The following is a 69,965-nucleotide window of genomic DNA, read 5'->3' as shown; positions in this document are numbered from 1 at the left end:
CCAGTACGTTGGGGCAGAAGTGTGGAGGCAGAATCTAACGCTCGGGGCATTACCTTATAGTTTACCTCATTATTACCTTATAGTTCATTTATAGTTCATCCTGGGTTCTTTGACTGGAAGGTGGCAGCTGTAACAGTACAAAACCCCCCTTTGGCTCTGCTGCCATGACTGAATCCACGGGACCCCCTACCTGACCCCACCTCACCTCCGTCTCTGCATGACCTGGATTGCAGGAGGTTGTCGGGTCGGGCGACGGGGGATGGGGGGGTCACCTCCTCTGCAGGGCAAGGTTCTCATGTTTACAGTCAACTTTTAATTTTGGGTGAGAGGAAGAACAAAAAGGCGGCGATAAAACAAAGGGGCCTTAATCGTGGACACAGCGCTTGGCTGCTCTCAGAAAATCATGAAATAAGTCCCCCGTCCCGCCTCCCGCCTCCCGCCTCTGCCACAGGCATGACGTGTGGCCGGTTGGGGAGAAAGAGCACGGTTAATCCACCTGGCTGCTTGCGGTCCAGAAGCATCAAAGTGGACCCCCCCTCTTCAGACCCTCAGTGGCCCTGGGGTACTCTATCATGCATTCCCACCCCCCACCTGGCTCATGACCGCTGTGCAAACATTGACTCAGCATTGAGTCTCCTGCCAGCATGGAGACCCAGCACGGCAAAAGGCGATGACTGTTGGACCCCTGCAGCCCCATCCAATCATGCACAAATTATCACCTCTCGGGAGGCCAAGGACACTTTTTCCCGTTCCCCACACAGACGCTTACCACGCCGCGCCAAAGGGCGAAAGCGCGCTTTGTGAACGTCTCCATCATCACGGATGCTGCAGAGCCGCACCACGCTTCTCAAACCGTTCCGGCATGGTTTGTCGCTACGACGGGACAACACCTCGGCAGCCCACTGCGTTCAGTTACACAACCGGCGTCTTTCGGCAGGTCACAGATGGTTTAAAACGTGTGAAAGTACCGCAAGACACTTTCATGGACGTATGGCAAAGTTCCGCCCTTGGTGAACGTGTGGGGCCACGGAGCGGTAGAACAGCAGAAGAACATCCGAACGGCCGAATTCTTCGCAGGGGAATGAAGTTTTTGCCGCAATCGAGGCTGGGTTCGCAACAGCTGGACACGTGCCATTGTCGGGAGAAAATGTACAGAAGCCTAAAACAAGAAAGACGAAAACAACGGAAACATATCCTAATGCCAAGTACAATTTAAACGATAAAATCCCATTAAACTGAGTCATTTCTTGCTAACATGCACAGAACACAAACTGGAAAAAGAACATTATTTGCTGCTCATAAACCATCGCCTTCAAAACAATAAAACAAGCTGTGTGTAGCTACGGTAGCTGTAGTTAGCGCTTTGTGGCTAAGTGATGCTAGGCAATGCAATATGTTCTACTTATAGCTAGATATTTCTTCAATATTGTTATTTATAGGTAGACAGAGGATGCTCTTATAGTAAGCATAGTGAAGGTGGAAAGAACTTAATATACACTTATTTCGAAAAACAAAGTTAGGGAAAAGAAACACACCTTGGCTAACATTAGCGAGCTTTCAGAGCGAAAGCAGGACTGACTGGCCACAGCTGCACAATATCTAATTAATGAAAGAAGCGTGCGAAAACAATGCCGTTGTTCAAACAAAAATGAAATAACGGAGACCGAAGAGTCAACCGTCACGCAGAAAAGCACAGCAGGAGAGACGTAGCGTGTTGTTTCTCGAAAGAGCAGCGGGCCCCGCTAGCGAGCGCGGTTGCCATGGTACAGCCAACCCAAGGGAGTCGAGTATTAATAACTCTTTGCATGCGCATGGGACGGCTGATCTGCAAAGTGCTGTGCACCCAGGTCACCCCCCAACGGATGTCACGTCCCCTCGCGCTGGGAGCCAGACACGTAGGAACACCCACGGCATCTAAAGATAGGTCTGAATGAAGTGACCTGGAGTCCGGTCCTTCCAGGTGAGCTCCGGGGAACAATGGCCATTATCTCCATGGATGCCGGCCGTTCGCCTAGACCCATTACCCCGCCCCGCTGTACCGCGTCTCGGGGACTGTGTTATTTCCCGTCGGCGTCCCACTGCGGTTTGCTCTGGGAACTTCCAGGGAGACTTGGTGTTGATCCTACCAGAGAGAAGCAGGAGATCCTGTAAAGCCACGAGACACAGGAGAGCTATGAGTCAAGAGGACCACCAGGAGAGGTACCAATGTCAAGACAACTACCAAAGGTAGAAGATTCATCAGTCTCAGGTGAGCTAAGAGGGAAACCCCTCAGCCCTTGAATTCCATTAGAGGAAGGAGGTTTTGGAGACCCAATAAACTCACAAGATCCAAGAGAGTCATCTGTGTCAGCAGAACCAGGAGGTCCATAAGATCCAGTAAACTCACCAGAGACCCTTAGGAGCCAACAGAGTAAGGAGAACCTGGAAGCAGGAAGCAGCCAGACTGACTGAATCGCTCAGGGCTACCACAACAGGGCTACTGCTGGGAATGGAACAGACAATGTTCTGGTGACAACTCCCAACAACAAATTTACATGCTTGAGACTCTAAGAGGATGATGGTGGTCGAGGCAAACGGTCTACCATCTTCATAAAGATGTGTTTTGTCTTTGAGTTCTGTGATATGCTTTTTGGATACACAGTTATGCCCACGGCAGCTACCTCCTAGTATCACATTTTTAGAGCGGTCTTGGCTCACTGGGTTCTCCAGAATGACCACACCGACCGCTCGGCAAGCTGCGCCGGAGCTGGACCTCACGTCCTGACTGGTTTAATTCCCCTTCCAGGGGAGAGTCTCGCTGACACTTTCTGTGAGACGTGCGGCTCAAAGAACTACGGTCCATCGCAATGCCAGTCAAAGCTCATGGAGAAACACTGAGCTGCGTTAAATAACGATGAGCAGAGGGACTGTGAACACATACCTAACTCGACTTTAAAGGTCAATCCACACCTAGTATATTCTCTCTGAGTCACTCTCACTATCAGATCAACGGTAATCCTGTGTTCATTGTAATAAATTAATTAAATGAATGTTATTTTTATTATTTATTTTATTGACAGCAATAATAATAATTTATTGAACATTAATTATTTAAGAGAAAACATCAGTTTCTTTCCCGCTACCTCAACCTTTTCCTTAGAATGCTGTCAAAAATGAAAAATTATTTCTAAGGCACAGCTCACAGTGTGGGGGTTGGGGTCACTGCCTTTGGCTCCAGAGGTTGTAGGTTTGCGTCACCTTGCTTGACACCACATCTAGCTTTTGTTATATTTTTATACTTTCCATAGTTTTATTTAATTTTTTATAGAGTACTGCTTGATTTTATTGGAATGGTCCAAATGGTGTGAGAATACTCAGAGCTGAATACCTGTTATTTTACGCTGAAGTTTCAAACATGTCTAGTTTATGTTTCATGTTGTAATCCGAGTGTAATTAAATATTTTCTTTGGTAATAAGCAAAAGTTTAAAAAACAAAGAAAAAATAATTCATTTATAAGAAATGTGCCACAGTGAGTAACGCTGCTGTCTCCCTGAGCCTGGGTGATGTGAGAGGATGTGGGTTTGATCCCTGCTCAGTCTGTGTGGAGTTTGCATGTTCTCCCTGTGTCTGTGTAGGTTTCCTCTGGGTGCTCTGGTTTCCTCCCATGGTCCAAAGACACACTGTTCAGGCTCACCCATAGTGTATGACAGAGAGAGAGAGAGCGTGTGTGTTCCACTGATACACGGATGAGTGACCCAGTGTAACTCACTGCAGTAAATAAGGTGTGTGGGCTGATAACACTACACAGAGTTCATTGGAAGTTGCTTTGAAGAAAAGCATCTGCTAAATAAATGTGAATGCACTTATCCAACTAGGCACTGTGAGCAGTCATCCAGGTGATGTAGAGCAGGAAGGGGTGGTAAAGAGGTTTGCTTTTCAAAATGTAGAAATGCAGGTGGCAGATGATAGTTCAGGAAGTGTCCCACCTGTCCCACCTGTCCCACCTGCGCTGAGGTGTAAGAGGCTGCTCAGAATATTTACCATCTCCCTGCAGACCCCACCCACGAGTCATTTTGTTCACAGCCATGTGGAATTCGGGTGGTGATGCCTTGCACCGCTCACCAAATCCGTATTCATTGACTATTATATGAGGGCTTTCGGAACTGCTGTCTTCAGAATATAACTGGACACGTTTTGTACTTTACAGCTGTAGGGAACAATAGGAGAAGAAAATGTTTAATTACGGTAAAAGTAAAGTGTGCAGTGCCGTGCATTTCCCCTCCTGCATACACTGGTAAAATTAGTGTGAGGTCATGGCGCCTCTGAAAGTACAGTACTGTTGCATATATGAGGCAGGAATTTTGGCCTCTTTGCTTTAGTTAGAAACGTTTTGTGTAGTAACTGCTGGGTCGAAAACGTAATCTGGTAGCACGGTGCCTGGTGCTTCGGCTGTCTGCTTGAAGGACACGGGTGCGAATCCCAGCTCCCGCTCTAGTTTCCTTGATCAAGGTACTTAGCCTGAATGGATATGGTAAAAATTACCCAGCTCTATAAATACAGTAGGTAAATCAATGTAAGTAGCTAAGCAACTTTAAGCTGCTTTGGAGAAAAGTGTCAGAAAAATAAATTAAAATATTGCATTTTTGGTTTTTCCAGCACAAAACAAGGTGTAGAATTGACCACGGTGCGAAACTGAAAATGTCTTCTAAGCAACTTTAGTGATGAGGTTACAGGCCATATAATGTTATAAAACCCCACTTTGATTTTGGCCCAAGACAAAGAGTCTCCACATTACAGAACAGGGGTTCCATTGAAGGACGCGAACCGCTGCTCTGTGATCAGTGTTGATGGTCGGGCCTCTTTGGCCTCTTGTTCTTCATTAGCATGTTCTTGTATAATAGGCAACTCAAAATGGTCTAGAATGTTCTGGTATCTTGCCAAACTGCACGACCGACAAAATATTCCCATCGAATGACAATGAGCCGCAGATTGTTCCTATTTCACTGGTTCTTCCTCCGAGTGTCAGGAAAGAGGTCTTTGTGGATTTGGGTTACAACAGCAAGGAGCCAAAATGCATGATGTTCCAAGACTGAGGTGGCAGCCCAAATGGAGGGCCCGGGTCTCTCCTCATCCTGGGACTGGAAGAGCGTTCTTTCTTTTTACTGCCGACCTCCTAATGGATCCTAAGAAAACCTGCTTCGTGTTTCCATTTGTAACAATGGCAGGTTCACGGATGATACATGTTTTTGCAGCGAATAACATGTAAATTATATTTATCTGACAATTTTTTGTATGTTACTTACAATTGTAGAGCTGGATGATTTGACTGGAGCAACTGTAAGTTAAGTACCTTAATCAAGGTTATTACAGCTGTGGGTGGGATTCAAACCTGCAACCTTTGGGTCTAAAGGCAGTGACTCTAACCACTATGTTACTATGCTACCCATACATTAAATTAAGATGCCAAAATCTGCCAAAGTGCTCTCCCCTACTTGTCTCCCTCCACTTTCAGGAGCAGGTTAACCCTGCTTATGGACTACAAAATGGTCAGAAGATCCGGTCCCTGGTACCTGCACACCAGTAAGAGCGCTGGGCTCCTCCACATCTGGCTGCTTGGTGGTCCCACTCACAAGGGGGTCTCTCAGAGCTGCTGGATCCCTCTCAACATTCAAAGGTCTCAAAACACATCTCTTTCTCTCCTGATCTCATATCTGCTCCATGAATTTTAACTACATTACACATTCAAAAAAATTAAATTCCCTAACAGTTTTATATGCAGAATTACTTGTGTAACATGCACCGCCAAGACAGTGGTATTGGACTGGTGGTGACTGTACTTTGAGAATGGCGTCTCTGTCTGTAAGTGTGCTGTCAACTCAGTTTTGTTTTCTTCGAATTGTAAGTCGTTTTGGAGAAAAGCATCAGCTAAATGAATAAATGTGAATGAGACTTTGGCCCGGGGGATGTTTTTTCCTTTTTCTGCAGCCACATAATACAGTATATATTTATGTACAATATATCTACAAGACCTGATCACCCGCTACACCCCACCCAGACTGCTACGCTCCTCCACCTCTGCCTGCCTGCTGATCCCACGCACGCAAGGTTCAAAATCAAAAGCACAAAGGTTTTCAATTCTGGCTGCACTGTGGTGGAAGAAACTCCCCCCTGTCACTCAGAACTGCTGAATCTCTGTCTACATTTAAGAGGGGTCTCAAAACTCACCTTTTTCAGACTCACTTCTCTGCTGATCTTGACAAACATGCAAGTGTTCATATTTAATAATTTTGTGATTACAAAATTGTTGAACAATGGGGTAAACCTTTGTGCAGTTACTCATGAAATGTACACTGGTTTATACCGTGGTATGTGACAAATTGAGTGTACTCTGCAATCGCGAGTCTGCATCCAAATCTCCACTTCTGCTGACACAATGCACTCTTTGTCTTTGATGTACGTCGCTTTGCAGAAAAGTGTCTGTGAAAGGAATAAATGTAAACGTGATGTAAAATATTTTACACAAGTTCACCGCTGGCCGTGTTGGCCCATCCCCACGTTCAGTCCGGTGTCTGTGAAATTCGGTTAAGTGGGATTTAATCTTTAAAGCAGTTGTGGGACAATTTTCCTTTTACGTCAAAGTACAAAGGCAAAGTGCGGAAGTAAAAAAGCGTCTTCCTCCCATTGCAATTAAACGACAATGAGACGAGGGGCACATCTCCCACTATCCTGTCCAATCGGGGCCGAGAGAGTGGCCAAAAAATCCAAAACGGGAGTCAGGAAGCCCGTCTGCATCTTCAGGGACCTGAACAAGAGATGGAAGTGATGAGCAAGCTGGCCAGGCTGGCGGCGGGGCAAATTCGGGAACAGGGCCTCCCTCGGGGGCCCCTGGCAGACCGGGAGGGTCGGGAGAATCCCGGCCTTCCTGCCGTGCCCCCCCCCCCACCGCTGGCAGCGCTGGGTGTCGGAGATCCTATTCTGGGACATCCTGCTCCTGTTGTGTCTCCTGGCGGCTTCCAGGTGAGCTGCTCTTTACTTGGACGCAGTGGCATCGGTGTCCTAGGTTGATGGGCGCAGATCCGGAGAAGCTGGGGGGGCTGTTGTTGAACCCTGGACAAGCACAATTAACTGTGACTGTGTGATGGAACACCATGCGAAGGTGTGTGTGGCACTGAGGACGGAAGTGTGTCAGATGCCCGCCAGACGGACTGAGCCGTGTTACCATGAGCGTTTGGTTGCGGTCATTGCTGCTTTGGGGGGGATGGGGGTGACAGCAGTTACTGAAAGCATAGGTTCACATACTTTTTCTGGCATTTAATGTTGGACCATTTTTATCAACAAATGAATGCAAAAGAGTAACTTCAGAGTGTTATTTATTTGTGTTATTGGGTTCTCTTCTCTTTTTATGACACAGAAGAAGATCGGATCACATTTTATGTCAAATTTATGCAAAAATTCCGAAAACCGAAGGGTTTACTTTCATTTGAGGTATGATGGTTTATAAAATGTATTTTTTGTGACTGATGACAGCGAGTTCTCACACAGTACAGTTTAATGCAATTTGAATTTTGAAACCCGTTCCATCAAATCTCACTTGCAACTGAGGAATTAAGCGCTTGGCTGAGAGGCGTGGGGTTCGAGGCCCAGGGGCTGCAGACCAGGGGACCTGTCCTTCCGAGGGGAAGAGGAGCATAAAACCCAAACATGTCCCTGGAAATTAGCATGAGCGAAGTGCCGTCAGTGGAGACGCGCAGCTTCCGGTGGCAGCGGCCCTTGGCGGAGCCTCAATGGGCCGCACTCACAGGCCCCACCGGATTCGGACCCCGGTGCTCATCTTCCATGGGGAGGGGCACAAAGCCCCTCTTTATGGCCTCCTGTATCCAGTCCGTTGTGAAGGGGGCTGCTCCCAGAGCCTGCGAGCATCCCCTGTCCCAACGCCCCCCCAGCACCCGCCACGGACCTAAATGCAGCTCCTGTCATGGTTGGCACAGCGTGCCAGTTCAGCTGGGCGCATTCAGGAGCTCCGGCGCACAGCGCTTCGTCTCACATCTCGCACCGGCAGCCGGGAGACCGACTTGCTGACATAGACACAAAGTTCCTGGGCACACATTGTTGAAATTTTCTTAATATCCACATTATTTTTTATTCTATTTATTACTTTAGCTGACGCTTTTCTCCTAAGTGCCTTACACTGATTTACCCATGTATATAGCTGGGCAATTTTTGCTGTACCAATACAGGGTAAATACCTTGATCAAGAGTACTACAGGAGGAGGGGGGGTTTGGACCTGGGTCCTCAGAATGCAAGGTGACAGCTTTAACCACGACACCCCCTGCTGTTGGCATAGTGTTGAAGTGCACCATTCCAACAGGAAACTCTAACAGTCATGCAGGCGGATCTGCCGAGTTTGGATACGAAGTGGGTATAATAGCTTCACGTCACCTGGACCGTGACTCCGCAACCCTCATGTGCAGAATGCAGGGTTCTCACCGTTACACCCAGGAGTTCGCGCCACAAAAAACCTGCACAGGTGCACTCTGTCCCAGCGTGCTTGCGCGCGCACGCACACACACGCGCACACCAGGATAACACTCGCTGTGTGAGGACAAATAAACGTTCCCCAACACACGACCGATGTGTGGAGCCTTTGAAGAATTTGAAAACGAGGCGCAAGGACCCTGTCAGGTAGGGGGTGCCTGTGCGCCACCTCCCACTGGCCGATGTATGGGGGCCGCCTCTCATAGCTCTGCGTCCTTGGCCGCTCCGCGCGTCCGCAGCTGAGTCCTCGGTGAATGGGGCCCTTTGGTGGTGCGGCGGGAACTCGCAGGTGAATAGCGGGTGTGCTAACGTCCCTCACCGCCCGCTTCCTCTCGGACACCCCCCAGAGAGAGCGCCCTCATTCTCCCGGCTCATCTGGCCCACGCACCAACAGGCAGGCCCCCGCCCCCCCGCTGCCGCCCTTCCTGACAGGTGCCCCTATGAAAAGAACTCCAGTATGGAACCGTGGCAGGCGGTCAAAGCCTTCGAGTTTGGGGGAGGGGGTGAGAGCTGGGGGGTGGCACTGCGGCGGGGGTGAGGCTGTGATGGATGGAGAAAAGGCTTGAAAATGTGCAGCTGCTGCCCACCGACATGCTACTCGGAGGTTTTTAAAATTAAGTAACAGAAACCTCCGTAATGGGGTTCGAAAGACCCCCGGCGCTAGAGGTAGTGGACCTGTGGGGTAGGAGGGCAGCGTTATTTAGGGAGGGGGTCCACAAACAGAAAGGACTCAGTAGTTCTTCTCGCATGTTCCCGGAGTCACTACCCGCACCCGGAGTCGCTCCGAATCAAAGAGGCCGTTGTGGTCCGAGACGCAGGATGTCATGGGCCTTGGCGGGAAGCGGCGTGTTTCTCGCACAAGGAGACACTGCCACCTGCTGCCTGGAAGCAAGAAGAACGTCGTGTGTGTGGCACACGGAAAACACCTGTGTTTACATTTATTCATTTAGCTGATGCTTTTCTCCAAAGCAACTTACAATAATAATGTATTTATCATTATTTACCCATTTTTACAGCTGGGTAATTTTACTGGAACAATTTCAGGGTAAAGGGGGTGCGGTGGCACCGCGGGCTTGGCTGGGTCCCACTCTCTGGTGGGTTTGGGGCTCGAATCCCACTGGGGGTGCCTTGCAATGGACTGGTGTCCCATCCTGGGTGTGTTCCCTCTCCCTCCAGCCTTATGCCCTGTGTTGCTAGGTTAGGCTCTGGTTTGCCACAACCCTGCTTGGGATAAGCGGTTTCAGAGTGTGTGTGTGTGTGTGTGTGTGTGTGTGTGTGAATTTCAGGGTAAGTACCTTGCTCAAGGCTAGTACAGCAAGCAGTAGGAATTGAACCTGCAACCTTGGAGTGGAAACACAGTAGCTCTAACCACTACATTACTAGCTATATGTATCCCCTCCCCGTTGTGGTTTTGACACCACACACTACTACACCCACGACGACTCGCAAACACATGCAGATGCTGGTGTTATAAAGCGCGTTGAGTTGAACCACATCTTTAGCTACGCTCCCATGACGCTTTTCTGCAAAGCCACTAGTGAAACTAAGCTACTTACAGTGATTTACCTGTTGATACTCAGACTCACTTCGCCCATGAGCTCTTAAACTCATCTATGGTGTAAATGTTCATGCACCATAACTTTATGATCACCCTCAGATAAGCGTTTACACAGCCGCTACTCCTGTATTGTATGGAAATGTCTGTGTATCTCATTAAAAAAAAATAAAAAATTTGTAGGAAGGTGATCAGGAATCGTCTATCTTGAGTTTTATGCACCTACTCGAGCGATGAACATCGGTGCCTAAAGTGGAAGGTAACAAACTAACTTTACTTAAGAATCACGTCTGCAACTATGTCTCTTTCTCCTAATGTAATGTACAAATTATGTCTTTCTGAGATGTACGTCGCTTTGGAGAAGAGCGTCTGCTAAATGAATAAATGTAAATGCTACAGCAGGGTACTTGTAAGGTTAAGTACCTTGCTCAAGGGAACTACAGTAGGTCACGTTTTTGCAGTTGGATCCATATATTCAGCCGTCTTTGTAAACGTGTCTGTATACAATGCAAATGTTTGCTGCTGAATTGTAAAGTTCAGCAGTTTGTGGCGCTGCGCTTTGACTCCGGGGTCAAATTTTGTGCCTGTTTTCTTTTTACTGTTTATATTCTTTCTGGAATAAGGCAGCGGGTGAAATCTGTGCTGTGACACACAGTCCAGTTGGACGGAGAAGCTGCACATCTGGAACATGTTGGGCCGTGTCCTGCGTTTCCTTTAGTTTCTCTCTGGTCTCTGTCATTTATTTTCGTTGTAGCTCTGGTCAGAGGTGAACAAGTTTGCTTGGAACATCTTCCTGAGGTCCAGCCATTAATTTTTGTCCACTTCACTGGACATCTGCTCGTCAGGAATGTCTCCCGAACAGACATCCTACGATCAATGCTGAGACCTAAAGCACCACCTTGTCGAGGACATTCCGTCCTAAAATACCACGTTTGTGGGCGGCTCTTGAAATAACGTGTCGTAAATCTTCAAATCACCAGAATCATAAAAAAACACTTGTATCGTGAGGGAATTTCTGCAAGCCGTATAAAATTTAACTGTGTGAGGAGACGAGTTCACAGCACAGACTTCCGTATCGTCTTTATGCAACAAAGACAACATTCAACATTGTGTGTAATAAAACTAAACACCGCCGTACTGTAAATAACACGCAAACAGTGTTTTCTGTTTGGACGAAAGTACAAGAACGTGTTTTGTGCACTTTTAACGGCGCGCTCAGGTACGGTTGAGGATGAAAAACAGAACTGCCAGTCAACACTGGTTCACTAACATTAATAACGAAACCCCGCCCCTCATCTCAACGCTGATTGGTTCAGGAGCTGATTGGGTGAGGAGAGGAACGAAAGACTCTGATTCAGGACCGTGTTTGGACCCGTAGTGGAGCGCGAGTCCATATCCAATATTCTATTTTGGAGCCTCCCGAAGGCACGCTATTGGTTATTGCTGTTGCTTGGGCAGCGAGGCTGATAAGATGACTGGTCGAGGAAGGCATCTTTGAGGTGGATTGGTTCGGGAGCAAACTCGAAAAGCCGATTGGTCCAGGCACGGGTGTGACACGCTGATTGGTTCAACGAACGGGTCAGGGATGCGGGCTGGTTCAGGAGATGATTCTCGAAGCCGGCTGGTTCGAGACTGGATTCGGGAAATTGATTGGTCCAAGGGCGGATTGGGTGATCTGATTGGCTCAGGAGCGGGTCTCATCCCGCGGACCCATCGGGGATAAGGAAGCCATCTTCTATTTTGGAGTCTCCGGAACGCTCGCGATTGGTCAGATGTTGGAACCGACGTTTGCTGCGTTTTGGTAGCTATTAGCTAACCCGTTAGCCAGCGTGTACGATGTTTTGCATTCTCCGTAAGAGCAATTAATCCTACTTCACTAAATTAAGTGCTGCGTGGCCCGGCGGAGGTGTTGCGCAGACCTCCAGCAGCGCTCGTCGCCCTTGCTTCTCTGCCAGCGCCGCTGCTATGAATGGAGGATAAATGGTGCGGAAAGCGGAGCGCAGCGCCCGGGGTCTCGTCCCCGTCCTCCTGGGCCTCCTGCTCACGCACTTGTCACGCTCAGGTGAGAGCCCGCGAGCGCAGCGCCGACCTTCGTGCTTCCGAGTGACCGGCCGAGAAAGCAGTGGAAGCAAGCAGCGGAAGCAGGGGAGGGAGCGCGCGCGTGTGTGCGTGTGTGCCGGCCTCGCGACCCTTTCGCGCGGCCGTGTGTCTAGTCTAGTAGTTGTCGTGAAGCGGCGCGTAGCGCGAGCATCATCATGTCATGGCCGTGGGTGACTGACTGATGCGCGACTCGTGGCCGTTTCATGACTCTTGTTCGTGGAAGAGTAAACTGTAAACTTGCCGCAGAGAACAAACGCTAGTGAGTCAGTCAGTGACCGTGAGACCAGTGGTGAAAAGACTGACACAGCGCGAGCTCGTGAACGGTGAATCTCTGGCTGAACTTTTTGCTTTTCAGTTAAAACCACTATATTATATTACACGGTTGGCTGTGTTGGCTCATGAGTGATACATGAGGACATGGCCTGTTGTTGGTGGCTGGTTGGTCCCTGACCTTTTCACATGGCTATTAATATATTATTAATTCATAATTGATGTATGACAGCCTCGTGGTTGGGTCATAGGTCATACATGGGTGAGGCAAGCCTCGTGGTTGTGGTTGCAGTCAGGTCATGACTGGATCACGCTTGATTCTGCATTTGATTGTTTATCCCTTCTGTGTAAAACCCAACTGTTCTTTGTACTTTTCCACTGGGCTGCACCCCCCACCCCTCAGGCTGATGTGCTTCAGTTCTTTATGAACTCAATACAGCTGGTTATATAACGTGAAGTGGCATCATAACTTTCCCAAACTAAAGCTGTTGGTGTATTGTGTAATATCGGGGGAGGAGAGATCCTGAACCCATCACTTAAGCACAGATTTTAGGCATTAGTCAGACGCACCGGCGAGGGTCCCGGTCCGAACATGAAGAATTGCTTGCGGATTCAGAAGAAGCAGTTGGGAAAAGACAGCCGGCAGTTGGCGAAATGCGTCGTGCGCTCGTACGCACGTGGGCGGTGGGCTTCGGATGCAAAAGTGCAGCTCGAATGAAACGAGCGTTTTTGTTCTGCTTTCCCGTCGGTGTCATGGGAGCAGAATCTGACCGCCGATGGACGCAGGCTTCTCTGGAGAGTTTGCAGCGAGTTTCCTTCCTCCACGCTTGGTGATCCCCTGCTCGCCCTCCACCTGAGGGATGACTACCTTAAAATAGTCTTTTTTTTTTTTTTTTTTTTCCTTTTCCTTTAACCACAAACCTGCAAACATCACTGTACCGGGAGGCAGGTTGTCACTTGTCTCATTTGCTCCAAGTCCAAAATCACTTGTAGTACCAAGTCATAGCTAGTCGCAGATTTTATAAAACAAACATCTCATGCTGTAGTTACAGGGTGTATGCTGTGGAAACCTCAGCTAAAACAACAAATATTTTATAAAAGGTAAGGAACTTACAAATTAAGTTAAAGTAACTGAAACTAAAAACTCCCAAGTACTGATTGGTTCATCCAATAAATATGCTCCTTTTCCTCAAGTTATCGCTGAACAGGGACACTCGGGACACCAGAGACTCGCCGTAAACACTGTGGAAGTGAGTTGAACGAAAGCGGCCCCGCACTCTTGTTCTGTTTGAGTGCTCTTCACTGCCACCTGTGAGCTGGCAATGTAAATGCGGGATGTTTTAGAAAGTAAATGAGTGAATAAAATATAGTTACAAATGAATTAATGGCTTCAAAAGTTTGTAACTGCTCTTCGCAGCACGTTGAGCCCATTTGGATGTTGCCACAGCTGTGCCGATTAGCAGATAGTCCCACATCCTCCTGTTGAAGGCCGCTGGGACTGGACGAGGCCGCTCTCCGCTACTTTCTAAGCGGTGCAAACGCACAATGGTGTGTGTAGCTGGAGCAAGCCGTTTGTTGGAAAGCACGAAGGAGGTTTCTTCACGCTCGGGCAAGACTGAACTGGGTTGCACGGTGAGCAGCAATGTTTTACAGGTTGGGACTGGTGTTTACTGCTGGCTGCTGCCCTTGGCTCTCGGGCTCAGAGCTTGGCGCTCAACACTTCTCAGTGGACTCGGCCAATGCGATAGATCATGCAAGAAGTTTCTTTTCCCATCAAGTCACTGTGGGCTTTTCTTGTTCTCCAGGTCCGCGGGTGGCTGTGGCAAGACTGCTCTCAGGTAAGACATCATTACTCACTCGCACCCTGTTCCAGTCTAACCGCACGAGTTTCTCTTAGTACGGAAAATACCTAGAGTCTGTACCTGATGCACCTTCAACTCTTGGTCTAAAATGAGTTCCAGGGCAGCTGGTGGTGCAGTGGTTAGTACTGCTGCTCTTGGACCCAAATGTTGCAGGTTCAAATCCCAGCTCCAGGTGTCATACCTTTGATCAAGTTACATACCCTGAATTGCTCTATTAAAATTACCTATCTGTATAACAGGGTAAATAGTTGTAAATATCTTAACGTTATTAAGTGTCAAATAGATGTAATTTATGTGATATTCACTGCAAAAACTTGCATTATTGGTGAACCTGTGCTTCTCACAAATGGAAAGAGAAGCAGGTTCACTTGTGATCCTGGGTAAATAATTGTAAATAGCTTAACAGTGTAAGTCGCTTTGCAGAAAAGCATGAGCTAAATGAATGATTCTAAATGTAATTGCCAGTGTGTGTAGAGGAACTGGACTTTTTCACCACACTGCTGTCAGTCTGTATGTGTCACTCTGTCCACCAGTGTCCATCTTGAAAAGGCTGATACTGTGGGACTGTGAGACTGTGAGGTGGGCGATCACCATGATGCGTGTATGCGTGGGGCTGTGCGATGCCTCCTACCGGTTGCTGCTAACTGAAAGCTCCCTGCGCCGTTTCAGAGCTGCGCTGTGGGCCCGGCCAGTTCGACTGCCGCAGCGGGAGGATGCAGTGCATCCCCTTGACCTGGAGGTGCGACGGCTGGACGGCCTGCGAGGACAAGAGCGATGAGCTGGACTGCCCCTGTGAGTGTCCCTTAGGGTCAGCAGGTGATGCGAGGCACACAGCTGAGCCCCAAAACACCGACCACCTGAACAGACTCGTCGCAAACATTCACATGTACTTCACAAATGTGCCTTTGTTCCCGAGCTTTGTTTCATTGCATCTCTCTGACACTGACTAACGCGCTCGTGAAAAACGTGCCGCATGAAACCCTGCACGCAAAGTGCCCGGTGGACCCAGTGCAGAATTTTACTGATTATCACTTTGGTTTCGTTCGCTTGGATAGAGTTTGAAAAAGGTAAGTGGTGGGGAAATGGTACCATCTTCCAATTAAAATCTGTTATTTTTAATTAACTTTTATTTGACACCTTTGTCCAAGGAGATGTACGTGGTACAGGCAGTAAGTTCAAAGACTGGCCACACTGTGGTGCTGCTGTGGTTGCAAGAGAAAGCTGTTTTGCAGCACCAGACAGCCTTGCGAGTCTTAGGTGTTATTGACTATATCACGTTTAGTGTTGCAAAATCAGCTTAACACTGATTTGTACATTTGGACGGTATTTTAAGTTTTACCCTGTCAGTTCTGTGCTAGAACTTTGATCGAGGGTACTACAGCAGGAGTAGGGAGGTAACAATCAAGGACCTTCACATTGCAGAGTGACAATTGAACCCACGGTGCCACCTGCTGATCCATTAATTCAGCTGGTTGTTCCAGATGTGGAAAAATACGTTCCTTCACCACACAGCTGATCCCAGCTCTTCTAAACAACTTTAAGTTGTGACATCAAGTGGAGATGACCCAAAACCCTCGCCGGTTGCTGCTGTGATGAAATGAAGCCCACGGTCAGCAGACTGACCGCACTCTATCCAAGTCGCGTTGCCCCATGCGGCTGGGAGCCCTGGTGTAGGACACCAGCTGGATGGATGTGGGACACAGTGAGCAGATGCGTGCAAATCGCTGTTCAGGCTCTAATGGGAGTTCAGTGATGAATTCCCAACTCCTCCTGGGGTGGGGAGGGAAAACTTGTCAACATACCATGTTCACATCACTCCGTCACCTCCACAGCCACCAGGGAGGAGAGGTTCCCCTTCGGAAACGGCTTCGACCAGGTGGAGGACATCATTGGAGTGGCCCAGCCCGTGCGCTTCAACAGTAAGGCCAGCTTCCCCTTCCTGTCAGGACTTTCAGATGCTTTTATCGAAGGCTTAAACTGTTACCCATTAATTCCAGTGGATTTAGCAGAGCAACAGGTATCTTATTAACTTAAGTGGGATGTGAGGTTTTTAAGATATTTTGTACAGCTGCCGGGGGGTGCGGTGGCGCAGTGGGTTGGACCGCAGTCCTGCTGTCCGGTGGGTCTGGGGTTCGAGTCCCGCTTGGGGTACCTTGCGACGGACTGGCGTCCCGTCCTGGGTGTGTCCCCTTCCCCCTCAGGCCTTACGCCCTGTGTTGCCGGGTAGGCTCCGGTTCCCCGTGGCCCCGTATGGGACGAGCGGTTCTGAAAATGTGTGTGTGTGTGTGTGTGTGTGTGTGTGTGTGTGTGTACAGCTGCCTTTCTTTTCTTTCTTAGTCAGGTAACTATATAGTAGCTCCCAAGTTTTAAGTCCAGAAGATCAATGTTGATCATTTGAACTCTCTGAAAAGGGCAGTGTTTACCTAATGTGAATCGTTTTTGTTTTTGCTGCTTACATGCCTGGTTACACTGACATATAATTATAATATAATTGGGACTGAAAGTCTAACTTTGTAAATCCAAAGTCTCTTTTCCACCTGAGTCACAATCAGTAAAAGCCAGTTTTTCTTGTTAGTATCCGTATAAATTCCAGATATCTTTAACAAATTAAAAAAAATAAAACTTTATAATATCAGTTTTATTATTTACTTTGAGGTCCATTGTGATTAAACTGAATTTACAAGGGCTGAAAATTTAAATGTGATACAAGCTTCCATTCAGTCCCAACTGTTGACTTGCTCAGCATGTCAATATGTGCAGCGTTTTTCATCTTATTACTGATCACCGACATTCAGGAACACCGGACTGGAGCTATAAACACTGCGGCAGTGAGTTAGGTTGGTCCCACACTGCCGTCCTGTTCCGGTGTTCTTTACTGCCGTCTGTCTGTAACAGCTTGGATGGTTTCCTTTCCTGCAAACTCCAACACATTCTTGAAAATGGATAAGTAAAGAAAATGCAATTAAAAATTGATTTTTTTTTTCTCAAAAATTCTCGACTTTTGTTTTTAACGTGAGCACTGAGCGTAGTTATTTTTTTATTTTAATGAAAATTTGAATGTACTGAGTTACCCGGGGTTTCGTCTGGGACGGCACTAAGACTTGGAGCGAAAGCGTCAAAAAGCCTCCCTGTCCTCTGCACAGAGAAGTGCCCCACGGGTTGGCACCACTACGAGAAAACGGCCAGCTGCTACAGGGTTTACCCCAACAGCGAGAACTACTGGCAGGCCGTGGAGACGTGTCAGAGGGTCAACGGCTCGCTGGCCACCTTCGGCACCAACGAGGAGCTCCAGTTCGTCTTGAAGCTCGAGATGGACGACAGGGCCTGCGAGCGCAAGGACCAGTGCAAGTAAGGGTGTCTCCCCACATCCCTTTTCAGTATGGCGTATCTCCTAAAGTGATATAGTCATCAAAGTGTCACCAACTACACCTGTTTAGTGTCCCCCAACTTACAGAGGTACTGTGTTTCCTGAAAAGCCCTTTCTAAAGTGAATTCTCAGAAGTCGACGATGTCGTTACCATTAGTTTCAATGGTAAAAGATTTTATGTGTTCCTGAGCCCTGCAAATGATACCATTTATGATAAAGTATCACGAAGTACCTCTAAAGATGGACAGCTACTTCAGTAATTTGCATCTGGGGGTGTAGTGGCGCAGCGGGTTTGGCCTATTCCTCCTCTCGAACCCCAGACCCAACAGAGTCCCCCTTGGGGTGCCTTGTGACGGGCTGGCATCCCATCCTGGGTGTGTCCCCTCCCCCTCCAGCCTCCCACCTTGTGTTGCTGGATTAGGCTCCGGTTCGCTGCGACCCTGCTTGGTACAACCAATTTCAGCTTGTGCGCGCGTGTGTGCGCATTAATTATAACAGTGCAGTTTCCCTTCATGAATTACTCTATGATAGCATGTCTTGCTGAGCACTTTCATCACTGTTATGTCCAAAGACATGTGTTTCAGGTTGTGTGGTGACTTTAAATTATCTGCGTGCATTGCATTGCTCTATAAACAGGTGAATAATAGTAGGGTGTTTACCGTAGTGTATCTAACACAGAAAGTCACCTTGGATCACAGTCTCAGCTGAAGGTTACATGGTAATTATTGTACATGGTGTTGGAGAAAAGCATTTGCTAAATAAACAAATGTTTTTAAAGCTCAGCTGTGAGGAAGGGCCTGAAATCCAAATTGGGTTGCTGTGAATGTGCCGAAATGCCTCATAAGCCATAATATTATTAAATGAAACTCGTTGAGTTTAATTCCTGTAACTCCTATGGCTGCATTTCAGGGTATGACTGTATATTTAGTCTTGTTGCATTAATTCTCCTATCAGACACACCTGCAAGTAATTGTACTGTTTGTATAGTATTTATTGTACTTTTTTCTTCACAGTTTTACTGTATGGTTACCCTACCACTTTGAAGTTATTCTATCATGTGGCACATGAAGAGCATCCAGCCTCTGTTTGCTTCTGTGTGCAGATATCCTTGGTTCTTCAAGTTACCTTATCTAAAGTGCTTCTGAGTGCACGTTTATTCCCCGCCCCCATTTATTCATTCACCGGATACTTTTCTCCACTCATTACATCACACACCATCAAATAAGGCTAATGGAGACAGTTGGCATCACATTTGCTCATTTCCCTTCTTAAGACCTCCATTGTCTCCATATGTTGAACTAAAGTGCTGCTGTGTTACATCACGATTCGGCTCTTAGAGGTTTATTCTCCATATGCATGTGCACATTATTACACGGTCGTGATGCTCTTTGTGCTGTAGCACTTCTGTTGTGGTTTTTGTTGCAGGTTTTGGGTCGGCTATCAGTACGTGATCACCAATCAGAACCACTCCCTGGAGGCACGGTGGGAAGTGGCCTACAAAGGTAAGACCCATCGTTTGACTGGGACCAATATGAAAGTGAAGTCAACCTCATGGCATGTGGTCGAGTCCCTTGAAATGAAGACAAGCAACATTTTATAACTCTGTCTTTTTTTAAGGATCTATGCAAGTATTCCTGCCACCTGATGGCCTGAGTAGCGTCTCTGAGGCCACGCCCAGCCAGGAGAGTGTGTTTTGCGCTCAGCTACAGCGGTTCCAGATCAAGACCATGAATGAGAGAGGCCTCCACAGCTGGCATGTGGAAAACTGCTACAAGAAGTTCCCTTTCCTCTGCAAGCGGAGTACGTTCTGTTAACGTTCTCTAAAAGTTAGGTCTGTACCACCAACCAATGGTGGTCTTGTCATTGTTGGCCATCCTGTCTGGCTGCTTGTGCATTTCTGCCTGACTGTGCTCTTTTAAACTGTCCACTTCCTGTGGGCACCTCAGGGCAGACGTGCGTGGACATCAAGGACAACGTGGTGAGCGAAGGGTACTACTTCACCCCGAAGGGCGATGACCCTTGCCTGAGCTGTACGTGCCATGACGGCGAGCCGGAGATGTGCGTGGCGGCGCTGTGCGAGAGGCCGCAGGGGTGCCAGCACTTCCGCAAGGACCCCCGCGAGTGCTGCAAGTTCACCTGCCTGGACTCAGGTACAGCATACGCTGATGTGATAAGGCTGAGAGCAGTTGAAGTTGTCCCAGTGGGCAGAAATATTAATCGCTATTCTTCTTCATCCATTGAACAAACTTCTATTTTGACCACAGTTCATATCTTAAGTTATCCAGATTGTTATGATGAATAACCTTTATTAACCTGACTGCTTTGTCCAGGCTGATTTACAGACTTCAACAGTCATGCGCTGATTTGGCCCTTCTTACAGCAGGCTATAACTTGATCAAGGGTACTAGAGAAGAAGTGAGGATTCAAACTCATGTTCTTTGACAGCTCTAACCAGTGCACCACCTGAAGTTATTTCATTCATTTGGCATTTAGCTGATGCCTTTATCCAAAGTGACTTACAACTGTTTACCTGTTTCTGCAAGAGTACATTTATATTCACTCATTTAGTGGATGCTTTTACCCAAAGTGACATACAGCTCAGCAAAAACAAAGGTGCCAGTTTCACCAAGAGACAAGAAATTTCAGACACAGTTCTTGAATTCCACTGTTAGTACACAGTTAGTCTGATGCCACAGTTTAAACCAGCATATGTAATATGGGTAGGTGCACACAGAAGTGGAAGAGAGTATAGCATTTTAATACTGGCAATATTACATGAGTAGAATATTTAGAACATTGTTGAAAAATGTGTTTTCAGAGTCGGGTCACTTTTTTTTATTAATTTCATTGACCAGGTTTGCTGGCAGCGAGTTTAGTATTAACCAATCAGAGTAGAGTTGTTTCATTGCGCCTTGACTGACAACCTAGTTCATGATGGAATACCCTCCTGGTGTAGATGGGCACATGCTGCCTTGATGCAATATGTGTTGTTCCTGTCTGAGCGGTGCGGTCCTTCCTTCCAGATGGCGGCAACCTCTTTGACTCAATGGCCAGCGGCATGCGCCTCATCATCAGCTGCATATCCTCCTTCCTCATCCTCTCTCTGCTGCTCTTCATGGTGCACCGGCTGCGGCAGCGGCGTCGCGAACCCATCGAGACGCTCATCGGCAGCAACCGTAAGCACTCGCACTCCTTGCAAGTTCCTTCCTTGTTCCAGGAGCGCGGAGCCACTAGAGTTCCTTCTCTCTCCACTACCTGTAGTGCATCACTTCAACCTGGGACGCCGGATGCCCGGGTTTGACTACAGCCCGCATGGCTTCGGCACCGGCCTGACACCCCTGCACCTGTCCGACGATGGAAACGGCGGGGCCTTTCATTTCCACGAGCCGCCCCCTCCCTACGCCCCCTACAAGTACCCTGACCTCCATCACCCCAACGACCCCCCTCCGCCATACGAGGCCTCCATCAACACAGATGCCATCTTGTACGTGGATTTAGGTACGTTCATGTTTGCTTTTCACAAAGCTCACACCTTTGGTGGTGGGGGACAGTGTAGAGGGTAACCCCCAGACATCATCGGACCCTTTGTAGTAATGAGTTATAATTAATTACGTTAAGTGCGTTAAAACTTTCTGTCAATGTTGCAGCCAGATTCAGAGTTATAGCTTTGGTTTTGGGAAATGTCGAGCCATGCACTCGTGAAACGACAGATGCAACTGTAATCACTGAAATGAGGGTGTAATGCTGAGTGTTTACATCCACCAAAGGTGAAATACTGATAGATACAAGAACAAATTATTGCACCGATCCAGATGAGGCTTGGAAAGCAGTCTCCATGCAAAGCCACACTTTTTTTTTTTTTTTTTTTTTTGAGAGAGAGAGAATCCAGCTTTTTGTTAGGTGTGTAGATAAATTGGAGTATGCTGACAGGGGGGATCCTATGTATTGTATGATGTCTTCTCTGCTAGGATTAGTGTTTTAATATATTTACATTTATTCATTTGGAAGACCCTTTTTCTCCAAAGGGACTTACAACTGAGAGTAAAAAAAGTAATTAATAGAAATAATATAATGCTTTAGTCCAGGGTTAGTTCAAGTTGTTTTTCTTGTCACTCCTCTATATTTGCGTTTCACTAATTTTACACATTATTTATGTTAGAATCATACTAATCTTGAATAGTAATATACTACAGTACAATATTATAATATTTTGATGCTGCACTATTTTTTTTGTACTCAATTGCTGAATCTTTTGTCTTCCACTTTTTCTGCACCTTTAGAGCACTCACGTTTTCATAAATAAATCACTCGAAGCCACAAAGGAAACGTTCTGTAAATAAAACAATTTTTTGTTTGACTTTCATGCTGCAATTTATTTTTTTAAAATAAGAAATATGACCAGCCCATCATACAGCAGGTGGAATCCTCAGCGTTAGACGTTAACCAAAGATCAGGGCTCAGAAATAATATAATAAGGGCGGTTGATGTAAGTGAAGGACCACCCATATTTCACCCATTTATACAGCTTGGAGCTTGGTATTTTTACTGGAGCAATTCAAGGTAAGTACACTAAGGTAAGGATGGTAAAGCAGAGACGAGAGGTTTTTCACTTTCTAAAGTTCAGTCTTTGGTCACCTGTCCATTGTGCTGCGTGCAGGTCACAATGGTGCTGATCTTGCTCCAGAGCGGTGTTTACTTTCCCTCCCCAGGGAGAAATGATTCTAGGACCCCTCTGAGACACCCTCCCACCACAGACATCTGCAGTCCCCTGCAGGACCCCCGAGAGCCGAGTGCTGTCCTCGGCCAGTCCTCAGTGGAGCACGAGGACTCTATCGACAGCAGCACCCTCCTGGTGGTCCCTGACACGCCCACAGAGAACAGCATGGTGCTGGAGGGGGAGACAGGGGGTTGCAATGGCAGCTCCTCCCTCAGCACTGTGGTATAGAGTCAAGGGGTGGTGCGACAGAGCAGGACGGGGTACTGAAATGAGTGGAGGACAGTAAAAGTGCCGCTTGAAACACGGGTGTAAATGAGCCCTGCATCACCTTGAGTTTTTTTTTTTTTTTTTTTTTTTTTTTTTTTTTAAATATAAAAAAACAAGTATTTTGTTTGGCTTGAACAGAATTTTTGTTATTTTGTGTATATATCCGGTTTCTGTCTTTCTCTGGAGGCCGTTACGAGAGATTCAAGATACAGGAGTCTTGAGCAGCTTTGTCATGTAGGGTGGATGAGTAAATCTGCAGGTCAGACCCAACGCAGGGTTTTGAATGGGAATCCCTTAACCGTCCGCTGTAGGTTACACATTGGCATCCCTAGCAACACAGAGACGTCACACTAAACGCATCACAATGAGTCTGTGTAAAAAATACCGTCTTTGTCAAATTCGTCCCAGAAAACGTAGTTACGGTTCAGACATACAATTTAGGCTGGAAATGATGGTCCACTAATTGTACGTCTTCAATACTCTAAGTGTAAAATAAGTTGTAGAGCTTTACAAAGACTGTCCTTATTTCCACTGCAATAATTCTATACCCCTGATGAATTTTGTACTTCGAGTCTCCGCAGATATTGTACTGAACACTGGATGTGGGAGGCAAAGTTATCGAAATGCATTTTCTTACTGTCTCTCATGCTGCTGCATTGATGGTTCTGTTAGTTTTTTGCAGACTTCAGCATTTTACCAACCTTGTCTGTACATTTTGTTCACAAAATGTGTGCATAGAGAAACCTCTTAAAAGGAAATTATTTAATATATAAACACAGAACTTTATTGAACTTTGTCGCAACATCTTGTCTTTTCTGCCTAAATAATTACTGCATCACTGCCGTTCAAGTCTGTATCACAGTGACTGAAGCTCCATTTGTACTGTGTCCCCACAGGGACGAGTCTTTGTTCCTCTTACCTGTCAAGCCCACTATGCAGAATCCCTCTCTGATCTTCTCTGCTGTGAAGATGTGTGTAAGAGAGACAGAGGCCAGCTCTAGTAGACAGACAAGAAATTACCTTCGGCCACATTGGTTGACATCACCACGGTAACTGGCTTCTGTTATCGGAGGAGGGCTCCTAGTGGTTCTTCATCTTTGTGGATTTGAGCTCAAGATCGCTATGTAACAGACATTTTTCTGCTGTCTGCATTGTTTTATAATCATGCACTTGTGCTTTTTACTCCATTGTTTGTATGCAGGACAGTTCTGTGTTCTCAAGAATCAAAAGTAAAAAACTTAGAGCATCTCTGTACAGTAGTGAGCAACTAGTTTAAATACCCAGTACGCATGTTATTTTGACTTGACTAAAGCACATTTTTACTATATAATTTGTTAAATATGTTTACTCAGGCTTTAATGAACTTTAACTGAAATCCTCCCTCTTTGAACTGCTGGACTAAAAAAATATTTGCAGTAAAATCTGGCAATGTAACAAGGACAGTTTTGATAGTTCAAGTTCGTGTAGAAATAAATTTGAAAGATTTATGTTTTCACTTTGGTCTCTGAGTGTTTTTTTTTTTTCCCCCACCACCATATTGTGTTCTAATTGTTGCAAATGACTTTGCATTTGACAGTAAATGAAAGTATTAAACAGATGGGTACTGATGTCAAAGATAGTACTCACTGGAGTGATTATTTTAAAGTTTACATTCTTGAACAGTTATTAAAACCTTCAAAATAGTTTTAACTCCTGTGAAAAAAATCAGTATTTTTTTTCAGGAAATTCAGTGTCTGCTGTCTCAGTAAAACCAGATCCTCTCATTTAGACTAACCAAATAATACAAAAGGTCATGGTCTACAGGCATTATTAACCAATTTGGAGCCAACATCTTTGTCCAAAGTTCTGTATGAGTGTGACTGAGAATGAACTAGTGTGTTTGTCAAGGCGGGACAAAACTCAGAAGAAAACCCTGATTGGTCAACACCAGACACGGACCAATGAGATCCACAGGAGACAGATGACATTAAGGAGGTGTTGCTCTTGGCCTTGGGGTAACAGTGATTGGAATAGATTATGACTCATCTGTGACTGACAGCTGACGCTGACCAATGAGATCCACAGAAATCTGCTGACAGTAAGGAGGTGTTGATGGTTTGGGGTAAAAGTGACGTGATTGGATCTAAGGAGTGAAAACATGATTTGCTTCAAGTTCAAAAGTAATCAGAAGAGGGTGATGGAAATGTACTAGAGTAAAACTTCACTTTTTTCTGTTTACAAATGTATTTGAGCAAAAGTTGGTGATACCAAAATAATTGTGAAAAATACAATTTCTCTGCATATTTACTGTAGCAGAAATAACAGAATAAGTAACTTGTTACTGTGCAACGCTGGTGGTGTTAAGCAGGATGTCAAAGTGCTCTGACACTTTGTCTTATGAAGTTATGAGTCTGAGGATTCAAACATTTTCATTTCTTAATATTGCATCTTCTTCATGCTAGTAGATGACTGAGGACACGAGAAGGGTGAGTGACTGCCTTAATTCAACTGGTGTCTGCAGGCAAATGTTGGCTATTGTTGCCTATTGTAATAGTGACAGAAGAGGCCTGCTGTTACCATGGAGACCAAAGTGGCCAAAATAAAAGCTGAAATTAGCATAGAGGTGACAAATGCTGGATGTGTTTATGGGATATATCAATCAACAATCCGAACTGAGTCAGCGTGGGCCTTGACATTTTTCACTTTAACTACTTTTAATGTTGCTAGAGGTTCGTAGAATAAAGTGTTGCACAATAATAAAATATAATATTGGTACATCAGAGAATCTAACAATCTAACCTCTGAATAAACTGAGCAATGTCTATTATTTAACTTATTTACAGGGGTAAAAGTGACTTTGGAGTTATACACGAGACCAGACGCAGTTATGATCATAAGTTGAGAAGCAGCTGTTGTTCTTACCAACGGTGAGAATTTTCTCCGGTGCTGCTGTGTCCGGCGTTGCTCTTTAACACCTCTTAAGTCACACTTACAGTTCTGAATCTGATGGCGTCACTTACAGGTCAGCTTTGGGTTATGCGACTTTTTTCTATTAATATTGCTGTCGTCAAAATTTTTCTCACATTTATGGATCACGTTATGGAAACAACGTGTCCTACAGAGAGACGTAATTCACAGTGAACCTCACAAAAAGCGGTGGAGGGAGAAAGTTTGCGAGGAACCAGTGTTAATGTTCAGAGCATAACGGGTCATAGGTCCCGTAACAATAATAATAATTATCATTATTAGTAGTAGTATTGTTATTAATAGTATTATTATTACATACCTAACGCCTTTGCACAAGGAGTCTCTCAGCCTGGATCAAGAGAATGGTAAGAACCACACGATCACTTTTTCACTATTTGAAGAGGCGTGGTGCAGTACAAAGGTAAGTATTTACACTGTCCTGAGCAGAGTATCCACCTAGTAAAAGTATAATTATGCCCTTATTTTAGGGATGGATGTGAGGAGACCATCGAAGTGTCCTGCGCATGCTGTCTTGCAATATGGCCACTAGTGGGCGACACACACTCAGTTGGTTCACAGGACAGGAGTTGAACAGTTTTTGTTGGGGAGTTTGGGAACATGTTGGTGCGCGCTGTCCCTCCCCCGCTGTGTCGGTGTGTTTGTCTTTGACAAAGTCACATCCATCTGCTGCTACTTGTCCCTGCAGGCCAATTCCATTCCGCACAAAACTCGGGTAAATATGACGAAAGCGAGTCCGTTCACGGCCGTGTGCCTCTTCGGGTCAGAAGAAAGGCTAGAGGAGAATCAGAGGGGAAGTGGGCGTCTCTGTGTAGAAGTCTTTGGGTATTTGTGGTCACTTACCGCAGTGTTCAGCAGCTCTAGGATTATTACTGCGACATCCTTGCGGATTACAAACACGCACCCAACCGGAAGGGCCGCTGTCTGGCCATAAACCGATTCTGAGAATCTGTCATTTCTTGCAGGGGTTAGGCTTGCGTGGAAAGAGCGACAGTTTATTTTTGGACACGGCTATAATTAAACTCTTTATCATCGGGTCGATTTTCAGGTGAGGACGCCACGCTCTGGCCTGATGCCACACGGACACCGCGAAAGGAAGAGCATCTCGTCCCTGTCGCCGTGGAGCGGAGAGCAGGAACGGGACGTGTTGCTAACGGTTATCTGCTCCCTAATTCCGGCAGCGGAGCTACAACTCGTCCTCAAACCGCACCGTACGGACCTGGACGCAGGAGCGCAGGCTGAGCGTCTCTCTCTCCATCATGGCCTCTCCTTCCCCTTGGTGTGCAGGAGCCTCCTGTTGGGCTGAAGTGCAGCGCACGCCGGGGGCAAAGTCCCGGGCGCGGCGCTCGCTTTGGTTCCGATCCTCAAGTCGGACGTCTCCGGCAGCATCTGGCCGCCGCTCCTCTCGCTGGACGAGCTAAAGGTGTCGGACTTTGAGCGGCGAGCGAGGGCGGCCGAGTGACGCGTCTTGGGCTTGAGGGCCGCCGCGCTCCGGTTGAGGACCCGGTTCTTTCCAGGGAGCAGCGAGGGCACCGAGAGGGACTTGTGCCTCTGCTCCAAACCTTGGCCTCCACCCCCGGGCATCTGCTCTGAAGAGCTCATCCTGCGCAGCAGGTGCTTCTGGGAGTCGCCCCTCCGGCTGAGCATCCTCGACTCCAGCCCGCCCACGGCTCGGTCAGTGTACACCTGCATCTCGCTCCTCAGCAGGTCCATGTGCTCCTTGAACTCTCTCCTGAGGGCCTCCGTGCTGTCTGCGACGTCTCGTGCCCCGTCCTTCAGCCTCTGTCCATCCTGGACGTCCCGTGTGCCGTCGACACCCTGCGGGGCGTCTTCGCTCTCCTGCCTCGGCGTCCCGCTCCCTGCGCCCCGCTGCACCTTCGCCATCTGCACCACATCCAGGAACGCCTTCTTCCGGGGCTCCGCGCTGCTCGGGCCTCTCAGGTGGTTCCTCACCTGCGTGAGAAGGAGCTGCATCCTGGGCTGCTTTGTGCCGTCGAGCTCCTGCGGCGCCTGCGACCCGGAGACGAGGCCGGCTGCGGCTTCCGCGTCTCCAGCGCACGGTGGGATCTCCTCGGCCCCGCCGGCGCTCTGCTCCCCTGCAGCTCCCTTGTATTCTGGTGCTGCGAGAGCCTGCAGCTGCGTGTCGCTCATGGTGTCCTTCCCCGTCCTGCTGCTGCCTCCAGCTGAGCGCTGAGCCCCGGTGCCTCGGTGCCTGGTGCCCATCTATTCCTCCGAGTGCTGCTCACCTGTTTGCCAACCGGCCTCCGCTTCTGCATCACGTGGCGGAGCTGCCGACTCCAAAGCAGGGAATTGAGAGGAGCGACCTGGGCTCCTCCGAGGAGCTCGGCTCACAAGCGCACGTTTCCCCATGGTGATGAGTACTTTTCCCACCGCAACGGTACTTTTCAGCAACATTTTTTGGCGTTGCTACTTTTCTCTCGTAGTCATGTAACGAGAAGATGTACTAAATGTAATGTATAGTGTATATATACTATGTGTCGACAGGTAAATGTGCTTTAACTCGGATACATCTGTCAGCCCTCCCCAAGTTACTTGAACTTTAAACATTTAATGTTTTAACTTGAAAAAAACACACAAAAGAACATTATTAAATGCAATATTAAGAAATGAAAAATGTTTGAATCCTCAGACTCATAACTTCATAAGACAAAGTGTCAGAGCACTTTGACATCCTGCTTAACACCACCAGCGTTGCACAGTAACAAGTTACTTATTCTGTTATTTCTACTACGGTAAATATGCAGAGAAATTGTATTTTTCACAATTATTTTTGGTATCACCAACTTTTGCTTTTGCTCAAATACATTTGTAAACAGAAAAAAGTGAAGTTTTACTCTAGTACATTTCCATCACCCTCTTCTGATTACTTTTGAACTTGAAGCAAATCATGTTTTCACTCCTTAGATCCAATCACGTCACTTTTACCCCAAACCATCAACACCTCCTTACTGTCAGCAGATTTCTGTGGATCTCATTGGTCAGCGTCAGCTGTCAGTCACAGATGAGTCATAATCTATTCCAATCACTGTTACCCCAAGGTCAAGAGCAACACCTCCTTAATGTCATCTGTCTCCTGTGGATCTCATTGGTCCGTGTCTGGTGTTGACCAATCAGGGTTTTCTTCTGAGTTTTGTCCCGCCTTGACAAACACACTAGTTCATTCTCAGTCACACTCATACAGAACTTTGGACAAAGATGTCGGCTCCAAACTGGTTCATATCTCGCATGCTGTGGTCTTTTGTTTTGCACTGCTTGAATAGTCACTTTTTACAGCACAAAAAGGCGTCTAGGAGAGATCGAGGTTCATAGATGGTATTAATGGCGTCACGTACCTGGTGTTTTCAGGTTCTAAATGAACAAATCTACCTTAGCACTTAAAATGAAGCTGGCATTGTTGATTTTTATAGAACATTTATTTCATGCAGTCATATAATCATACTTATCATATAGTATCTACTGCTCTAATAAATTATAGGGTGGGAAGAGAAACGACCCATACAGGAGTTGTACGAGGTATCTATTTTAAAACAAGTTAAAAAAAATTGCTGCTGATGATGAACATATTTTACATGAGAATTTTAATATGTTTCCCTCAGGGAGACGATTTAGGATTCTGATGTGTAAATCACACACACATCTTCTGAACCGCTTGTCCCATACAGGGTCGCGGGGGACCGGAGCCTACCCGGCAACACAGGGTGTGGGGCTGGAGGGGGAGGAGACACACCCAGGACGGGACGCCAGTCTGTCACAAGGCACCCCAAGCGGGACTCGAACCCCAGACCCACCAGAGAGGAGGATCCGGTCCAACCCACTGTGCCACCGCACCCCCCATGTGTAAATCAAATCATTATAAAAATTCTTTTGTGCCAGCTGCAGTTAAGTTATTTAATAGAGAATTCTAAAACAGATTTCAGATTGGGGGAGGGTGCGGTGACGCAGTGGGTTGGACCGGGTCCTGCTCTCCAGGGGGTCTGGGGTTTGAATCCCGCTTGGGGTGCCTTGCGATGGACTGGCGTCCCGTCCTGGGTGTGTCCCCTCCCCCTCCGGCCTTACGCCCTGAGCTGCCGGGTTAGGCTCCGGTTCCCCGCAACCCCGTATGGGACAAGCGGTTCAGAAAGTGTGTGTGTGTGTGTGATTTCAGATTGGTATACACTTGGTTTTCAATATATTTGATTGTTGCTTTATTTCTTCTTATTTTATTGTATGTTATGGTATATATTGTTTTATGTGAGTCCAATGTTGTGCACTGGCCGTGTCATGGTTGTCCAAGACAAATTTCCCAGAAATGGGATAATAAAGTATATTCTATTCTATTCTATTCTATAAAATTACACCTCTATAAGATTTATGTTAAAAAACTCTTCCGACCAAACGGTCGGCTGTTACCTTCGTTTTACTTGTTTACCACACTGTTTGCTCTCAGAATCAGTTGTACTTAAGGACAGAAAATGATCTGCATCTTCTGTAGTCAGAATTATAATAATATACACAGACTCCTTGTGTTACCAACAGAACAGTTACACATTCTTTTTTTTTTCAGATTTGTTGTTTTAAATTTCCTGTCATCCTGTTAAATAATAAAAATAAATCGTCTTCCAAAGTATTTTATTTGTTGCAGCTACTTCCAAGATTTTTACCGAACCTACCTGCCAAATTAAGCCAAGGATGTGTGTGTTGTTAACCTTTTACTGACTGTGACCTGCAGGTAAAAGTGACTTTTGGACTTTCACAATGAAACTTCTGCTCCCACTTCCGTTCATCTGTTCAAGAGCCGTCTACGTTTAGACATCTAAATGTAAATATTTAGGCGCCCAATTCAGCCTTTATATTATTTGGTATTATAATACTCTTCTGCCCGTTTGTACTGCATGTTTAAATATGAGCATAATTCAGATATTGAGAAGCATGAGCTAATTTACACTGAAAAAAGTGTGTCTATTTAACTTGTGTGCCATGTGTCCCAGGGCGGCCTTTCGAACGACGCCTCACATGCATCATTTGCAGGCCTGTTTTGCGCTACATGACAACAAAGGCCTCTGGGTAAAAGAGTGAAAAAAACACAGGGCACCCTAGGGACACCGAGAGTGAGACGACTCGTCCCCTTAGCCGTCTCTAAGCGTCATCATTCCTCTCCCATTTTCATCCTCGCAGCGAATCACTTTCGCACCGACTTTCCATTTTCCTCCCAAGGACGTACGATCCAGTAGGAGAAAAAACGCCAAATTTGTGCTGAGCTCCTCTCACTGAATTTCTTGCATCCATCGCTCATCACCATTGTTTTTCCCTGTTGGGTGAGTTCTGTCGAGGGATTCGGAGCGGCGTTTTGGTCCCGACGCTCCGCTGGGGTGCAGCGAAACACACCCGCCTGAGTGCTGCAGCTGTTGCTCCACAGCTTCTCCTGCGGGGTCCTGGTGGTTATGGGTTCAGTAACACACTGTGCATGACACTGTCGCCACCGAGGACCCAGAGGGACTCACGCTGAGAGAGCCCCCCCCACCTGAGACCCAAAAGCCACGTCGGTGCAGCTCCTCGGGCCCCATGTTCGTCCTCTGGAGAAAGTGCAGGTGTGGAGAGTTAGTGTTTACATTTACATTTATCTATTTAGCTGATGCTTTTCTCCAAAGCGACTTAGAATGTTAAGGTCACAATTATTACATGCGATTTTTACATTATTTGAGCCAAAGTCACACTAGTACCGAAGGAAGTGTAGGGACAGGAATGAACGCTTAACACAGTGATGATTTATAAGCCTGTTGTATGAAAGATGGGCACACCTATCCCCCCTTGAAGTGCTTGCGCTTTGTTTTCGAAATTGACTAAATGTTGAAAAACCGGAAAATGACATTTCTCATTCCGTTAGTTTTCATGGTGAAAAATCCCAATTTGTCCAATTTCCAACATGCACCTCAAGTTTGCGCCAAAATCACCTTCGATGATTCCTAATGTCTCATTGGAGATGTAGCACAACATGAACATTTCAACTAGGTTTACTTTTTTCGTGGTTAGTTCCTGAAAAATTCATTTTTTTATTCCATCCCCTCATGGAAGCTTTTCTGCACTGCATCCACATGCCACTGCAGTAGGAGACATGGTCTCTGTATGAAGAGCTTCCTCACTGTTCTGCATCTCAGTTTTTTTTTCTCTATGTCTGGAACAGAGGTAGTAACAAGAACACGAGTGCAGTGTTTCGCGTAAATACGGTGAGGTACCATCGTGATCCTCTTCATTAACTCACATTGTATCAGCCTCTGGGTGGTGAAAGAGGACATGGGTTCAATCCCCGCGCAGTACGTGTGGAGTTTGCATGTTTTCCCCGTGTCTGTGTGGGTTTCCTCTGGGTGCTCTGGTTTCCTCCCACAGTCCAAAGACATGTTGTTTAGGTTCACCCCTAATGTGTGAATGACAGAGAGTGTGTGTGTGTGTGTGTGTGTGTGTGTGTGTGTGTGTGTGTGTGTGTGTGTGTGGATGAGTGACCCAGTGTAAGTAGTGTATCTAGCAGTGTAATTCACCGCGGTGAATAAGGTGTGTGGGCTCATAACACTACATAGAGCTCATTGGAAGTCGATTCGGAGAAAAATGTCTGCTAAATAAATGTAAACTTTAACGTTGGTTCCCGCAAAGGTCAAAGTTCAGCCTCATAAGAGCTGCAGCCTCTCGTGGTTCTGAATGGGTACAGCGTTAAACTGCAGAGGGCAGAACAACAAGGACGAGTGCAACTCAGACTGTGGGCTGCTGGGTCGACAAACTGCCTCTGATACATTTCCACATTTTTTGTTCTGCATCGTAAGTATCTGTGAGCGGCCGAGCGCAGCCTGGGGACACTCGGTGTCCCATAGTGTGTGTATATGTGTGTGTGCGTGTGTGTGAGAGAGAGATCATCCTGTGTGTCCCCTGCTTAGTCATTATCCTGGGCTTCTGGAATAGGCTCCGGACCACCGTGACCCTAACTTGGCCAAGCTGTTAAGGAAAGTGAGTGTGTGAGTTTGTTCCGAAGAGGAATCTTTTTGCACTTTTCCAAGTGTTTTGTCCCAGTATTTTGAATTCCAAGCTCGATGGTGCTAAAGTGGTTAAAACTGTGTGCGGAACGTTGGCTGAAATACCCGATGGGCCCTGCTATTGTACCCCTGAGCAGGGTACACAAAGTAAAAGGGAGTAAAACTGTAAAATGAGCATTATTTTATGTGGAAGCACAAACGATGCAGTTTAGCTGTGTTTCTGTGCTCCGGATACCAGGAAAACACAAAATCCCATCCTGTAAATGGATAAAATATATTTTGTCCCGTTAAAATCCCCTCATAAAAAAGCAGAATAAAGAGAGGAGTCACACAAAGTGTCCAGTATTTGAGCAAATACTTCCGCAGTTTCCACTTTTTCAGTTTTATGGTTGTGTGTGTGTGTGTGTGTGTGTGTGTGTGAAGGACAAGCCAATGGGAATCCAGGATCGTGATCCTCCTCTCCCTTCTGTGAGACATATGGAATTAGTCAAGACCCTCAATAGAATATCCTATAACTTACTTCAAACACACACACACACACACACACACACACACACACACAGAAACTGCATTTTTTATGCAACTGAAATGACAGAACATTTCAATGTGATTTACTCATTTTCCTAATCAAGTAACACAGAAAGCATTTAACAACATATATATTATTTTCAGAGCGAGATGAATTAAACTCATTTCCCCTTCATATAAGTTTTCCTCCCACTTATTTCTGCTTTAAAGTCACTTTACACAACGTGCGCGTCACGCGACCGTTTCCCGCCTCCTTTCGCGGTGGGCGGGGCTTCAAGGCTCATTTAAATATCCGATGAACGCGAGTTTATTGCGCGCGCGTGTCTCACGCACCAGGGAGGAAGGAGCTCAAATCAGCATGGTAAGAGCATGGTAAGAGCATGGTAAGAGCATGGTAAGAGCATGGTAAGAGCATGGTAAGAGCATGGTAAGAGCATGGTAAGAGCATCTTTGTTCTTTTGTAACATATGTTCTCTGCTGCAGTTCACTTGTTCAACACTTTTCTGTACAAAATGTATTTTGCGAGTTACATGTTGTTGATGCAATCAATGTGTTTAATTGTAATTTATAATGAAATACACTTAAATAAAGCAGCCAAATAAAAGTTTCATTGATTTACTTTTATTAGCATATATACTTTCCTGTGTATATTTTACACACATACTGTATGTATGTATGTATGTATATATAGATATACAGTATTAGATATGCTAGATATTTCAAGATGCTGCCCTTTTTATTTCAGACCACTTACACTGACAAAGGGGAAAAGGTATGTGTTCATTCTGTCCTATTCCTCAGTAAATAAAATTAGTGTTAATGTATTAATGTTAGTTTATTAACACTTGGAAAATAGGAATTTGCCCTGTTAAGAAACAAAGAAAAAATAAAATTCCATGGAGAGAACATGTCTAGTTTGGCAGGCAGCAGTTGTTGGAGTCGGTGGTGGTGGTGGTGGTGGTGGTGGTGGGGGGTCGGGGGGGTCTTGGGGGTCTTGGGTCTGAGTGTCACAGTGGTTTGTGTCACAGGTGTGTCCCCTTTTTACTTTTTTACACTGTCCTGTGTTGGGAAGGGGGTGCGGTGGCACAGTGGCGCAGTGGTGCAGTGGGTTGGACCAGGTCCTGCTCTCTGGTGGGTCTGAGGTTTGAGTCCCGCTTGGGGTGCTTTGTGATGAATGGGCATCCTGTCCTGGGTGTGTCCCCCCGCTCCAGCCTTTCACCCTGTGTTGCTGGGTTCAGTTCCAGCTCCCCGCCACCCCGTATGGGACAAGCGGTTTCGGATGGTGTTTGTGTTTGTGTTGGGAAGCGAGCTGTAAAATATAAATTACAATCAATGTAAGTATCAGTGCATGAACTGCAGACTTTCTACACGTTCAAGGTGAGACCCAATGTCCCTCGGGGGCATTTCCTCTCGGAGGTGTATGTTCTAACTGTCAGAGGCAGCTTTTTATATCAAATATGAAATGTGAGAAATTGCTCGGCGACGTTCCCTACATTCTTCCTCCTCCTCCACCCGCAGCATGAACAGGGGAGGTTCATCCGCTTCGACCACATCACCTTCTGGGTTGGCAACGCCAAACAGGTACCGCAGTGATGACTCCGCAGCAGAAAGTGTGTGTGTGTGTGTGTCCCTGTGCTGGTTTGAGTGAGAGGTGTTTTCCCTCAACAAGCTGCCATTGGCTCCCTGAAGGGGTGGGATTAAGAGCAAACCCCCCACACACACACACACACTCTTTTAATTATACCCATATTTTAGCGCTAACCAATTTCATGTGTGGACTGGCGGAGGAAGAGGCCCGCAACTCCAGGTACCTGTGCGTGAACTTATAGAGTAATGTTTGTAGACGTTGGTAATATTCCTGTAAAACACTCCTAAAATATTCATATAAAATATTCACTATTACAGAGTAAAACGGACTTAGGCAGCACATTAATGTCTACAGAGTACCTTATCGCTATTGTTTATCCCCAGTTTTACCAAATGTACTACATTTTTACCAAAATCAAGAGCTGCAAGTAGTGCAGGGCTCAGGGCTGTCACCTTGCGCTCAGATGGTCCTGGGTTCGAATCCCATCTCCCGCTGTAATACCCTTACGCTTCATGATGGGGGTGACAGTTAGCGCGGTGGTCGGAGCTTCTGCCTTTAAAGTAAAGGGGGTGCGGAGTGAGCGGCTTAACGCTGGTGACGAGTCCCTTCGGAGGGGAGAGTCACACGAGTTGATTAGTAAAGTACCGATGTTTAAAAAAAAAAAAAAACGGTTTTGTTGTTTTTGCGGCTCATGGCGGTCGGTTCCTGCTGCCCCTCCTCTGTCTCAAGCTCTTGTGTCGCCACGCAGGCCTCCTCCTTCTATTGCAACAAGATGGGCTTCGAACCGCTCGCCTACCGGGGTCTGGAGACGGGCAGTCGCGAGGTCGTGTCCCACGTCGTGAAGCAGGGGAAGGTGAGTGGCCTCGCGGCCCACGCCAGCTGTAAATTGTACCGTGTCGCAGGCGCTCGGGTTTGAGTCCCGTCCTCATTACGGCTCGGCGGGGAGTTTAGAGGTCAGCGGAGCCTCGAGCCGAACCTCTACTGCACCGCTGCTGATGGGAAATGTTTCGTTTGTCTTCCAGATTGTATTTGTCTTCTCATCCGCTCTCAATCCAGGAAACGGAGGTAAGAGACCGAAGAGGACGGGCGGCATGTTGTCGGGCCCCTGTCCGGGGAGCGTGACCTCGCACCGCGTTTCAGGGTACACTGAGATCTCCGTCAGCACGCGAGACGTGTTCTGGAGCAGCGGGGCGCCGACGGCGCCATGACACCATCGACCCGGCACATGTACACTGCATAAATGAATTTTTTTTTTTTGCTACATTTTTTGCAGGAATTAATTTTTTTGAGTTTTACAAAAACTATGATAAAGCACTCGGAGGACTAAACTAAAAGAGCAGAGCTAGAGCAGGGCTAATGGCGTTATGGGTGTCAACATGCAGAAACAAAGGGTCATTTTTACCGTACCACTTCGGGGTAAGTACCTTGGTCGAGGGTGCTACAGCAGAAGGTGGGATTCAAAACTATGTCCTCCGAGCAAAAGGCAAGCACCTCCAACCGCTGCGCCATCCGTTCTCCAAAAATTACTTTAATGCTTGGAAAATATTTTAAAAACGCATTAGAAAATTCTTCAAAAACTTCGAAATGGTTCAAACGTACCGTCCGGAAAACAAAACCACGGGCAACGCTGTCCGGTCACGCTCGTGTCGTGGCGATTTCTGTTTCTCCAGAGATGGGAGACCACCTGGTGAAGCACGGGGATGGAGCCAAGGACATCGCCTTCACCGTGGAAGACTGCGACTCCCTGGTCCAGGTACTCGGCGATTTCTCGGACCCGAGGCCGTCGGGCAGACCGACCTGCCGTGCTTTGCTGACGGGGGGGTGCGATGTCTCTGTCTCTGTGCCGTCACGTGGCAGAGAGCCAGGGAGAGAGGTGCCGTCGTCGTGAAGGAGCCCCACGCGGTGGAGGACGAGCACGGCCGGGTGAAGATGGCCATTCTGCAGACGGTGAGTGGAAGATGGGCCGTGTTCCCTCGAAGCCCAGTCCTGCTGCAGTACCCTTGAGTTTGGTGTCCAAACCTCACACTGTAAGTCACTTTGGAGAAAAATGTTATTTGTAAATGTATCCTTTAATATTTATAAATAATGCGGGAATGTTAACCGAACGTGTATTAAAAACCAGAAACGGATTTTTTTTTTAAGGCAAAATTTTACTTTGTATCTGCAAGGAGCAGGAGAAATAAAGTGAAAGAACAGTGTCCACGTGTCCAGCTGTCCGGTGGGTTCCATGTGACACGTGTGAGCCGACGGCAGCGAAGAGCCGGAACGCACCCCCGTCCGGAGACCTAAACTTGCGTCGATAGGGGATAGGTTGATGGGTTTCCGAACGACATCACGTCCCAAGGCTATTTCGAGTTCGTGGCGTTTCCGTTCGGACTGACCCCGTGTGGGTTACACGGGACCGTGGCGAGTGTGACCTCTGACCTCTCGCTCTCTCCGCAGTACGGCGACACCACGCACACCCTGGTGGAGAGGACCGACTACAAGGGTCTCTTCCTCCCCGGGTTCCACCCGCCGCTCTTCAAAGACCCCCTGCTGGACAAGCTGTAAGTGGGGTGGGCTTCGGGGTAGGACGCGGGTACCACGCGACAGAGCGGTGAAGAAACCGCACACGAGACGAACGGACCGCTGGTTCCGCCGAGGGAATGGACGCTACCGGCAGGCAGCACGGCGGGTAGCGCCGGTGCCTCACCAAGCCGCGCGAATGACCGTCGGCAGTTTACTGTAGGGTGTCGAACACGGTAAATCACCTTGGATAAAGGTGTCGGGTGAATAATGGTTAAAACCGTACCTTGCTATGATCTGTGGTCAAGGAATAAATGTAAAAGACTAAATTAATAAAAGCTGACATTATAGCTTTGTTGGGGGATCACCTGAACACATTAATTGGTGAACAACAGGAGTGTGTTCTGGGGGGGACGGTTTCACCACGGACGGGCCCTGCTGTTGTACCTTTTACTGGGGTGTGAACTGGTTCAATAGAATGCTCGGCTGGGGGTGAAACGGTTGTAGCTAATCTGATAATAATAATATTATACTAATGAAGTAATGCAAATGAGGTCTGATGATGATAAATGATTTTTCTGAGTGAGTTTGCCCTTGGCGTGTTGTCACAGGCCCAGAGGGAATCTGGATTTCATCGATCATGTGGTGGGGAATCAGCCGGTCAACGAGATGGTCCCCGTGGTGGACTGGTGAGGCAACACACACGCGGATAAGCAATCACATTCTTCGCTCCTTTCAGACTTCACTCCCTGTGCACACAGATTATGAACGATTATCAATATTAGCCTCACGGCATCGGTCCGCTGGCAGGACCGCTAATTCATGGAGACCTCGGTAAAACGCGGTAAAATCCTTGGATTCCGTAGCCCAGAAAAGCGAAGGACTCAACACTTCCGATAGACACGAAGTCTTTTATGCTTTGTGCTCTGTGAGCCCCGGGGACCCCATCGAGTCGAAGGGGCCGTTAACTGTGTTGTTGGGGCGTCCGCTTCTGTCTGTCCAATGGCGGCAGGCCTGTGACTCCGCCCCCTGGGTTGCGAAAGACCTGGGGTTTGGCAGAGGCCCGGCACAGGCGTGACCGTGCGCTTTTCCTGCCCGCAGTCTTCACGGCACCCCGCGGTGGCCCAAATTACCGCCATTTCCGCACCACGGCTGCTCACCACATGGCCAGGGTTAAGGGTCACCGTGGGCGGGGGGGGGGCGTCTCGCCGGCTGCCGATTGGTTGGTGACGCTCCGCTCCGCCTCCAGGTACCTGAACAACCTGCTGTTCCACCGGTTCTGGTCGGTGGACGATAAGCAGCTCAAGACGGACTTCAGCGCCCTCAACTCGATCGTGGTGACCAACTACGAGGAGACGGTGAAGATGCCCATCAACGAGCCGGCCGCGGGCAGGTGCAAGTCCCAGATCCAGGTGGGTCCGTCCGCCACGGTTCCTCCGGAGCGTCGTCCGCCGGGGTCTCGCCCTGACGTAGCTGTCCATCCCAACGCAGGAGTACGTCGAGTACTACGGAGGTCCGGGGGTCCAGCATATCGCCATGAACACGTCCGACATCATCGCGGCCGTGAGTGGACACGTGGGCCTCGACCACACGCCGCAACGGGGCGCCAAACCGAGTCCCTCAAATTAATTTGCATGCGTTAATGTACTAGATGAGGACACATAGTTGACTAGAAGAACAAGAAGGCGTCTTTATATAGTTACGTTTCGGAGCGTTCGGATGAAGTTGGTGCAGGAGGCAGGAATGTAGTGGTTAGAGCTGCTGCCTTTAGACCCAAAGGTTGCAGGTTCAACTCTCACCTACTGCTGTAATATCCTCGAGCAAGGTACTTACACCGAATTACTCCAGTAAAAATTTTAAATCAGTTATACGCCGATCACAGCAGTGTGATAATTCACGTAAAAAATGTTTCCGTTTGCTTATTTTGTTCTGTCTTGGTAGTTTCTGTATTTTTTTATGTGTTTTGTTAGATCCATAACTTGAAGGAACGCGGCATGGAGTTCATGACCGTGCCGAATACCTACTACGAGCAGCTCAGGGAGAAGCTGAAAGTCTCCAGAGTGAAGATCGCGGAGGACCTGGTCGTGCTGCAGGTCTCATCTCACAAGCTTGTAGGAAGTGCTGCACGCAGGGACCTTGTTCCGGTCGACCTGCATTTTTCCCGCTTTCCGTTCGAAAAAGTGGTCGCTGCATCATCGTGGCCTGCGTTTCCCCGTCAAACCAATAGATGGCAGTAAAGATCCCCGAAACAGAACAGGAGCGGCACCTAAATTCAACCCGCTTTCACGCGTTTTCGTTCATTTCCGCTGCTCCTGAGCGTCGTGATCAATAAGAAGACGCGGAACGCTGCTCGGCTTCACGGGATCAGTCAACAATCGCTGTCGAACAGGAGTTTGCAGAGACATTTTTTTTCAGTCATTTTTAATTCTCTCACACACACACACACACACACACACACACACACACACACACACACACAGACACACATTTCCAGAACCGCTTGTCCCATACGGGGTCACGGGGAACCGGAGCCTACCCGGTAACACAGGGCGTAAGGCCAGAGGGGGAGGGGACACACCCAGGACGGGACGCCAGTCCGTCGCAAGGCACCCCAAGCGGAACTCGAACCCCAGACCCACCGGAAAGCAGGACTGTGGTCCAACCCGCTGCGCCACCGCACCCCCTTTTAATTCACTTTAAGCTAATAGAAAATATTAATGCCTTAAAAGTAATTTTTCATTCATCATCTTGACTACATGTGGGATTTTCACTGAATCATACGAGCAGGTAACGTGAGGGAAGTCTGTTTTAACTCATTGTGACTTAAGGGTACAGTTGACGTTGGACTTGGGAGCAAAAGATACCGTGGTTTCCCGGATACTGTAGCGTTTCAGATACCGTTGTGTTCCACGCGCCGTGGTATTCCAGAGCCCGTGGCCCTCACACTCGCATTTTCGTGGTTTTCCAGGAGCTGAACATCTTGGTCGACTACGACGACAACGGCTACCTTCTCCAGATCTTCACCAAGCCCGTGCAGGACCGGCCCACCGTGTTCCTGGAGGTCATTCAGAGACACAACCACCAGGTGAGGCTCGGAGGAAGGGGGGGGGGGGGGGGGAACGGAACCGGACAGCCCGCGCCACGGAAGGTGCCGCACGGCGCGGGCGTACGCGTATGACGACGAACGGGGACGGAGGTGCTGAGGATCTGCTCGTCCCGCAGGGTTTCGGCGCCGGGAACTTCAAGTCTCTGTTTGAGGCCATCGAGGCCGACCAGAACGCCAGGGGCAACCTCACCGTTCTGAGCCCCGACGGCAGGTCCGAAGTCCTCTGAGCCCTGGCGCGGCGATGGCATCGACTATTCGCTTGAGACCCGATCCCCGACCGACACCGGCCCTCGAAACGGCCCCCGGCACGGAAGGACGCTTCCGGACTCGATCGACAAGCGTCTGTCATGTTGCAGAATAACAATTGATGAGCGGATGGGGGCCTAAAAAAATCATCACTTGTACTCAATGAATTATTTACATATATGGGGGGGGGCATATTGGATTTGACTGAACACTGTGCCCCCCCTCCCTCATACCTAATGTGTAATGCCTTTACATCCTTATTCATTATTCATGTTTCAAACAGATCAAACTCGTACTGAGTGCAGCGAAGAGCATTTTGTCATATTTGCATCTCCTACATATCGTGCAGAACGGCAGAAAAGCACAAGAAAAGTGCAGATCGTTCAGCAAAAGTTAAGGCCGTAATGGCAAAATGGAGCTTTTCGGTGTCGGCATTTCTTCATACGTTTTCAGTTTACCTTTTGTGCTCAAAGATGTTTTTTGTTCCAAAAAGTCAATCGTGGAGGGAAGAAAAAAAAAAAAAAATCATAGGCTGTAAATTCAAGCGTTCGGCTCTTCCAGCCCTTCCTCTGAACAGGAACGCGTTCGCTGCCACAATAAACAAATGAATCCCAGACGTCCTTTTCCCCCTCATTTCTGAGCTCTTTCACCGCCTCTTTGTGGGCCTTTTCTTAACCCGCATCTTACGACTTCAAGCGAATATGGGCTGAAGCGGCAGTGACAAAAAGACACGGCTCAGAACCATTAACAAAAGGTCAGTATGTTTATGGATTGCTTTATAAAAGTTACTATATACAATGATACATAATCATGAATTCACAAAAATATGAACATATCGTAGCGCAAGACAACAGATACAGAGCACATCAACCGTGGACAAAAAAAAAAGTGTAAAAAATAAAAACTAAATTGTACATTTTAATGCAGGCCTGTAACCATATTAGTCACAAAAAATAATAAAAATGTCTCAGACATTAGATTTTTCTTTTATTGCAAAAATTCCAACATCCATACCTTTTAATGCACGGGCTCGTGCGAACGCGCTCGGAACGGGCAAGAACGGCACGGATGGAAAGGGGGGAAACGGCAGCGAGCGTGACCGCAAACACCGTGGAGCTGGTGTGCGGTCCTCCTCCGGACGCCGCTCGAACCCTCGGCTTCGGCGGCAGGTGGAGGGGAACCGGTTGTGCGTTAGACTCCGTCCGGGAACGACACTCGCGGTTCTCGCGTTGCGCGTCTCCGCGTGTCTCAATTCAGCTTTTATTTCTTCTCCTCGTAATAAATTAGACCGTCGAGGGAGCAGGTGAGGGCCCCGGGGGGGTCGGGGGGGGGGGGTGCCTTTCGCTCACAGCAATCGCTCCTCCTCTTCGCACCCCCGCGGCGCCTGTACACACAATTTACATCGGGGGCTTGACACAAGCCGAACTCGTTGCAACGGTTCCCCGCAGCAAACTCCACAGACGAAAATATTCACAATTACTATTTACAGGTGAGACGTTACCGAGAAAAGGGGGTCGGGGGGGAAAAAGACGACGTTTCCACAAGAAACACTCTTTCCGAGGGAAGTTATGGATTCATGTAACGTGAGGCGTGCCTATGCCTTAGAGAAACAGTCACTTTCACTTTCTTTTAATGCTCCCTGAAAAACACCACCACTTTAAATATATTTTTAAAAAAAAAACGAAAGGATCCCTCCCCCCAATTCAGAGAGATAAAAACTCCTCGCATACAAATGAAGCTGTACAGTATCCATGGCTACATGGTTTAAAAAGCCCCGCTCTGCGTGACCCCTGGGAGCCCGAGGTGCGACGGATTCACCCGGGTTCCGGGTCACAGTCCGGGGCCCTTGGCGAGTGGGGCTCCAGGCCCTAGTGCATTAGTAACAACAGAACGTCGACGACGACCGTAAAAGTGTCGCGCGAGAGCGACCGCCGCAGACCTTCACTAGGCGCTCGGACACAGGAGATGAGGACGTGCACTCTCCCACCTGCTGCTACGTTAACGAGCACCGCGTGAAGAACGTGCCACGGGAAGGGGAACGTGTCAGAAAGGCTCGACCCCTAGGAGCATCCAGGGCTCCGGAGTCCTGCAGGTTTCGGCATCCGTTTAAATCAGCGCCCGAGTGACGCCTGGACCGCCGGGTGAGGCGGTCTACTGTCCTAACAGCTACATGGCTAAAGGAGTAGACAGCCGTGAGTAAGAAGAGACCAGGATGATGCTGAGATTCTGGGCCACAACTGCAGATCTCTGGCATAACCTCTCTGGAGTCTGGGTTGGGGGTTTGAAGGGAGTTGAGGTCTACAGGGGAGCTGGGGGTTAATAGAGAGCAGGTTTCTGGGTTGGGGGTAGAAGACGGCGTTTGAGGAGGGTTGGGTAGGAGGGTTTTTTTTTTTTTGACTGTTGAGGATCAAGAGCATAAGACTTTAGGTTGAGGGTTGAAGGGGTGCTGATGAGAATATGAGGCTTTGGGGCTTTGAAAGGTTCACAGGATGTCTGACAGCTACACGACAGCAGAGGGTTACAGGAGTGCAGGATGATGGGGGGGTTACTAGGGTACTACAGATTGACTGGGGCTACATGGTTGAGGGTTACAGGAGTACCCATGTACAACGTGATGATTTAGAGGATAGTTGAAGGTTATTTTGAGAGCTGGGATTCACTAGAGCATTGATGGTTAAGAGAATGACTGGGATTAGAGGACGGTTGAGTTGTTGAGTTGAAGGTCACTACAGTATCGAAGGTTGGAGGTTGACTGAGGGTTAGTGTTGAGTTGGGCGCTTGATGGATAAGATGACGGTTGAAGGTTACTGGAGTTGGGGTTCACAGCAGGACCAGGCTCCAGGTTGGGGGGTTCAGGAGAGGGTGTTACAGGAGTGCAGGTCTCTGCCAGCCAAATAAACGGTCGATACACTGAAGCTACTCAACGTTTCCCTTTCTGACTTCGTTGTAGCACCAAAGGTTCCAAGACCTTAAGACTAAATCACTGAAGCATGGACTGGTGCCAACCGGGTGAGAGGGGTGGGGGGGGGGGGGCGTTGACATCACAACCAGTGTTACTCTTGCAGTTTTTAAGCGCTGTGCGATAGACACTAGTGATGAACATGCCCACGAGCCAATCAGCAGCCAGGCTGGAGCAGCTGTGGGGGGTGGGGGTGTAAATACACAAGGTCCTCCAAGGACCAGCCCAGCAACATCTCAATGTGAATGGAAGATATTTCCTTAAGAAGGGACAGTGGTACCACATCTCTAGTCTTAAAAACCATCCCGGCCACATCCAGGGGCCCAGGGGTCTGAGCAGACCTCCGAAACAGCACCAGACCGGTTCTTGGACACGAGATGACCGGCGAGAGCCGTTCAAAGACGGAGGGAAACAAAGGGAACAGAACTGCCTTCCTGTCGGTCTCGTACTTCCTCAAGAACCAACAGGGGCCGCAAAGTATCGAATACTGCGCTTGGTACTCAGCAAGGTCTCCTTGAAACGAAAAATCATCCAGACCCACTACACGTAATATGACCCATGACCCATTAATGAACAGATTAACGGAACCAGGACCAAAGTCCTGCCTAACAATCTTTGCAGCCTGAATCTACTTTCACTTAGGTGATACTTGAGTGACCATAAAATAAGCTTATTGATCAGCAAGACAAACTATAGTGTGGCAACACATGTGCGTAGGAACATGCTTGCAGCTGGCAGGTAGGACCCATCAGATCTGCTCACACCACTGATTGAAGCGCAGTGCAAACAGCGAGTCCATCAGCGTTGCCATGGCGACCCAAGTCACATGTCTATTTCGTCAAGTCAGCCAAGGCCAGACCCCTTCACACCAGTCCGTACCGTACGCTACACTGTCACTTGAGCAGGAAATGTGGGGGAAATAGCAGCACTGCCAGAAGGGAGCTCCACCGTGCGGCAACGAAGGTCAGCGAGGCGGGCGGGTGGAGATCTGGACGGTGGGATGAAGGGGCGGCTAACTGGGAGCTGACCAGGGCAGCAGGAGGTATGATGAGTACAACAATTAGTGTTTGTGCGGTTGTGCAGTGGAGAAAATTCGGGACACACGTCAAACCCTTGTCGAGAGCACCTCAAACTGTAAACAGGCAAGGTGAAGGTACGAACACATCAGCCGGACACCCGCGCAGCAGAGAGCAAGGCAGAAGGCAGCCTCAGGGATGTGTGCGATGCGCTGGCAGAACCTCCTTCCCATGTGATTCTCCCTTGTCCCACTGGGTTTGGGCTCTCATCCACACTGGAGTTCACTCCCATGAGCCTGTTCTGAAGAACTCTACTTACAGGATGTCCCTCATAGCAAGGACACTACTGCTTGGTGTCCCCAATGTTGAAAGATCCTATGGCAGGGTGTCACTTAAGCTCAACGGCCCGACTACAGCGTGTCCCAAAGCTCATGGACCCTACTTGTAGGGTGTCCCAATGTTGAATGACCCTACTTGCAGAACGTCCCCAACATTGATGGACTCTACTTGTAGGGTGCCTGTAGTGCTAAAGGATCCTACTGGCAGGGTGTCCCCAATGCTGAAGGCCCCCGCTAGTCCACCGTACTGAAGCAGGGTAATAGACGATGCCTCCCATGCTGCTTTAGATAACCCCAGTGCTGTCACACTTTAGGTCAGGGAGACACCAGTGAAGCCACATTTTCGTTCAGGGAGACCCTGATGCCACGAGGCCCTAGGTCAACAAGGGTGAACCCAACGTGGTCACGCTCTAATTCAGGGTTCCTCGGCAGTTCTCCGCCCCACAGAGGCAGGGAATCTTCTCATCCTCAATGGGGAACTTGTAGTCGTAAGTGATCTCCTCGTTGACGCTGATGGACTGCCGAGAGTATATCACAATCTTCTTCTGCGACTCCACCGTGATGACCTTTGCATAGCAATTAGGCTGAAAGACAAAGAGAAAAAAGTCTACATTTTCATTTTTACCCCTTCAAGCATGCATCTCATGGACGACTGAAGTGAGCACCATGATCCCCATTCGCTCCTGAAAGGACATCAAGATTCCACTGTCAGCAGCAACCAAAACCTGCACTGGTAACACGGTGTCTAGCCCAAAATGCTACATTTACTAAGGTGTCACTGGTAACCCTTGTAGGTAGACCTCAGCCTATGCAACTTCCGATGATCTGGACTTGCGAGCGCAGTTCCATTAACCTTATGTTATTATTTAAGCTCCAAGGTTGGGTTGTAATGTAGAAGGACGACCATCTGTTGTGGGATAACATCGGCCGGTTGTGCTGCTATAAAGGGACCACATTTCGTCTTGTGTGGGTGTCTAGCAGTGTATTCTGGTAGCAAAACTTTGGGATTCCCTTCCCTTCAAGTTAGTCTCACAGCACCTGGGTGGTGTGAGAGGACATGGGTTCGATCCCTGAGACTTAGTCTGTGTGGAGTTTGCATGTTCTCTCCGTGTCTGCGTGGGTTTCCTCCTGGTGCTCTGGTTTCCTCCCATAGTCCAAAGACATGCTGCTCAGGTTCCCCCATAGTGGTTGAGTGACAGAGTGTTTCACTGATGTATGAATGAGTTACCCTTTGTAAGTAGTGTATCTAGCAGTGTAAATCACCGCGGTGAATAAGGTGGTGTGGGCTGATAACACTACATAGAGTTCATTGGAAGCTGCTTTGGAGAAAAGTGTGTTAAATAAATAAATGTAAATATATGCAAATGAAAATGCAAATTTAAAACGGCTAGAAAGGTTTAAAAAAAAAAAAACTGAGGGCTCTAATGGTGCTGAAAAGAAAATGCACAAGAATACAGATTCATGAATGTAAATGTAAATAGTGCAACATGAAGACACTGCTCAATTTATATCAATCTATTATTTTAAAATTAAGTACTACGTGAAATTAGTGAAATAATATAACAGAGCCGTTACACAATGTAGCATTCTTGCGTGTTAGTGTCTCATTGTTTCCTACAACGCAGTATAATGACCTTACCTGTTCTTATATTTAATTTTATTATCACACACACATTTTCTGAACCGCTTGCCCCATTCAGGGTCACGGGGAACCGGAGCCTCCTCGGCAACACAGGGCGCAAGGCCAGAGGGGGAGGGGACACACCCAGGACGGGACGTCAGTCCGCCGCAAGGCACCCCAAGCGGGACTCGAACCCCAGACCCACTAGAGAGCAGGACCGTGGTCCAACCCACTGCGCCACCGCACCCCTTCAATTTTATTATCTCCGCCTTAATTAAATATTTTCGCAGACTTCCCGCAAAGTCCGCTGTTTTATACTGGTTTCATCTTCGGCAAAATTCGTTACTACAGCGCTGCTTGAAAATATCTGAACAACTGAGTCCCTTAAGCTACTTTTACCATGAAATAATTACTGAATGAGAATCAGTGTTTCTCATGTGACATAACAGGTGTGTAATGATCGGTTCCATATGTTGCTCCCTTTAGAGGAAACCGTGTGTCTAGTAGAAACACACAAGTAGTGTAAAGGTGTAAGAATAGGTGAAGCCCAAGTTGCACTGGTTAAAGCAAGTAGGTAAGTAGAGTCAGTTGTCTAAATCATAGTAATTTATTCATCTTATATGTTTATTTTAAGGTTTAACACTGAGCCTCCCTATGAGGTTCACATACTTTCAAGCAGCACTGCGTATGGTTACCCAATCGCTTCGATGCTGCTCTGTATGTCAGATACACCCAAAGGAGCATGTGCCGTATCGAATTCCATCTACATGCGGATGCACTTGGCCAGTAAAGTTAATGTAAAAATACTACATTATTAACACCGAAGTCTGAGTGACACGTTTATAGCTCGCGGCTGAATTCACACGGAGGGTTTAGCAGCGAGACAAGTGACGATGACTACGAGCGCGTCTTTGGGAACCACTCGCGGGATGAGCTGGAGGAGATCAGAAGGATCGCTGGATGTGGGGACGAGCAGCAGGTTTGGGCAAAGCCCGGTCTCGCGTGCCACTCACGTTGCAGCTGTGGTTGATGAAGCGAGCGAAGTTGCCACACTTGGTGGCGTCGATGATGGTGTCGTGGTCCACGCGGAACATGTAACTGCTGCCGATGCCTTCGTCCTCGTACCGCTTCTCCCGCATGTCCGCGATCACCTGGAGGAGGAGGACGGGGGAAAGGCGGTGAAAAAGGCGGGGGAAAGGCGAGGCCCCCGACATGACCAGGTACGGATTCAGCGCAGTCTGTCTTACATCCTTTACGGTTGCGGTTGGGTCGTGGATAGCAATGGGTTAGGGTCGGGGTTGAGTTTGGGTTTAACCCGAAATTCTGCCCCTGATAATCCCAACGAGCTCGACTTGCTGCCCCCTCACCTGTCGGATGTTCTGGCCCACGTACTCGATCACCATCTCATCCGCCGCGATGGGCTCCAGCGCGAAGAGGCCCCAGTCGTGGATGTTGCTCTTGCAGAACCGGATCTTCTTCTTGCGGAACTGTCATTAAAAACAACGATAATTTAAAAAAAAAATAAAAAAACCCAACAGAGAGGTAAACTGACCCTTTTTCTACGCTGAGACAGTCAGGAGCCCCAGTGAAAAAGGAACATCAGCTGCCGCATCTGAGAGCTGAAATAACTAGCACTGCTGTGGAGTCCTGCCGTTACCACGTTACCACGTACCGGTGACACCTGTTCCAGACACATCGTCGCTTCCACGCCACACTATTGCTGTGGTGCAGAAGTTCCCAAACTCGTCATTATGACCCAAACGAGGGCCTCGGAAAAGAAATATTAGTGTCATAAAGCGATTACTTTGCTGGAACATAAGGATCATTTAAAGAGTGATTGATGAAGAATTACTGAGGAAAATATACTGTTCATAAACGCTTAATAATGTTCTAGCGGTTCATGTCAAGCAGAGCAGCGAGGGGCCTGTTGTACAGTAACACTTGTACTGCAATATTATAGATGGAGCTGGATTTTCGCTATTTTGAATTTACCGAATGCGCTGTTAAATATTTCATTTCCATATGTGCACAACGGTTTCAAAACAGTTCCCTAATTGAAATGTATTACTTTTAATTTATTTATATATTTCACGTATACTTGACATCTTTATGGAGCACAGTGACAGTGACAGCGGCAACCTTCGGACGTGAAGGTCACAGGTTTGAATCTTGCTTACAACTGTAGTACCCTAAAGTACCTTACGATGGATGGATGGATGGATGGATGGATGTAACCAGCTGTATAAATACAGGAAAATAGTAAGTAGCTCATCAGTAAGTCGCTATGTATGGGGGGGGAAATTTAGCAAAACAAATACATGCCAAAATTTCCTTTGCATTCCGAATAATTCAAAAATATTCTATAAAAAAAAATTTGTATGCGAGAAAGTCGAGAGTAGTTACTGCATCTAACCTGTCAATTTACCTGTGGTTCTTGATCAATTTTACTGTGCGTGGAATCAAATGTAACAACTAATAATAAACTGCAGTCAGGTTTCATTTTCATATAAATTTGTTTTTCCACTAACCCCAATTAAAATCTTTGAAAACCGTGTTGTTATTAGTTCGATAAAACTGTAGGAATAAACGGGACGTAATGAAGCGACCGGTCGCGTAGCCGCTTCGGGATCGTCGCGACCGGACGAGGTAGCGTTCAGGGTCGTGACCAAAGCGGTTCCGGAGGCCTCGTCTTAGCGCAAACAGGCAGTCGAGGAGAACGGCGGCGTCCCGAGGGGTCGACTACCTTAAGCTGGTTGAACTTGAGGAGGTCGCTGTCGCAGCTGAAGGAGGAGAGGAGCCGGCGCTGCTCGGACCGGCGCTCGGACCCCGCCCGCGTGGTGGTGTGCGGCTGAGCCGGGATGCTCATTCCCTGCAGGCGTGTATGACGATGTGCACTTAGGTCACGCGTGTACAGAAACGGAGAGGATAAACACACGCTGCAGCTGTTCTCAGACACACACAGACACACACTAGTGGGAACAAAGGCCGCCAGCTGACCTGCGTGTCCTGGGGGGGTTCGTCCGCCATCGGTCGGTTGCTGTTGAGGTATTTGATTTTGTCCTTCTTGTCGATCTTGTAGTAGCCCTCGCTGCGGGCGCACCCGGTCATGTGATCGCGTATGCCGTCCTCTCGCTTCTTCTTCTTCACTGTGGGGATGCTGGTAGGTGCCCGGGAGTTAAGAGACGGGCTGGTATAACGGGAGAGACCGGAATCGACAACCGCCCGGAACACAGCAATCCAAGAGCTCAGCCTGTCCGTTTCCTTGCGACTGATAGATTGCAATACATAAGATCAGTCCCAATTGTCCAGCAAGAGCACTGTGCCCTCCACCCCGCCCCCGTAGCAGCCTAGCAGTTCCACTCCCGAAGGGTCCAAACTCTAAAGCCTATATGATACAATGAGCTCCCTGTGTCCCTCAGAGCTGCTGAATCCCTCCCGCATGCAAAAACAGTCTCAAACCCATCTCTTTGAGAGCCACTTCTCTCCTGATCTCCGGACAGCTCCATAAATGAGTTCAACACCATCTGCTATGATTATCGATGTATCTGATATTTGAATTTGACTTGTAAAGGAGCTAATGGAGGGATGTGAACTAGCAACATGGTGGTATCAAACTATGTGCCCATAATCCAGTGAGTATGTGTCTAAAGCTCTTTGACCATTGTTGAGAAATCACCGTTTACACTGAATTTGCTATATTTTGGAATGTGTCTGCTAAATGGGTAAGCGTACACGACTTTACATTTATAACTCTGCACCTGAATTTCAAATCGGTTCAACTAAATCAACATAATTAAAGTAAACATGCAGTGGTATCATTCTCTATTAGTGTGCAATTCATCTTTTTTATTTTAGATGTTGTACTATATTTAAGGTTGTGAACCTACTCTTCTTAGAACGACGAAAACCTCCGCAACTCAAGTCACTCAGATCTCCTCTGGTCCTACAGGTGGTAACAGTGGTACTCCACTCCTATTGGCTGGCTCTAGAGGTCAATCTGCCAATGGACCGTTGAGAGCAGCAAAAGGATATGAGGATGGGGGACCCACAGAGTGTCGTTCAGCCAATCGTTGCCAATGTCTTGCTGCAGCATCTTGTCATAGGTGACCTGCAGGAAGCGGATGTCCTCCTCATCGATGCCCTCATTCCAGATGTCGTAGAGGATGGTCATCTCCTCAAATTCAGAGCGTGGGCGGAAGCACGGCGTGGCGGGAGGCGGGGACACCAGAGGCTGCGTGGCCAGAAGGAGCAGCTCCTCCTGCCGCCGCCGAACCCTCCGCTGCGGCCTCAGCACTGGCTCCTCCTGAAGAGATGGAAAGATGTCTGCTTCTGCAAAGGGTGTGGCATCCTGCGCTTTTGGCTCCTCCCATCCTTCCCGGAAGTCCAAAGTCACTGTTGAGGGGTCCGTGGGGCAGCCTGCTGCTTCTGCCGCTGCTGCGGTTACCTCTGGGAACAGTTCTTTAACCGGGAGTTTAGGAGGCTCGGATGGGGGCACGTCAGCTGCCTGCGGCACCTCCTGGGGAGGGACAGCCACTGGTGTCTTCTTGGTCTTCGGACGCCCTGGTTTCCTCTTGGGCGGCGTGACATCAGGCGGAGCAGGCGGTTCGCTAGGTGGAACGGCGGGCTGCTCCTTCGGCACGGCGGTGGCATCTAAAAGGCTCTCGAGCGGCGGAGACACGGGTGCTGACTGGGGGGACTCCAGCTCGTCGAGACCTACGGGGACCGGGGTCGGGAGGGGGCCCTGGGGGGAGCCGCTGGGCGGTGGTTCTTTGAAGAGCACACGCTCCTCTACGCTGTCAGAAGAGGACTTCCTGTGGATGGGGATACTGAAGGCTGTGGCAGGCACGTCAGGGACGACAGGGGGTAAGGTGGGTGTGAAGCTAAAATCCCTCCCAGGGGTGCGCGGGACCCCCGCACTGAGGCTGGGCGACTGAGATGGGTACGAAAAAGGGCTGCCCAGGACCTGGGGCGAGATGAGACTCAGGCTGCTCCCAGTGAGAGGGGCGTCGCTGTCCGGCGTCATGGGAACCGTGTCCGTGCTCTGCGACTTCCCCAGGCTCGCGACCACCTTACCCATCAGGTCCCTGCCGGGAGTGCGGGGAACGTCCTCGTCCACACCGAGCTTCCCAACCACGGGGGGGTCGGGAGGGAGCTCTGGGGGCAGCAGCGAAGGTGGGGCCTCAACCGCAGATCCGGCAGAGAGGTGTGCGAGCGGCAGGGAGGAAGGAGGCTGCAGTTTGTCGACGGGCTGCTCCGTTTCCAGCGAGACTGCCGCCTCCCCTCCTGGTGTGCGCGGAAACTCCTCCTCCACAACGGGTGACGAGAACTTGTTCTTCAAACGCACGTCCAAGTCGCTATCGCCCAGGGAGCCTGTTGGGGTGGGTGGCCACAGAGTCCCGATGTCCTCCAGACTCTCCATCTTCACCTCCGGGAGGTCCGGCTCCACTTCGATCTCCGGCTCCTCGGCTGATGGGGGAAGAAAAAAAAAAAAAAAAAACAACATGTGAGCAGAAGGTCTTGCAACCCAGGTGTGGTTCCAAGCCCGTGAGGGAACCCAAAGTTCGGTGTGTGTCTGCCAGCTGGAACTGACTCCACGAGCTCCCATTTAGCTCACTGAGCAGCATCGCTTCGCCCACCATGCTGACATCTACATTACACGCTGCCCTCTTTGTGAACCCCTCAATCGTCTGGAAACCCCATCTCCCGAAGGGACTCCCATTTGCAAGCTGCTCCTAATTACTCTGCTGGCGTTATCTAATTGAAAGATAAAGGCAGCAGACCCAGTGGACTACAGTAAACAGTGTAAACATACCTGGGAGCCCTTTGGGTGAGGGAGGCCGGAGATCGAGGCCCTGCTCGGCGGGCAGGAGGTGAGCGACGGGGTCATCCAGGCGTGTTCGCATGGCACTGGCTGCTTCCTCCGTTTCCAGGAACACCCTGTGCTGCTGCTGCATCTCAGGCTCCTCCTCATCCTCCATGCCGATCTCGGACACCGCCAGCAGAGCCAGCTCCAGCTCCTCATCGGGGGCCGCCGGTGCCGTCGGGGTGGCCGGCGGCTTTGGCTCCGCCTCCTCCTCACCTGACGACAACACCCGAGGCTCCTCCTCCTGATGCACTCGCTCCTCCTCGTCCTCATCCTCCGCATCAACATCTTCCGTGTCTACGTCTTCCGCATCTTCATCTTCCTCCTCAGAGCTCGAGTCGTAGTCCGACGACTCTTCGCTCTCCTCCGAGGAGTCCGAATCAGCCTTCGAAGAGGCGGTGACGTCAACTTCTGGGGGGTCAGGAGGAGAGAGATGAGTAAGCGCATCGAGAGGCCGTGATGCAGAAGAGGCAGCTCAGGGGATGAAGGTGTAGCAGTTCGGGACCCAGACTGAACTGCAGAGACTAGGGCGAGTCGTATTTCGGTGAATTGCCACTTATCGACACACCAAACAATCTGATTACCTTCATCAGAAGAGTCTTCCCTCTCGCTGGAGTCGGAGCTCGCTCTGTCCTCTTCGTCTTCCTCTTCTTCCTCTTCTTCATCATCACCGTCGTCTTTGTCATCACCCTGAAAGATGGAGAGCAGACCAGTTTTCCCTGAATCAGAATCTGCCACTTACATGGTGTTGGGGTGTTAACCAGGGGAAGCCAAGTGTACCTTAGGAGAAGAGAGTTTCTCTGAAATGTCAGACTCCTCCGCCTCTTCATCACATGACGAAGATGACGACTCCTCCCCCTCCTCTTTCCCAGAAGTCTCCTCTTCCTCCTCGCCCTCGCTGTCTAGCTCCAGGGGCCTGGCGTGTCTCCGCCGTGCCACTGCCACGTCCCCTTCCTTTTTGGTGCCGTCAGCCGGGAGGTCAGTGGGGTCCCGGTCCCGCTCCGTCTCTGGGGACGCGTTCGTAAAGAGTTAGAAGAGAAGTGGTTCATTCCCACATGTCTTTGTCAGGCTCCTCAAGGAAAATCATCAACATCATCATCATCATCATAATCTGCAAATGGTCAAGTGACATTCAGCGAAAGGTTAATGCAAATATCCCCCAATTTCTTCACAATTGAGGTCCGGTGAAAATTTCAGCTGGTTAAAATTTAAAAAAAAGACAAACTTTTATTATATGAACTTTGAACTATATTACAGTTAAAACTAATTCAAAATGTGTAAAAATGACCTTATGCTGTCTCCACAAATTCCTATTAAGCTCCCCCTTGACCAATTCATTCAACAAACGTGTTTAACGGTCCATGTCATGCTATTGAATACCAGCACTCAGGAACACCAGACATGAGCTGTAAACACTGTGGAAATGAGTTGAATTAAGCCAGTCCCTTAATCGTACTCTGCTTGGTTGAACTTTACTGCCCCCTATGGGCTGGCTGGGCAAACACAAGTAGTGTTTTTCAGCTAGAGAGAAATAGCGCATGTCTCATTGTGCCATTTACATTATTTCTTCCTGAAGAACGCACTACATTAAAAATGAACTAAATTAGCCAAGGTAGATCGACTTCTGCCTTTTACTAGATGACACAAATACCAGACACTTTCCACAAGTCATTTATATTCAACGCTTGTGTTTGTCGATGTCTAAAAACTTGGGAAGAGATAAGGATCTCCAGCCTCGGTGCCCTCACCTTCATCCTCCAGTTCTTCGTCTACAGGTGTAGATGGCCGGGCCCTCTTGGGGTCTCCTGTGGAAGTGGAGTCGGGGGGTTCTTTCCTCTTCACCTGCAAAACACAAACACTACAGTTTGCACCACGGCCGCTGACGTCCTCCACCCAACACGAGGGCACTCGAAAACACGAGAAGTGCTCGTTTCCATGGTGCTAAAATGCAGTACACACAAATAACTCTTTTACCATGGAGATCAAGCTAAACAGGAAGTGATGGATCCATGACGTGTGTGGCTTTGCTCCCTCTCAGGAATTATGTCTGATACCACGATACTGCTGGTTCACATCCATCAAGCAGCTGGCCGACAGGAATGACATTCAAATAGCAAATATATAGATAATCATGGCAGATGGTTTTGGACTCATTTATGTGGCATTAGCTTGATGGCAGAGGCCAGAAAACCAAACAGGAGGGAGTCGCAATAGTCCAGCTTGGCTATAACTACAGCTAGGACCAGGAGCTGTGAAAAAGACCGGGTTCTGAGAAGGTTTGTTACACAGGAGATCCTCTTCATGTCTGGGATATGGCTTCAAAATGTTAGGAGAAGCAGATCCTGGAGTCAGATGTCACTCCCAAAGGCTTCACTGTCAAAGTGCACAAGACTGGCAAGTTGTTCTGTTTTATACACAGGTCACAAAAGGTGAACAAACCAGAAGAGAGATGGGAAGATCTGTCTTGATTTGTACACGTGGCCAGCCATCAAAGTGGAGATGTTAGAGACACATCCTGCAACGCGAGAAGGTTTCTCTGTTGGTGGAAAGAGGAGGAAGAGCTGCATGTCTTCTATAGTAGTAACGGGAAAAGCAATGAGAGGCAATGACAGAGTGATGGAGAAGAGTTAGGGGCCCAAGCACTGAGCCCTGTGGAACACATGCGGAAGCAGACTAAACACCAGAGAGGCAGCCACCTGGTAATATCTTCCTGACAGTCAAGCTCCAAACCATCTCAAAACATGATCCAAAGATTCAATCCTTTCCAGTGAGGTAAGGAGGATCACGTTGTTGACAGAGTCAAATGCTGCAGAGCTGGAGAAGAAGAGTTGAAGGGGGAGGCAACTGTAACAAATTGGAGAGGCTTTTCACACTGCAAGGAGACCAGTCTTGGTGGCAACACTATCTTGAACCCAGACTACAATCCACGGAGGAGAACATTCTGGGCAAGGAATAGGGATAGTTGATTGTACTCTTTGTATTCAAGGATTCTTGGAAAGGAAAAAGAGAAGGGGGTTCAGTCTATAATTTAGACCAAGTATGAGTCTTAAAAAGGTTTTTTTTTTTTTTTTTTTAACAGTTGTGAGATGTTGACAGTTTTGAAGGCAGATGGGAAGCAAAGATAGATGAAACAAAAGCAACCCCGTTGCAGAGCAATGGTCATTAAAAGAAGAGAATGGACGGGGTCAAAATAGCAAGTGGTGGTTTGGTGAGAGAGCAAGACGCAAGAGATGTCAATTTCAAAGAATGGTTGGGATGCAGGAAAAAAGGTCTGGCTGGGAATCCAGGGATAGAAGCAGAAGTTGGACGTGCAATAATCTTTGAATTAAACTGGGAATGAATCAACCATTTACGATGGATTGGAACCTCTGTGAGATGTAGTGTTTCTGATTTTTTCTACAATCCTAGACTTTTACCTAGCTTTCGTACTGTATAAGAATCATTAAGTAAAGAGCCCAGACTGATGATCAAACCTCAGACTAATGGCAGGAAGTACCTTGAAGGAGGGCAGCCGGATGGCTCCACGCAAACCCATGCCCAGACCCATGCCTTCAAAACCGAGACCCTCTCCCTTGTTCCAACCCTCCAGCAGACTGGAGGCTAAGGTCTCTTTGGGTTTGGGCTTCTCCTTGTCCTCCTCCTTTCCGTCTCCAATCTTCACCGGGGTGAGCGAAGCCTGTGCAAGATGGGTGAAACAAAGTAACGTTTCAATCTCTAAGAAGGACAGATGGAAACCATCAACATCTCAAGCATAAATTCACTTCTATATTGTCTCCTAGAGGAAAGGTTCAAAACTGCAGTCACACAACCAGTCGCTTTAAACAAGGTCCTGCTCTACCCAACGTCATCCAGCTGGTAATCAATCACCATGTCGATCCCGTTGATCTACACTGGCAACGCTAGAGACACTATTTATTCTGCTCTAGTTTTTCATAATGCTCATCTGTGTCAATAAAGGAGAGGAATCTACACTAAGAATTCGGTCAGAGAGTAAATCATTCACAAAACTCTTCCACAGAAAGTACCAGAAAAGCCCAACGCAAAGGAGAAGGAAGGACCCATAACCCTTTGCCTGGGCATTCTCTCCATGACCATGGGGTCTCACCTTAGCTGAGCGCTCCTTCTTGTCCCACCACTCGTCGAAGGCTCTGAAGGCCACAACTTCCACCATCTTGCGATTGAGATCCCTCTTCATGATGGCCTTAAGCTCCTTCACGATGACCATGAGCACGCCGTCCACCGTGGCCTTGTGTGGGTCTTCCTTCTGGGGCTCATAGCCTGGCGGCGGCACGGCGGGGTTGAACTTGGGGAGGGCGGGTAGGGGCCAGGGCTGCCCGGGGCCCATGCCTGCAGATGGCCCGGCCCCTACCGGGAAGGAGCGGTACGGGTCACCGAACGGCAGCACCCCGCCCCTCGCCGCACCCAGATAGGGGGGGTACGGGTAGGCACGCTGGCCCTGCATCATGCGGCTCAGCATCTGCGTCTGCATCTGGAAGGACATGTGCATGCCGCCCGGCCACTGGGGCAGACAGCTCACCAGGTCCACCTGCATCATGGGTACCATGCCTTGGGCGTACGGGTGCAGCGGGTGCAGCATGTGGTGGGGGAGCACGCCGGGTGGGCCGCGCAGAGGGGGCGGCGGCGGCGGCCCGGGGACAGCCGGGTGGGGCGGCAGGTGCGGGGGCAGCGGTGGGTAGGCCGTCTGGGGCGGCGGCAGCGGGGGAAACCCGGGGGGTGGGATGGGGATGGGGCCCACGGACGGGCTGACCACCAGGCCCTTGACACAGTCGCCGCTGGTGATGGGCGTGCTGGGCATCTCATCGTCCGAAATCTCCATGTCCTCGCCGGAAGACTGGTGACCCTGCGGAACGGGCAGAAGAACATCAGGGTCTCCATAACGGCAGTGACTCGCGTACCACAAAACTGACACTTTAAAAAGAATGTAAAGAGGAGGGCAGCACAGAGCTTTACACTTTCTCCAACCCTCGATGGGGTAAGACCTCCAGGAGACCTGATGAGCGCACTAGATGTTTCGAAGGCCAACTCACGTTATTACACAACCATGGCTGCCAGCGCCGAGTTCACGGCCCAATCATCCGCGCTTTAAAATAAGCCGGGATGTTGACATAAATCGATGCGGCACCGACTACAAGCACCAAACATTACATTTTACCATGATATATTACTTCACCGGTAGCGAAGGCAACTCCATGGGCCTGGCCCCACCGTCCTCATCTTTCTTAAAGACAGACCCAGGTCAAGGAGACCCCTCTCTTATGGCCCATCTGACCAAGGCAAGATAATCAAATACCTATCCGAAGGAGATTTACCGTCAGGGAGCTGGAGGGGAAGAGCTGTTCTGGGTCGGGACTTTCTCTCTGCATTTACCTACATTGATCTAACAGTCACTTTTCGCCAAAGCGGAGAAACACTCAGAGTAAACAAAAGCACATCACACACAGAGATTTAGACACGGACACAGGGTTACTGACGCGGTTGTTTTTGTCTGACAGCACCGTGTTGCTGGTTCACATCCCTCCAGTAGCTCCTAGAGAAGTGACACTCAGATGGCAAATACATAGATGACCATAGTAGATGATGTTGGACTCATTTATGTAGCGAGAAATCCTCACAAAGAGATGCCTTGAGATGCCTCTCAAATGTGGGAGGAGGGATTCAGCAGCTCTGAGGGACAGAGGGAACTCATTCCTTCACACTGGGGACAAAACTGAGCCATTAAGCAAGAAGCTGCAGCGTCACTATTTAATGCTTAACTCTTTACGATTTGGACACAAACGCACAGACCAGAACGGGCAGTAGACGGATCGCGGTGGAGACGAAGACACCGAGTGCAGGGGCGCGAGTGGCAGGACGTCCCGTCCTCGGAGAAGGCGAGTTTTCCCCAGGACAGTTGCTCAGAGCGAGAGGACACAGTGCAGGTGGCATAGTAGTTAGAGCTGTCAGAAGGTCCTGGGTTTGATTCCCAGCTCTGGAAGGTATCTAGTGTGAGGACACTGAGGGCAACTTGCCGCCCCACCCCCCACGCCAACCCTGGGGGGAAGGAGAGTGACAGGGTGCAGGAGCACTTCGAAGCCACTTCTGTGGGAAGACAGGGGTTCTCGTTCAGAGGGGTCGCGGAGACGGGTGCACAGCAGGGCTGCGACCCAACACACCCCCACACAGCTGTTATCTGTGGCTCTACGCTCCCGTGTCCCCGTCTAAAACTGCAACTCGCGCTGAACTCCCCCCCGCCCCCGGCTGTTCAGCTCACACCCCCCAACACCCTCACCCTTCCCCCCTTACGCTGACAGCCCTGTGGCCGGAGTCCAGACTTCCACAGCTGGGGTCTCCCTTCAGAGGGGAGAAATGCCCCCCAACCACTGCAGACCCCTCCCGGAAATGAGGCCCCTTCCTGACAAGCCCCCCCCCCCCAACCCCCCCAGAGACACACACAATATTGTTTTACATGCAGAAATTTTATGAGTATGAAAAGCAGCGTAAGGAAGCATGTAGCTTCGCTGGTGTGTGTGGGGCATGTTCCAGTCACGTGTGCTGCTGAGCGAACATAGAAAGTGAACCATGTCCGCTCTGAAACCATGATGAAAAGTGGCCCCAGCACCCGGGAGAGGGGGGAGGCCAACCCCAGGGGACGAAAAGGGAAACTGGAGTGAAAGTTTCTTCTGCAAGAAGCCGCAACACACACACACACACACACACACACACACACACACACACACACACACACACACACACACACACACACAAAGCCAGCATGAGAGAGACGGCAGGCCAGATGAAAACAGGTTCTCCACCGTGTTCTTGAGCACGGTCACACTCGGTCAAACCAGGTTAAGTACAACAATGGTCATCAGCAAGCGATGGGCAGAATATCTCGTGTCGGAGACGATGTCTCTATGTCCATCTGTCCACATCCACTTTAGGGAGGGTTCTGAACCCACCACGGTCCCACTGGTTTAAACACCACAGTGGGTTAAAGTCAAGTTTCTGAGTCAAGCTCTGCGGTCAAACCACAGGGCTTTAAAGTGCCTGGCAAACTTGATGATGGACTCCACTGATCTAGAATCAGAATCGAACCCCTGCAAAATCCAGCAGTTCAGCCGTGATTAATTCACACCCACATCTTCCTCAGATTCGCAGCGCATGTTACATGGTGAGCAGGGTAAATTACCGCAGTCGCGCTTCTCATCAGCACTCTAACAAGACCCCCGATGGAGTCATTTGCGTTCGCAAATGTCTTTTATTCACCTCCCTTTCAGAAGCTGAACGAGAAAGCAAAGCATTTCCTTTCCCTCTGCTTCAAAAATTAGCATTTCATCTGCATGATAATTCCGGTGAATCTACGGTCACCTTCTACCTCAACTGAGCTTAGTGCAAACTGTCCCACAAGAAGATCCCTCAGCGAATGAATGTCTGCTTCTCTCCAGCATTCGCAAAGCGCTCGAGACGAGACGCGTGCTGCACCTCCTGGACCAGGTCTGGGAAATTGTCTTTGGGAGCCGAACATAACCAGTAAGACCTTCCCACATCTCTGCAGGTCCTTTGGGGGGGGGGGGGGGGGGGGGTGCGGTTTTGAAAGCTCATCTCCCACTTTGCGGCAGATAGAGGGACAGCATGTCCACTGGCGAGTGACCTCCCCCTCTCACTCAGAACTGCTGAATCTCTCCCTACATTTAAACAGGCTCTTAAAACTCACCTCATCTTCTTCCATGATCTCTTAAATACGTGTTAATGTGTAGATGTTCAGACTCCATAACTTGGAGATCATAACTATTGCAGATAAATCTTCATGCAGCTACTAATGTAATTTAGATGTTTTAATTAAATAAAGAAAAATTTAAAAAAGTAATGAGAACTGTGAATAGGAATCGTCTGGGGGAAACCAGAGCACCCCAAAGAAACCCACAAACTTTACTCAAATTGAGACAGATCCAAACCCATGTCTTAACGCTCAGCCAGGGAGCTACGGGGCACCAGTGCTACCTGCTGTGCCACCGTACCGCCACTTTACAATGAGTGTAAACTGCAGACGAGTGTAAAAGCACACACACGTAGTATGGGGAGCAGGGAGGTTCTCTTACCACATCCATTTTGTCTGTGGGCGTCTGGTCCCCCGAGACAGAGACGCTGCCCTGCCCCGCACCTTCCTGGTTCTTCCCCTGTGGGTGGGTGTCGCTGGGCGGCGGAGCCAGGGGGCTTCGAACCAGGGAGCACGTTCCTGGGATGGGCTCGTCCTCGTCCGAGTCGGGCAGCGGAGTGGGGCTGATGTCCTCCAAGCCGGTGCTGGAGGGCCGCGACACCGGTGAAGCCCTCAGGTGGCCGGGCTGGGAACCGCCCACGTAGGGAGGGATGGGGGAGAGCTGGGAGGATGAGGACGAGATGGGGCTGCCCTCCATGCGCACCTCCGTGTCCGAGTCACGGTCGGGCAGGAAGGGCAGTTTGCTCCGCTTCTCCTTGAGCAGCATCTCGATGCGCGAGTCCAGGCTGTGGCGCTCCGACTCCAGGGTCGGGGTCCCACGGGAGGGGCAGCGCTCGGGGGTCTGGCTGGCGGGCACCGGGGGGAAGGACTCAGCCGCGGGCGGCGGCTCGGGAAGCGGTGGCGTCTCCGGTTTCTCCTTCACCGGCACAAAGTCCACAGTGGGGGCACCGCTCAGCGAAAAGGGCTTGGCAGCAGGCGGGGGCGGGGGCAGTCTCCTATACTCGGGCTCCCGGGGGGGCGGATGGGTGGGCGGTTCCGCATGGGCATACATGGGAGGCAGGGGGGCTTGGTATGGCGAGAAAGCAGATTTGTAGCTGCTGGGGGCAACGGGTGGGGCTGGGGGCGTGGCTTCCGGCGGGGGCGGCGGCGGGTGGGATTTGAAGGCGGAGCCCGAGAACGGGGCCGGCTCTGAGGCGCGGTAAGTGCTGCTGGTGCCGTGCACGTAATGCCGCTCCGGCCGCCGGTTATACGCATCCTGGAACTTGGTCTCGTGCCGCCGGCTCTTGTAGCCCCCCGGGGCGTCGCTGCGGCTCAGCTGGTGCACCGGCGTGCTCTGGCGGCTCGAGTAGCTCGAGTCCTGGGAGAAGGGCGTGCCGGCCAGGCGGGGCGTGTGCGGCGTGCCCTGCGACTGCGGCGTGTGGCCGAAGCTGCTGGGTGTGTCCTGCCGCAGGCTCGAGTACGCTGTGTCCAGGGAGAGGGGCGTGTGCGTGCTGTTGGGGGTGGCGGTGCCCCCGGCCACGAGAGACCCGCCCTCGGCGAGCCTCCTTCCCAGGTCGCCGGCCTGAACGGGGACCACAGAATGCAACGAGTCAGTTTGGTCACCACAACTAGCGCACATACCAAAGGCAACCCCCCGCATGTCCTCTATGTCTCCTGAAGATGACACTAGTCGCTCCGAATGGACACAGCGTTCCTTCACACACAGGATGAAGGAAAGGCCGTCAGGGTAAGGATTGACAGCCTGATGCCCCGTCGCCCCGGTGCGAGGTCACACGATTGGCTAATGACACCAGGAAGGACTGGTGACTCGCTGCGGATGAGGACACTTTCACTCACTGCCATTTGTCTGCATAGCGTCCCCAGTGTGACCTCAACGACCCTACATGGTCCCTGAAAAATCACAGCGTGGCCTACAAAAGCAGCTGAAACCCTCGTTTGCATCTCTCCAGCAGGTGAGCAGATCAAAGTCCCAAAGTGTCGCACGTGAAGCGGTGGCGCTCGCAGCCTGACACACACATCAGTCAAACACAGACTCCAGGTGTCCATCGTTACGATGCTCAGGTTTCCGGCGCCACTCACACAGCTGCGCTTAGAACAACTGTGAACCGCATGCAAATAAAACATCGTCGCGTCGTTCAGGCCCCCGATGCAACCGCCGCAGACAACAACGGTAACAAGGAGAAACCCAGAGAGACGCGAAAAGAGAGAGCAGGTGATGACCCAATGACAGCAGTCAAACGGAGTGACGGTGATGGGCAGTGAAAGAGAACAAGAGACCTGCTGGGGGATCTGTTGGGTTAAAAGGGGTGGCGAGGGAGAGCTGGTGGTGTAGTAGTTAGAGGTGGTTGCAGGTTCGAATCCCACCTCTAGCTGTACTAGCCTTGAGCAAGGTACTTTCCCTAAATTGTTCCAGTAAAATTATCCAGCTGTATAAATGGGTACGTAAGTGTAGGTACATCAACGCTGGACGTCACTTTGGAGAAAAGCGTTGGATAAATAAACACATACGATAGAGTGTCACGCAGCAGAAGGAAAAAGGGAACAGATGGGTAAAGTCCCCTTGTGTCACTCCCTTCACCCCCCATCGACTGGCGACTCTCTGAACCACATCCGAGTGACAAACCGCACCCCCTGAAGGGGACTGGAGAGGAGCCTAAAATTCCATGGAATTCATTCTCACAGGTGATTTAAAAAAAAAAAAAAAAAAAAATCAAACTGAGGGGGGTCTTACCAGCACAGTGTCCGCAAGGCTGGGTGGAGAAGCGTCCCGGGCCTCCTCACCCCCCAGCGGCAGAGTCCAGGGTGTGTAAAGACCGTTAATCAGGAGCTGGAAGTACCGCATGCGGTTCTCACCTGGAGAAAAGATGATAGAGTAAAAAGTGATGTTCAGTGGGGCGATGATGGCGGGGGCTGGACTCGCCCCCTGCTGGGATCCCCTCCATTCTGAAGAAGGACCAATTGGATCAACCGAGAGATGTGACACCGTTTGCGGGTCGTGGGCCGAACGCTGCCAGGTATCAATGCACAGTGGTGGGTCCAGCCCAGGTACGCGGGCTTCAAGCACACACCCCACGCTGTTCCGCGCTTAAATATTAAATGTTACAGACGCTCATTCACACACCTGACCAGAACCGGGCTACAAAGACAAACACTGTTCACTATCAGAGTGCATGAAATATGGAAAGAGAGCTTTCAGGGGGCAATAAAAGGTCTGCAACCTGATAACAGGAACAATCAATTCCACCTCCGTGAAAATCCAGCTCGAAAATATTTCAATTGGGCCAGAAAAGGAAAAGGCCAAACTGTTTTCTCACATGTTCATTTTGTCTAATTACGATATCATACATGACCAACATCTGCACGAATGACAAATCCAGGTGAACCGAGTAAACAGCAAAAACACAAATGCTTTCTTCAAAGAAACGCAGCTGCCTGAAAACACATCCTCCCCACAACAGTGAACCCGACAATACTTCCTCTACCCCATAAAGTGGTTTTCCCTGTCTGGTGATACCATCTGTTTTATGTCTTTTGTGCACATGACTACAAAGAATAAAAAAAAAAAAAAAAAGGGACAAAAAAAAACTAAGCATCATAAACAATATTTTACTGAAATGTTCACAACTGTTAAAAGTAAACAAATTAAATCATTTCATTTGATTACAGGAAATTAAATATATATATATATTATATAAAATCATAAGTAAATTGTCAGGGAAGGATATTTAAAAGCAGCTTTATTATAAATGTAAAAAGTCTATAAAATATATATAAGTTTTTATTGATAAGCAAAGTTAGATCTGATTTAGGAGAAAGAGACACAAGAAAGGTCACAGAAGAGCCACAGGTTGCCATTTCCCTTTCCAACAGCACAGAAGGATCTAATTGTCCAATTTGGCAAACAGATATAAATGTATAAAACCAAAACATCCATTACAAAAAAAAATTAAACTCACAATAAAGCTCCTTAAAACAGTTTCCTGATTTTGGATCATTTTTAAATCAACTAGGACTTCCCCCACCCCAACTGGTGTCATTCAGTTGAAGAGTGGAAGCAGGGAAAGAGGGGTGACAGCCAGTGGGACAGCCCACTCTGTTTCCAGGCAACGGAAGACTCTTTCCACACGTGATTTCAAACACACATCCTCTACATCACACACTCATGGGAATGAGGGCCAGCGAAGAGACAGACGGTGGGCATGTGCTCACCTTTAGGGTCCAGCTCCACATGGATCATGTTCCCCATGACGGACGTGTTGTGCAGGTTCTGCACCGTGTCCTTAGCCGCCTTCACGGAACCAAACAACACTTTCGCGATCCCAAGATGCTTCTTGTTCTTTGGGTTGTACAGAATTTCCACCTCTTCGATTTCCCCAAATTTCTTGCACATGTCTGTCAAAAACCCCTCTCTGATGTTGTCGTTCAGCCTGGCAAACGTCACCTCCTTGGGAGGGACGCGGCCCACGTAGCACTCGTCGACCTGGGGAGGAAAGGGCACTTGAGCATCGAGTGCTGTCGAGAATCAAAACGCGTGCGCCACGCACACACGCGCACAGGTCCACAGCAGTCACCTGCTGTTCCTTCACATATATTAGAGGGTAAAAAGGGTGAAGTTTTTATCCTTGGCAGTGTCACATTCCTCATTTTTCCCTTCTATGTTGGACTGACAGCTCCGGTGGAGACATCTGACACTTACCGTGATCTCAGTGCACAGAGATTGTTTCGAAGTATCGCAACACATTTTATCAGAGTAAAATAGAAAAAATTGGGAAAGGGCGAAAAACAGACATTCACACAAAGATCACCTTGAACTTGGGCACAGGGAGGTCCGTCTCCTTGTACTTGGTCCAGAGGCGGCCGATGCGCGGGTCTCGAACCGTGTCCACCGGGGGCATCCCTGTGTTCTGGGAGGGTGGTGAGAACGGGAGTGGGTTTACAAGAATGTGTTAACCGATAAACTTGTGGAAGAGCACGGCGCGCGCGTCGCGTCCCCCCCCCCCCCCCCCCCCAGAGCCCTCACAGACAGTGCACGTGCATTTCAGGGAAAAAAATAAATAAACCAATAAACGACAATAATATTAAATGGAAAAGGCGCCCCGATCGGCTCATGTCATGTGCCGGGTGAGCGAACACTTTGATACGTCCTCAGCACTTTGATACAATGTGTCTGGCAGGCGCGCGCGGTTCGCGCTCCGCTACTTCGTGTCATCCATGGCAACGGCGCGCGGGGTCTGCACGCGTCTGCACGCGTCTGCACGGGAATGCACCGATGTGCGGGGCAGCCGGCGCGCGAAGCCGCGCAGCGGACCCGAACGGCGACAATCGAATCGTGGGGGAGGCGCGCGCGCGCACACACACACACACACACACACACACACACACACACACACACACACACCGGCACTTACGGGAACGCTGAACGTGTGCCCATCGTAGCGGTACAGCTTATGCGATCCCTTCTTGAGCGCCGGGTCGATGATCAACTTGTAACTCCTCCAGTGGTGACTGCGCTTCTCCCCCGAGCCGGACACCGGGGGGGTGTGCTCCAGCCCGTTCGCCACACCTGCACGCATCGCAAACATCATCACACACACGGACAGAAATATAACCACAGGACACAGCGAGAGGACACACCGCGGGTGCCACGGATCGTCCTGCTCAGAGACACATACACACACACACACGCGCTCGATCGATCGATCGATCGATCGCTCGCACGGCAGCGGCTCCTCCAACATGGGGGCTCAGCGCTGCTCCCCATTATGGAAACAGACAGAAGAGAGGGGGGAAAAAAAAACAGCAATCTCACTTGAACTCTGCTTTCTGCCGTGTTCTTCGTGCGCCCTGCTCCTCTCGCCCGCCTTCGACATGATGCACCTTTTCCCGTTTGGTTTTTTCTCTGCCGAAACGGAGGGGTCTTTTACATTCCCCCGATTACATTACATGCTTTTAAAGGATCCTGCCTCCTTTTTGCGAGCCAACGCATATTGTGTGCCTCTGCTCGGGATCCTCAGTCTCTCCCACAATACACCGCGGCCGCGCGAGCACACATAGCGACGACCGCACTTTCGGCACTCGCCGTGCACGACGTCCTCTTCACTACAGAGCGCCTTTTCCCAGAGCATATCAAATATCAATTGATATGCGTCGATCCGGGAGAATCAGACGTACCGCTCTGGTCAGTGGCACGTTCGATTATGAATTAAGGTTTCGAGAAATGTGTCGAAAGTGCCGCCTCTGTTCACGCCAGCAGGAGGAAACAAGATGGATAGGAGCCTGGAGTAGGGTGAGGAATCACCACTGCTCTGGAATAGCAGTCCTGTCAGAGCATTTCTTTTTTTTTTTTTTTACATGACTACTAAAATGTGTGACTGCCTCGACATGGGGATCCTGTATACGGACTGCGGAGATTATTTAGAAACAAACGGAAAACAAAAACGCTAATTGATTAAATCAGACCTTGCCAGCGAGTGGAGCCAATGAATGACAAAGGCGGCTCCATTTCGCCTTTCCGCCAAGGAAAGCCAAGGACAAAGCTCAGAGTATCGCTATTGTAAATTATTGTGAAGGAGAATTAATGTTTTCTATTTCATTGCGGTGGGTTTTTTTTTTCGGATCCGCGGGACGGAGACACTGTCTGATCTCGCGCAGCGCTCGGCGATTGGCTGGTTAACAGCGCCAGGAGCCGGCAGCCAATCACATGGCAGCTTCCACCCCGGCTCGTGTATTAGAAGCCGGAGCGAGACTTCCTCCAACAGAGAGCGGAGCGCGAGGCGGCCGACCCGTCTGGCGGCCATTTTTCCGCTGCGGAGCTCAGTGGCCAGTATGGTTCTCCATGGTTCCAAAAGGGATCTTATATCTGCTTTCCATCGTCTCTCTGTGGACTTCACCACTGTGTTGTAATGTTTGCACCATTTAAAGGACATGGGAAGAAGGAAGATTAAAAAATGGGACGTTATCACTGACATTTTTTCCCTTCCTGGAATCCATCTTTGTCCTAACTAGGTCATGGCACACCCATACCTCAGAATTTTGTTTCTTATCTTAAAACCTAGTGAATAAACTTTTTTTAAATGTTTTTTTTTTTAAAATTATACTAATATCATGCAGTATTAATATAATTAGTGATTATGTAATGTTGTTGCACTATTGACCCTGCCCACTACAGTGGCCAAGTCTGAATAAAGCTACATGTAAGTTTTTTTTTCTTTTCCTTTAATCTTTCTTTATGAGTGAAAATAGCCTTTTTTCATTTAATGATTTATTAAATTGTCAACGTTGTAACTTGAAGAGCTATGCTTCAGTGAGTAGACACTAAAGGTAATGAGTTACGTGTCTGTTTTATATACATCTTGTAGCTATAAAGTGCATGCTCTCCATTTTCTTAAGGCTTTTTTTGTTTTTGTTGTTTTGTTCACATTTCATGAAATACATCTCTCTAGATTTTAGATGTTAATATTTCATCATGCCTTTAGGGCTACTGGATAGTTAATAACTAACATTTAACATGATTTCCCCTTTCCAGAAATTCACTTTTTTTTTTTTTTTAAACAATACATGTTAATTTTTGCTTAATGTTTAAGACGAAACAGAACAACTGATTGGATAATGGTCAGCTTTAGACATTGAAATCAGTCTCTTGAAAGCTGTTATACAAATGTACAAAAATGGCCATCCTATATTTGCATTTAAATGAATTCCACCAACTCTGAAGGTAAGTAAATATCTGACCTTGATTTAGGGACACATTTTAGTTACACTGACTGTAAATGCACACGAAGAATGCAAGTGTATTTAAACAGAACAGGCAGCAGTAAACAACAGACAGAGAAAACAGCCAAAGAAAGTAGTGAAAATGCTCAAAGATATTTACCTGAATATTGTGATGAAATACACTTATCAGGCCTTTATGGAAGAGAATAAGGAACAGATTCAGTGCCATCTTCCGAGCCTTTAAATTAAAGCTTGCTTTATAGGCTAGGTGTGATTTCCTAAAAAAAAAAGGCAGAACAGGAGGAGGGGGTAAAAAAAAAAAAAAAGAGATTAAAAAACTTGATACAACAATTTACAAAACTGCTCACTTGTAGCTGAATACTGAAAGTCCCCTGACAGCATTTGCTTGAATAATAGTGTGAGAACATGGCTCTGCCTTCCCTGCCAGAAAGGAGAAGAGCCGAATGCGCCACATTCATCACTTTGATGACAAAACGTGAGCTCGAAGTTCCTGTATGACCACTCTTCAGTTATCATTTAAATATACTTTTTTTCAGCACAGATCAGTAGAAAAACTCTTTATTTATAACAGATGACGACATCTAAAAGTGCTTCATAAATGCTCTACAGCGAGACTCACTGATGCCCATTAATCTCTATTAGAAAGACATTCTTTATGGCAACTTTGCGCTCTCCCTTAACAGACCTCCATGTCACATGTAGTAATAATATTAATAATAAGAATAATAATAATAATAATAATGAATGTGTATGTGCAGCATGTCACATGTTAAGTAAAAGCAGATGCATACCAAACAAACTTACAGTCGGTAACATTAGGTAAAGTACTCCTTGTAGAAGGCGATGTCTTAACACTGATAACACGGGTGGTGTAAAAAGGGGGTAAAACTGCGCTTGGACACACTTGCTGCTGCCTCCCCCAGAAGCGCCCTGCTTGTCAGCCAGCCGCACTAATGGCTTCTCGCTTGTTCTCATGGTCAAAATGGCTCCTGCGCTCGGGCTGGGAGTGAAACTGCGCCACAGCCCGGCGATGGTGTCCGTGGGCGCCCCGTGTCCGCGCGTGGCTCCCGTCTCCACGCGCGCGCGCATCATATTCATCATACTCGGACTCAGAGTCAGATTCATCGCCACTGCGGCAGTGATGGGCAACGTGCCTCCCTGTGCCTCTCTGTGCCTCTTTGTGCCTCTGCCTGGGCTGGCTGGGGATCTCATCTCCTACACGCCACGTTGCCGCCTGTACAGCCATGTTGCGCCACCGAGCCCGGGTCCGACACGCGCGCGCGCCAGCCCGCCATCTGCGGCTTTCTGATGTCTGCGCCCCACTGCGTGTCACTGCACGTCACTGCACCTCGTCTCACTGCATGCAGCTGCACTCCACTGCACCTCACTGCATCGTGACGTCCCAGCGGAGAAAAGGAGAGACGCGCTGGGCGGCTTTCCAGCGCTCACTGTACTGTACACACACAGAGCCTGGGGAGCGCAACAACTCAACTGTTTTCCTGTGTTCTGTTTTGGTTTCCTCCCCCATCCAAAGTTTTTTCAACCTTTTTTTTTTTTTTTTGGAAATCGTCTAACTACTTTGTTCAAGGCGAAAGGATGCGCAGCGCCGCGTCCGAAACTTCGCTCGATCCCATTAGAAACGCGCGCGTGCGAGTGGTGCGCTGCGCTGTGCTGCGCTGCGCTGCGCTGCCGGACACCGTTATCTCCGACATAGGAAATGATCCTTTCGAAAGACGTGCGTTTGGAGCGCGCTTTATCATGGAGAGGTGCGTCCGAGGACCTGGCTGGGATTTACCTGCAGGAACAGTCACGTCATGGGCCGCAGTGATCTCAGCAAAGAGAATATAAATTCATTGTTATTCTTGGGATGCACGGGGGGGGTTCATGGTGCTTTCACGTCGTTGTCAGCATAGTAAATGTGTGAAGAACGTGACATGCATGTAAATGAGCGACTCACTGCTTTTCAATTCTTGTGGCAGCTCACAGGAGTAGCCCTTGCTGATGTTTTATGTATATTTCATAAACGCCACCTTCCAGCAGAAGTGATGTCAGACACACTTCCATGTGGGGAAAAGTCCCTTCTGCTTTGCATTTCAGTTCATTTTCC

The 69,965-nt window shown here is 48.8% G+C and overlaps 3 protein-coding genes across 6 annotated transcripts; 2 read left to right on the top strand and 1 right to left on the bottom strand.

Annotated features, from left to right (window-relative positions):
- Positions 1-11,736: 11,736 nt before the first annotated feature.
- Positions 11,737-24,149, top strand: LOC108921955 (integral membrane protein DGCR2/IDD-like). Of its 3 annotated transcripts, none has more exons than XM_018731749.2 (11): positions 11,737-12,133; positions 14,247-14,279; positions 14,973-15,095; positions 16,136-16,222; positions 17,447-17,651; positions 19,096-19,172; positions 19,288-19,470; positions 19,617-19,820; positions 20,694-20,846; positions 20,932-21,154; positions 23,551-24,149. In XM_018731749.2, exons 1-11 carry the CDS (start codon positions 12,052-12,054, stop codon positions 23,705-23,707), a joined length of 1,527 nt encoding a protein of 508 aa, XP_018587265.1. In that variant the 5' UTR covers positions 11,737-12,051; the 3' UTR covers positions 23,708-24,149. The 3 variants fall into 3 exon arrangements, with proteins under 3 accessions (XP_018587265.1, XP_018587266.1, XP_018587264.1); XM_018731750.2 differs by having other exon boundaries at positions 20,932-21,168; XM_018731748.2 differs by lacking the exon at positions 23,551-24,149 and adding an exon at positions 22,380-22,749 and having other exon boundaries at positions 20,932-21,168.
- A 9,296-nt stretch (positions 24,150-33,445) lies between these two features.
- hpdb (4-hydroxyphenylpyruvate dioxygenase b) lies at positions 33,446-41,135 on the top strand. 2 transcript variants are annotated; one of them, XM_018731770.2, is made up of 14 exons: positions 33,446-33,526; positions 33,911-33,937; positions 34,684-34,746; positions 35,502-35,606; positions 35,776-35,818; positions 36,424-36,506; positions 36,611-36,700; positions 37,196-37,299; positions 37,870-37,947; positions 38,508-38,670; positions 38,750-38,821; positions 39,229-39,351; positions 40,227-40,343; positions 40,481-41,135. In XM_018731770.2, exons 1-14 carry the CDS (start codon positions 33,461-33,463, stop codon positions 40,589-40,591), a joined length of 1,245 nt encoding a protein of 414 aa, XP_018587286.1. In that variant the 5' UTR covers positions 33,446-33,460; the 3' UTR covers positions 40,592-41,135. The 2 variants fall into 2 exon arrangements, with proteins under 2 accessions (XP_018587286.1, XP_018587287.1); XM_018731771.2 differs by having other exon boundaries at positions 33,472-33,537.
- Positions 41,136-41,211: 76 nt separating this feature from the next.
- LOC108921845 (histone-lysine N-methyltransferase SETD1B-A-like) lies at positions 41,212-67,362 on the bottom strand. The gene is made up of 18 exons (XM_029259378.1): positions 65,934-67,362; positions 65,533-65,687; positions 64,930-65,028; positions 64,334-64,604; positions 62,856-62,977; positions 60,507-61,685; positions 56,513-57,268; positions 55,904-56,083; positions 54,156-54,249; positions 53,188-53,414; positions 52,992-53,097; positions 52,357-52,818; positions 50,577-52,010; positions 49,542-49,708; positions 49,288-49,413; positions 47,912-48,031; positions 47,558-47,695; positions 41,212-45,507 (listed from the first exon to the last, which is right to left on the bottom strand). The coding sequence occupies exons 1-18, from the start codon at positions 65,992-65,994 to the stop codon at positions 45,334-45,336; spliced, it is 5,871 nt and encodes a 1,956-aa protein (XP_029115211.1). The 5' UTR covers positions 65,995-67,362; the 3' UTR covers positions 41,212-45,333.
- Between the last annotated feature and the right edge of the window lie 2,603 nt (positions 67,363-69,965).

Source organism: Scleropages formosus, chromosome 17 (assembly GCF_900964775.1).
Source record: "Scleropages formosus chromosome 17, fSclFor1.1, whole genome shotgun sequence".
Lineage (NCBI taxonomy): Eukaryota > Metazoa > Chordata > Actinopteri > Osteoglossiformes > Osteoglossidae > Scleropages > Scleropages formosus.
This window is presented reverse-complemented; position numbering and strand designations above follow the sequence as displayed.

Coding starts and splice junctions, on each gene's coding strand:
- LOC108921955 (XM_018731748.2), top strand. CDS start 12,052: ATGGTGCGGAAAGCGGAGCGCAGCGCCCGGGGTCTCGTCCCCGTCCTC. Junction 16,223..17,446: donor CCAGCCCGTGCGCTTCAACA/GTAAGGCCAGCT, acceptor TCCTCTGCACAG/AGAAGTGCCCCACGGGTTGG. Junction 17,652..19,095: donor GAGCGCAAGGACCAGTGCAA/GTAAGGGTGTCT, acceptor TTTTTGTTGCAG/GTTTTGGGTCGGCTATCAGT.
- hpdb (XM_018731770.2), top strand. CDS start 33,461: ATGAACGCGAGTTTATTGCGCGCGCGTGTCTCACGCACCAGGGAGGAA. Junction 33,527..33,910: donor AAGGAGCTCAAATCAGCATG/GTAAGAGCATGG, acceptor TTTTTATTTCAG/ACCACTTACACTGACAAAGG. Junction 37,300..37,869: donor GACCCCCTGCTGGACAAGCT/GTAAGTGGGGTG, acceptor GTGTTGTCACAG/GCCCAGAGGGAATCTGGATT.
- LOC108921845 (XM_029259378.1), bottom strand. CDS start 65,994: ATGTCGAAGGCGGGCGAGAGGAGCAGGGCGCACGAAGAACACGGCAGA. Junction 54,250..55,903: donor TCCGGCTGCCCTCCTTCAAG/GTACTTCCTGCC, acceptor TGTGTTTTGCAG/GTGAAGAGGAAAGAACCCCC. Junction 53,098..53,187: donor AGAAACTCTCTTCTCCTAAG/GTACACTTGGCT, acceptor TCCATCTTTCAG/GGTGATGACAAAGACGACGG.